Genomic DNA, 72,089 nt, shown 5'->3' with positions numbered 1-72,089 from the left:
AGTGCAAGTGGAGCAGCAATAGGTCAGACCTGTATGAGTTGAGCTGGCTGACGGCCCTGCTGGTAAAGACTGGAGGTGTGGGCCTGAATAGATGGTAAAAAAGAGTAGAACATAGTAAGATGTCTGATCTTCAACTTTTTTTTTAAAACTTTGGATATGAATAAGTTGTTGTAATGATACAAAAGACACATCACACTGTTGTTTCATCATCCTGAAATCCAGAAATATATTAACAAACCTTTTGTTCATTGTTGTTTAGACCGCAGCTGAACCAGAAACCAACACCAAAGTCCCAGAACCTGAACCAGAGCCTGTCCGCAAGAAGAGCGTGTCTGTCTCCTGTGGGACACAGTTCAAGCCCCTCCTGGTGTCAGTCGGGACACAGATCTACCTGCCATGTTCTTCAAAAACAACAGGGACGCAGCTGTCCTTAGGAACACTGAAAACCCACGTGAGAAGCAAAGGTCTGTATGTCATATGAAGACTTTAGCTGCGTTTCCACTACATGGTACCGGCTCGGCTCGGCTCTGGTACCAGGTACTATTCTAGAGAGCGTTTCCATTACAGGATAGTACCGCCTTTAGAGTAGCCGGTTGTCATAGCGACCAGCGGCGCTTAACAAAATAAAATGAAACTATAAACAGGATTTTCCCCGTGGTTATGCCACATTTTTACCTTCATTAAAAAGCTCTGGAGTAATTTGATAGTTAACTACATGACTTGTGACTTGTTAGGAGTGAGAGCGGAGGCTCTCTGCCTTCACCTGGCCTCTCACGGCTGAAAACCAACCTGGTAACATCCGTTACCTGGCCGCGGCCCCCCGGTGTCCCAGCTCTCCTCTCCTCTCTGCTGCACCGCCACACAAACCAGCTCTGTAACTGTAAGCCTTTGTTGTTTTTGACAGTTAAGACTACACATACGGTAGGCTATACACATCGTAACATCCTATAAAGTTATCTATCGCTCCGTACTGATTTTTCGCCGGCTTTGTTGTCAACAAATCCACATGGCCAGACGGGGAGGGGGAAGCGACCAGACTTGCATAGTTTGTTCATTTTAACTCATTGAGTGCCAACCACGTAATTTCTCGTTTTTCGTTCCCATGCGTTGAGTGCCAAAAACGAGATTTTTCGTTTTTTGCTTTTTTTTTAAATTATGAAAATAGACACTTTAATACACATCATATGTAAATTTGGGGACTCTACGACGAGGAGAACTGAAATAGATGACGATCAAAGTCACATGACAGCTCATGATCTGGAAGTTTTTATCATAACTCAGCTTCTGCAAACGGAGTTCTGCATGTGGATGCAGCGCAGCTGCTCTGCTCTCACCCGCGCTGCTGCTCCAGCTGCTCGGAGCAGAAACAGGAAGCTCTCAGCCGACAGTCCGCCCGGTCTTCATCTGGAGCAACACCGTGTCCTCCCCAAAGTCCTCCTGCGGTAAAATCTGATGGTCTCTGGGCCAAAGCAGACCGGCATCACCGACCCGTACCACAGAAGGACCGCGACCACCGGTGGGACCGGACTTCCCGAGCCGCTGTGGCCGACAGACCCTCACGTTCCGCGGGGAGAAGCTGTGACACGGCACGGTGCGTCTGTGTTATTGTTGTTTAGTGGCGCCCCCCCGCCCCCGATGGTGGTTTTGTGAATAGAACAATAATTGTTGTGTATATTTATCTCATACGAGCCCTTTGATCCATAAATGCGAGTGTCAGAAGAGCGACAGACACAAACAGAGCACCTTTCATAAAAGACGCTCTATCTCCTTTTCTAGAAAAAAAGGAGGGATTTTGGTGAAACCCAGCCATGTTTAGCTTGACTTTTCTCAGGAACAGAGGCACGTAGAAACAAACGGTTTGTGGTCATTTGAAGCAGAAAGTTAAACCTTTCAATTGAGCTACAGTATGTGTTGGTGGCAATAATATAGAATACACTATGGCTCTACATAAAAAGTCAAAAATGGTCTAAATTGCCAGTACACTTGACTAAAACTTTGGAAAGGAGCGTGGCACTCAATGAGTTAAAACATTTATTTATTGAAATGTGGTGATATCTGATGACCCGCGGCCGCTGGTGACGACTCTCTGACCAATCAGCAGTCCACAATGTTTACACGTCACATTTTAGTACCGCTTCACCCGTTTTGGAACCGTGGCCGAGCAGGTACTAAAAAAATAGTACCGGGTACCAGATTCCAGGTACTTTTACGTAGTGGAAACGCAAAAAGGCAGAGTCGAGTCGAGTTGGTACCATGTAGTGGAAACGCGGCATTAGATGTCATTAATTCATACTGGGGTTTGATAAACCAGAACGAGAAAAATATGTTATTAAAAGTGTTTGTTATTTCATTTCCCTGCTTCTAAACAGCGATACAGGCTACCGTTAAGAGCAGTAGTGTTGGCACGGAGACCACTGAGCAGGAAACGGAGCCTCCGCCTCAGCCTCAGCCTCCGCCTCAACCTCAGTCTCCGCCTCAACCTCAACCTCAGTCTCCGCCTCAGGCTCCGCCAAGTTCCACACCACCACCATTGTTGAGTCCAGCGAAGAGACCTCGTGTGGAGCTAGTAAAGGAGGAAGAAGTGAAAGAGGAAGAGCAGGGCAGTTTTACTGTTGTGCTAACAGATGACGTGAAATATGAACCTGAAGATTCTTTTACTGAGCCTTCAGAAATTAGGTAAGATACTGCAGGAAAATACACTTTCTTTACTCTTTCCCTATATGATGTGATCAAGTTTGTAACACTGTATGCCAGAAACTTTAGAGTTTGTGTTCAGCATTATGTAAACCCCTCAATATTGGTCAAAGGATTTAAAATTAGATTTATTTCCCCAAATCGTTCAGCCCTGGTGCTGAAATATTGTCTTGTGATTGTGGACATTAGGGCTGGGCAAAACGACTATTTTTGTAATCGATTACACACACACACACACACACACACACCTGTAAACTGAGTAGAGGTGGAAAAGGTGACAGATGAAACCCCTGTAGGGGGTCTGGGGGTGAGGTTCCCTCCTGCTTGAGCTTTACACTGCTGAACCATCAGAACAGACATGTCCTGAAATGTGTGTTTCTCTTCTATCCACAAGTTTCCGAACGTCATCTATGGTCAAAACCGGAAGCCGGTTTTGCCGGTTTGGCGGAATTGTACGTTTGTGTTTCCATGGTTTTCAGTCGTTGTCATAGTTGCGGTAAACGCATGGATTTATTAACGCTGGCTTTTAACACGGATGTCAATTTGTGTGATATCCACTGTTAAAAGCTGTTGTGATGATCCATGCGCTTTACACATTTTCATTGGAAAAAAAAAAGAAAGAAATCCATGCATTTACCGCGACTACCGAAACCATGGAAACGTAAACATAAAATTCCACCGGAAGAGCAAAACTGTCAAAACTGGCTTCTATTTTTTCTAAAGACCCCGTTATTCCGAAAAGGCTATTGGGGGAAACCCCCAGTGCGCAGTGCGCATTGATCCTTTTTTCGTTTTTGGGGTCAAACGGATCATGTGCATAATTAACTGCAAAACAAGCAAATAGTCAGCCTGATGTTCATTATGCTTCTAGCCTCTACCTGGTCTTTTTACTAAACTTAACCAACTCCTTTCTTCATTACCTAAACCCAACCAAAGCATCTCCCTCATAGCTGTCAGCACGAGCGGCGGCTGCAGCAGCCTCGTGCCCCTGTGAGCTCAAGCCGGGTTCAGCCGCGCTGGAGCGGAGCAGGGGGGGAGAAAAAAAGTGTATTTCTTTTACTGTGTGGGAGATCTCCAACAACGGAGTCGGGGAGAAAGCAAGTGGGACAGATCTCCCCAGTACCCTGAGCAGCGCACGTTTCAGACAAGCCACAAAGCAGAATGTAAACAACGTCACGCGGTTCAGCACCTTGGACAGTGGAGGTGTGTCGGAATGGAGAGCTGTCCCCTCTTTTGGTGTAGTGATGGACAGTAACGGAGTAAATTTACTTGAGTACTGTACTTGTACTGTAATTACTCTTACTTGAATACATTACATTATTATTACGTGTATTACATACACAGACAAATATTTTTACTTTTACTCGAGTTTCTAGGAAGGCTGAAAAGTACTCGTTACTTTCAGGTCTGCTCTCTCTTTTTTTTTTTTTTCGAAGATACTATTGGACACAAGCTGTGTCAGAGAAGGAAACCCTAACCCCTAAAAGCAGCACATCACTGCAGCTGCTTTCAAAGAGTTCATTCTCACTAACAAGAGTTAAAAGCTCCTTACATTCATTTAGAAACAATTAGAGTCATTCATTGATGTGAAAAATAAGACATTTACTCTTACTCTTACTTTGACTTAAAGTACATTTAAAAGCATGTACTTTTGGATACTTAAGTATTACTCTTAGTCGAGTAACATGTGGACTCAGCTACTTTTACTTGTAACAGAGTAAATTTTGACCAGTAGTATTTGTACTCTTACTCAAGTACTGGGGTGGAGTACTCTGTCCATCTCTGTATTGGTGTGTATGTGGGGAAGAATAAAGAGCAAACGTGGTCTTTGTCCCTGTTGAAGTTTCATTTGGTAGACCTTTAAACCTTTAACCTTTCCCACTGTGCTTTATGATACTCAGACAGGTGAAAGACGCTCTGCCACAAGAAGACGAACAGCTGCACAGCCTGAAACCGGGCGACTGGATTGTGGTGAAAGACCTCAGGAGGAAAGTTGGTAAATCTCTGAAGTGGTTGGGACCGTACCAGGTGCTTCTGACCACGGCATCAGCTGTGAAGACGGCGGAGAGGGCCACATGGATCCTCGCAAGCCACTGCAAGAAGATCGTCTGAAGATAGACGTCTTTTCCTCATCGACACCTCAGCAGGCTGCATCTAGCGGAGCAGCATCAGACAATGTGTTGGAGGGGGGGGGCACTCAGCTCACACCTGCTGAAGAAACCAACTGAGCCACAGATTTCAGGCCAGGAGTCTGATATCTGTCCACTCCTTGGCATCCACTCAGAAGGCTCGGAGGTGGAATAGGCAAAGGACCTCTGGCTAAGCCCCGCCCCCTCCACTCACTCAGACAAACAGTCAACATTCGGTGACAGTTGCTATGGCAACAGCTGTCACAGTAGAGACATTTCACAGGAGGCAGTTGATGATTTTTGGAGACAGAAAGATTAAATATCATCTGGAAGTCACCAAAACTTCACTTAGCTTTACTGCTATGGCTGTCGGTTGCCGCAAAACGGCGACAGCGACGGGCTAATTTCTGTTAGCCTGTCTATGGAGTTTTACATTATACGTTAGCATTAAGCTAGCGGACTTTATGCTTAGTTGTGATGCTGGCTAACATCCAAACATCTCTGACAATGTGTTGCCTCAAATACGTTGTTGACTTAACTTAGAACAGATGTAAACATCCTTGTTAAGTTTATCCACGTTTAGTTGGTGCATAACTTTATCCAGAGCAGACACTTCTCTCGGTTGAGATGTGGTTTGGGAAAAGGTAAAAAAATCCACCCCGTCACTCAGCCTCTCAGGATACCTAGTGTTGGAGTTGCATGTACCCCATGAACACCGTTTGACCATTTTAAACTTAAAATGTCAAGAAAAAACATATAAAAACATGAAAACTGACTAACTGCAATGCATTTCAATGGACGTGGAAGCAGAGAATGTCCGAGTGTATGGGCTAGCTATGCGCGCTGTGATTGGCTCATCGCTTTTGGGGGCGTGGCTTAGCCATAGGTCAATTCTGTTTGGAATGTAAGGATGGAGTGAGGAAAATGAAGAGGGGCCACCGCCTTCTTTGTTTACACCAGTATATGAATGCACAACTACTGAACCTCGTCGTCACAAGAGAGAGGTGTTTGAAAACACTCATCAGAAGCCATCTGGGTTTTCAGTTGAATCAGAGGGCTCCAAGTACTTGAGTAGTATAGTATGGTACCATGCAGTATGGTAGTACTGTATATCAGCCTTGGGGACAATGGAATCCATTCAGAAACCCAGAAGAAGACAGGCTGCAAAAGACTTGCAGCCTTCACAATCACCAATGTACATCAATGCAAAAACATTCCAGTGCTACCAAACTGTGATGGTGAAGTTTGGTTTTGGAATCTGATTATTGACTTTATAAGAAGCTGGATTGACACTACAGTTGTGTTTTGGCATTCCTGAAAGCCTCAGCCTGTTGAAACACTGAAATAAAGCACTACTTTCTGTTGCACTCGCTTTGTTCCTCACCTGGTGTCACAGTACACAAGTTATTGAACGTAATAGTCTTAGATATCATGTTGGACTTGGTATAGGATTTTTATGTTCAAATTACTGGCGAGGTGGTAATGACATACTATGAAATGTTACGCTAACACTTTACTTGAATAGGTATTCATAAGATTGACGTAAAACTGTCATAACCATGACATAACAGCTGTCATAAACATCAATGAATACTTATGACAGCTGTCGTTAAGTGTCATTCGGTAAGTTATGTCACTTTTAATGCAAAGTTGACATTGTTTGAGATGTTCCTTGTTATGAGAACTTGACATCATTTTTAAAGTTTGGCAATTAGGTCTGCTATGACAGTTTAAATTGTCTTTATGTCAAGTTGTCAGAACAAAAACATCTCAAACAATGTCAACTTTGCATTAAAAGTGACATAACTTACCGAATGACACTTAACGACAGCTGTCATAAGTATTCATTGATGTTTATGACAGCTGTTATGTCATGGTTATGACAGTGTTATGTCAATCTAATGAATACCTATTCAGGTAAAGTGTTACCAATGTTACTAACTAATTGGAGCAGGTGTTATTTTGTAAAGTTCCAGATGCATGATGTTGGAATGTGAAGAGGAGAGTCTTACTTGCTGGATCTCTAAAATCAGATAATGCTCTGTAAGCCTTTGCAGGTTTACACTGGGCTTTACAGAGGTTTAAAGATTTTGTTTTTTTTTGTCAGACTTAACTGTTTTCCAAATGATGCATCTATCTAGAAGTAGAGAGCACCGGTCTACAGCAGCAGTCATAAAATCATCTTGCTGGTGCCAGAGAAATCTTGGCTCACAACCTCTCTCCCTGTTTCATTTAGTCATTTCTAAAGCGGTGTACAGTGAAGGAGGCCAGTGTGTTCAGTGAGTTTTGTCGCTGGCCTGACTTATCAGCCTCCTCTTGTCCCGTTGCCCCTGGCGACACATCCCACCTGGAGAGAGGCCAGCATCCCATTAAGGAGATCAAGGCTGAGTAAAGTGGATGAAGCTCTTTCTCTCTGTCCGTCTGCTTCTGTTTCTCTTATTCATGTGTTTATACCTGACTTACTTCTTATTGTTCATGAAAACGCTCCCTTTCTTTCTCTTCCACAGCTGCAGCCTACTGGAGGATTAACTGAGGTTAATTAAGACTGTTGGAGCTTTTTGCACAGATGCTCAGATTGGTTTGAGAATTATTTTTAATTTACTGTAAAGACAATTTCTACTTCCATGAAGGTAAATGGTGACTGCCCACTGAACGTAAAGAACAAATGAAAACTTGTGTTAACATTCAGTCAAAAATGCAACCACAACACATTAATTTAATTTAGGAAAAACTGTTGTTCATCACAAAAAATATCACATCGCACAAAAGCACTGGCATGAGAATGTTTCTTCCATGTGTTCTTGAGAAGATGCCTGAAAGTTCAGTTTGAGCAATACACTCATCAGTTTCCTTTAATCAAGGAATAAACCTCCACAAAATCTGATATGAATTAAGAATGGTATTCTGATTTGGAAACTTTTCCCAGCATCATGCAGTGGGAGTTTTCTGGATAATCTGCATGTGTCTGTCTGAGGATCTGCAGAGTGGAACTTGTGAAACCCAGGTCATAGGGATCATTTAAAACTGTTCAAAAACTTTTTTTTTTCATTTCATTTCTTTATTGAACATGTCAAGAGTAAAAACAAAACAACAAAAATAAAAACAATGAATAAATGTGTATATTAATAATCATCATCTCTAAAGAAGATGCCTGTCATGTTCAAAAGGGGTAAGAAGAAGTTAAAAACTTTTCTGGTCCTACCCCCTTTTGCTATTCATATAATACTAGTTATACAAGTATACAAGTTATGAAAAACAGCCATAGTTAAATATGTATTCCAGATAATTTGTACAGCTCATAAAATAAAGAACAAAAACACTAGTCCATCACTTTTCAGCTCGTTGCTGCAGTTGTTCCACAGATCCTTTTGTTGTGACACAGTGACGTTTCATGTTTGTCCTTACTGGTGGTTTTTTCAATATATACTGTAGATTCCTCTCAAGTTGTACTTACATGGATCCTCGCAAGCCACTGCAAGAAGATCGTCTGAAGATAGACAACGTCTTTTCCTCATCGACACCTCAGCAGGCTGCATCTAGCGGAGCAGCATCGGGGGGTCTGGCTACAAAGGGGCATGGACATTGAAACAACCCTTGGATACTAGTAATTGTTGTTTTATTGCTTTATACATGATTTGAATAGTTTTGAGCCGGTCAACCAGATCGTGGAATTTTAATTAAAAAGTAAACATTTGTTAGGCATGAAATACTGAATTCATCATTTACAACACAAATATTGTGTACTTATTATTAAATGTTACTGGACAACGTGTTCAAACAAAGGAAACAACATTTTATTTACAGTAGAAATTGACTATAAAGTTTAGACTGGTCTACACAGAGCAAGATGTTATCTCAATATTTCTAGAATATCAAATGGAAGCAGTTCTTACCCTGGAAGAACACCTGTGAAGGACGGTGGAAGCTCTGGCTGTCACTGGCTGTGATCTCCTTATAAAGGAGGTGGAGGAAAGAGAAAAACTGCTGTGGGCCGTTCATATTTCTGCAGGACCCTCCCTCCATTGTGTGGAAACTGGGGGTGCTCAGGGCTTCAAGCACATCCCATGTTAACATATAGCCAGAAGCAGTGATTACCAGTTCAATTGAGACGATCTTAACTTAATTTCACACGGTCTCTATCTCTCTCTGTCACATCCTGAGGAGAAGCAGGTAAAGATGCTGTAGATGAGTGGTAGAGCTGGACAGGCCTGGCAAGTTTCTGTAAAGTCATTCCTCGAGCCAGAGTGAGGTATGAATGTTTCAAATAATAGCTGTCATGACACTACAGCTTTTTTTCATATTACAAAGACAGAATATCCATCCCAGTCGTCCCTACTCTTTGAAATGAATATTAAAAGGATAGTTCAATATTTTGGCAAATTGGTCCATTGCCATAATCCCTATAGTTTTAGAAGTAGGTTTTTTACCTTTAATTGTCGGTGCAAGCTATTTTTAGAACGGCGGAGCAGAGCCGTGAGCTGCTCAGAGCTACACTACGGAGGCTAATGGGATTTCTTGGTTTCCCTCATCAAACTCATCAAATACACAATCCAACAACTCCACAACGCTCTGGTGGACAAGTTGTGACCTGCACATTCACCACGCTATGAGATAATAACACAACGTTACCAGACAGAGTTGTTTTAGAGATAGATTCATGTGCATTGCCATCGGGGGCAGTTTTCCAGCAAGTAATCTCTGCATTTGCCTCGAAAACAACTCTGTCTCGTAACATTCTGTTATTATATCATAGCGTGGTGAATTCTAATGTCTAAATAAAAGGTAACAAACCTACTCCAATTTGCCAAAATGTTGAACTATCCCTTTAAGTTATTGTATTAATACTGAACGAATTAAAGTCTCAGGAGGTAATGTTTGGCAATACAGGCTCTCTTGAACCTCTGGGTCCTGCAGTGCAGTGAGATCAGAGTTGGGTGTGTCGGCGGCTGCACAAACACCACTGACCCTTTCACAATGTGTAACGTCAAAAGGGTTCATTTTGAACCTGCTCTTAGTAATGCTCTTTACACAGAATGCAAACAAACAATATTCATTTCATGCATAACAACTTAGGAAGACTTTTCTTTTCATTTGTAACAGTTCACTCTCTGTAGTGAACATTTGTTCATCATAAAAGTCATATCTGAATCAAACCAAAAAGCCACTGATGCACAACAGTTAAAAAACCTCATGCCCCCTGTTGCCTATGTTGCTGCTGCGCTTACCTGCCAAATTCACTTTTCATCAGCACCCATAGGATAAGTTATATATGAGTGACAATGCAAACATCACCATGACAAGCACCAAATACACTGAATACTACATTAGTACAAAGACATGTTCAAGAACTACATGACACCTGGTGGATGTTTAAGAGCCACAGTGTAGCACTGCGGTGGTGGATTACATCACCAGTCAGAGACCAGACAACACCTCTGTTACATCCTCACCAACAGCGTTAAAAAAAACTTCCTTTAGCGGTATTAGTGGCTGTTTTTGGCAACTAACTTTGACTGCTGTAAAAATATATCAGATAAATATTTTTTTCAAATTTTTTTGCATAAATCTGTTAATCAACTTCAGTCTTGATCAAAACTACTAAATTTTTTTTTTTTTAAATCAAAATTTTAACCCTTTGAATGCCAATTTAAAAAATGAACTCACTGATATGGGAAAAAATACACACAAAATGAGCTATTTTCAATATAAAAAGTGATCGGACAAATCATTTTTTTTTCATGTTATCACAGTCTTGGACATGTCTTAGATTAGTAACATCAATGACTTTTATGCATATTTAGTTTTCGTGCAGCAACAGATTTTCTAAAAAAATATCCTTAGTGGCTGTTTTTGCCCCATTGACTCCCATTATAAACACATGTTTTGAATGCAGAGACATGACACCATATATAAATATAATTTTTACAGTCAGGGTGATCAACCCTGTTCAGAAGGGATCAAATTAGGTAATTTTACTGTTGATCACCTGGTTCACCCATTTACCCATTACATAGGCCTGTTGTATTACTAGCCTAGTTTCTGTATCTGTATAATGGTGTTTATGAGCATATTTGTAGTACACTTTTCCATCTTTCTATAAAAAATCTACTCAGAATCAGATTTATGAAAAACAGCCACTAATACCGCTAAAGGGTAGTAAATTTGCCGACAGTGTAATATTGACCTTTTGAAAATGTCGAAATCATATTTTCAAATTGTATGTAAAAATAAGGTTTGTCAGCAAAAATCATGCCATTTGCTGCACTATAGTGAAAGTTATGGTCAAATTAAGAGGAAAAAGTGACCCCTAGTGGACGTTTTTGGCACTAATACCGCAAAAGGGTTAAAACATTTGTACGAAGTTTCAAGAAGAAACTGCAGAGGAGCTGTTGGACTTAAAGGATGGGACACAGAGACAATGTTCCCTCTAATTTTCAAAACTTCTGAGCAGAAATTCAACTCCCCTGATGAGCTGCTTGAGCGACTGTGAGCGACAGCTTAAGCGAACACAGTACGTCCACATGCTGGTGCTACGGCCTCACCTCTCCAACTCCAAATATCAATACTATTGGCTATTACTATAATGATTAATAACAGATTATTTTGACAACATTAAAGGCTGCTCCATATCTAGGTCAGTTACAGTTCATGAGAACAAAATACTATATTGTTTTGGCAAAATAGATTTTGCATTTATTGCCATATGAACAATATGAAAAAAATAACTAACATCAAGTTGGTGTCATCAACTCTTGGCACTGAAGCATTCTTGATATGAACGGTAATAATAATTCTCAAGCAAAAACTTAAATCATAGTTGCACTACAGACCACAGTTCGAAGCCACATTAGGGAGAAATAAACAGTAAACTAGTCGGGGATATTTGAGTGTGCAACTTTTTTGTCTTCTGGGCAAAGAGGTGGGGAGCAGTGTGCAATTGCACAGTAAAACACCTTAGAGGGAACAGTGCACAGAGACCATCTGTCACTGAGTCTCCAGCAGAGGGCGATTCATACTTACATCTAATCCTCACCTTTATACTTTAAAAAAAAACCTATTCCTCCTTTCCTCCCAATTCCACATTCATCTATTTTATTATGTCTGTCGATTTATATATATTATTCTTATTGGCACTTGTATGCCTCCATACAGTAATAATACAGTTGTAGTCTATCTGCTGCACTCATTTCACACACATTTGAGACACTCATTTCAATACAACAAGTGGACACATTGTCCAACATTTTCCATGTCTTAAATAGCAGCCTGGAAATCAACCACCAGCAGTTACAGTGATAATCCAACACCACATGCCCACATAATACTTTTGCTTTCTCTTTGTTAAGACATGAAAACATGTTCAATGACACGTCTCTCTTACTTTCATTTGAATGAGAGACAGACACAGTGACTGTAACTGTTTGTATGAGGGACAGAAACAGCTGTGAAACTACAGATGAACTTGAACTGACTGAGGTGCATTGGAGTCAGAAAAAGCCACCTGACCTGGAAAGACCTTTTTCTAACAAGAAAGCTACTGTAAGCTTCATACTCAGGTTAGAAGAACGGCTCATAAAGGAAAGTTGATTGTCAATCCGTACATCAGACATCCATAAGTGTTTATAATATTGAACACTGGCTCCATAGTCAACACTGCTATCATTAATATTTAGTGAATTTGAAAACAGCTATAGTTTGTGCAGCTTGCAGTGGCTGGACTTGTTGGAGGACTTTGTTTCATTCTTTCAGTGGTAAATTTTAGTTTGTAAATTTTGCACAGAATATCACCACCTTGTGGTCTATATGCAACTTCTCACATTTTTTGACCCAACTGCAGCACCCCCTACCTAGCACCTTTTGGTCTTCTTACAGTAATATTCGTGTCTGATGGGTGCACATCTCAAGTCTATCACTTCCTGGGAAAAAGTTCCTTGTTAATCCCAGTCTGCCATATGTGGTGCGGTGTCCTCATGAGTACCAGATCACCCTCCTAGAGAGGGACAATTTGAGTTCTTGCTATGGGCAGTGTCTCTATGAATGTCGTTTTCTGCTCTTTATTCTCCATTCTCCCTCTGAAAACCTTGATTTTGCGCCTCCAAAATCCAGTAGGTAGGCTATCTTTCAGAGAGTTGTATATGAATCTTCTACTCCATGCTGTGACTTTTTGAGTACTGTTTTCAGCTTACTGTAGTTTTACACTTTTGACCACAGATCTGCCTGTTTGTTCCATATTACAGAGCTGGACTAACCTGACTAAGCTCAGCCTTTACCTCCTCTTCACAGAGCTTTTCATCAGACAACTTTTGCTGCAGTGCATCGCTGAACTCATTCCCTGACCACCAAAGCTCCTCTTCCTGCAGCCTTGTGACTGTCTGGCCTCTTGCTACTGCCTGGAAATGTGCAGTAAAAGTCCAACACCACATACCCACATTATTCTTCTGCTTTTTAACATGAGAACATGTTTGATGGCACGTTTATTACTGTAATTTCCTCTGTGTACAGACAATAAGCATATGAAGTGTTGAAGTGATCCAATAAAGTATTCATTTTGTGATAAAGGAGTTAGAAAACACTCATATACAGTGGGTACAGAAAATATTCAGACTTTTAATTGTCGGTGCAAGCTATTTTTAGAACGGCGGAGCAGAGCCGCAAGCCATAGCATAGCTCTGAGCAGCTCGCGGCTCTGCTCCGCCGTTCCAAAAATAGCTTGCACCGACAATTAACCCATTAAGACCTGAGGACGCCTGAAAAAAATACCCTCTAAACCTAAATATTGTTTGTAAACAGCCCCCCAAAACCTGAGGGTTTTCTGAAAAACTGGGCCTATTCCATAATTCAGAAAACATGTTTTTTCTCAGCTTCTGTAGCACATAAATGAAATAAAAGGCATTTAATAGTTAACTAGAAATAATTTCCTTTGCCCCAAAGATCATTCAACATTTTTAAAAATTCACTTTAACCAGAAAAAATTAGAAAATTCATGAAACATTCATTCAACGTTTGCACATTTTAGGTTTTCTTCACAAGTGTTTCTATAAATAACACAATGGTACTGAAATGAAAAGTATCAGTTAAAAAATATAAGTGGAACTAGCACAGTAAAAATACTAGTGGCGCTGTACACAACACACAGTGATCTAAACAGCCTCACTATGCCGTCTAAAAAAGAAAGAAAAACTGAAATATCACCCAAACATTGTATTCCCTTTGCTGTGACATCATGTAAGTCATTTAGGTGCCGTCAATGTCTTTTGTTCATCTTTGAGATGGTTCTACACCTTCATGTAAGTCTAACTGTGTTGAATTAAATGAATTAGACATGTTTTGGAAAGGTACACACCTGTCTAAATAAGGCCGTACAGCTCATGCATATCAGAACAAAAAGAGGATCCATGAGGTCAAAGGAACTACCCCAAGAGCTCAGAGACAGAATTATAGCGAGGCACAGATCTGGTTAAAGGAGAATTCTGGTCATTTTTGACCCCTAAATCGTTGTCCTGATGGTCACCCAGTGTTGGTTGGAGCAAAAAACGCGACTGAAATTGATGCAGGCAAACCGGCGTTACACCATGGCTAGACGGGGCTAGCGATAGCCACAACGCTAAAGTATGAGGGCAATTTTTTCAACCACAACAAACACTCAAATATCTCTGGTACATGACTGGAATCCTTATGACACACCACTGAACTCATATAGTGTACAGTAGTGACCCCAGTCCTCACCTCCATTTTTAACTGGTCACTACAACTCTCTATCGTGCCTGCTTGTTTCAAGTCAGCTGTGATCATACCTGTCCCCAAGAAAAATAACATCACTTGTCTTAATGACTATAGGCCTGTTGCCTTAACCTCAGTCATAATGAAGGTTCTTGAGAGACTAGTATGCAAACATCTGTCCAGTATTTCACTTGACCCTCACCAATTCGCTTATAGAGCCAATAGAAGTGTAGTGTCCCTCTGTGTGCACTCCGTCCTCCAACACCTGGAATCCAGTTCCACATATGCACGTTTTCTTTTTATAGATTTCAGTTCCGCATTCAATACTATTGTTCCAGATAAATTAATATACACCTTACAGGAACTGGGGGTCAATCCATCTCTGTGTAAATGGATCTACAGCTTTCTATGTGACAGGAAACAGGTTGTTAAAATTGATAAATATGTCTCACTGGCTAGGGCTCTGAATATTGGCGCCCCTCAGGGTTGCGTACTATCACCTCTTCTGTACTCTGTATACACACACTTTTGTCAATCACATTCCAGTTCTGTTTTGTTATTTAAGTTTGCAGATGACACATCTGTAGTAGGTCTTATCACTGATAACATTGAAACTACTTACCGCAGTGAGGTGGAGAAGCTAGTAAAGTGGTGTGAGAACAACAACCTCATACTGAACATCTCTAAAACTAAAGAGTTGGTTGTTGACTTCAGAAAGAGGGCCACCCCTCTTCTTCCCCTCCTTATCAATGGAGAGGTGGTTGAGCGGGTAACCTCTTTTAAGTTCCTTGGAACTACCATCCATCAATCCCTATCATGGGAGCTCAATACCAGTCTCGTAATTAGTAAGTGCCATCAGCGACTCTACTTCCTGCGGCAGCTCAAAAAATTCAGGGTCAGCGGACCAGCCATGACCCACTTCTACAGGTCTACTATAGAGAGCATACTTACTTTCTCAATGCTTGTCTGGTATGGTCACACAACCTCACAGGACAAGGCGCGGCTGGAGAAAGTAGTGCGTCGAGCCTCTAGAACCATCGGCTGTAGTAACCTGCCTACACTCACATCACTTTACTCAACCAGACTCGTCAGAAAGGCTAACAAGATCATAGCAGACCACTCTCATCCGGCACATCATCTCTTTAATCTCCTCCCATCAGGCAGGAGATACAGAAGCATCAAAAGTAAAACATCACGCTTCAGAGACAGCACCTATCTCCAAGCCATCAGACTCATGAACTCACATTGACTTCACTATTGCACTTTGCACCATACTGTGTACACGATGTCGCTGGGTACTGTTCCCTGTCATTTGTAAATTGTATTGTATTTTGTAATTTATTCTGTCCCCCGCATGTGTTTTTCATGTGGGGTCGTGTCGTGTTGTATGTACTGGAGAGCAAACCAAGACAAATTCCTTGTCACTGGTTGACATGGCAATAAATTTTCTATGACTATGACTATGACTATAAACAGTATAAACTTTGTGTTTTTGCATGTAGCCACTCACCTCAGACAGCCGAACTCTGAAACGTCCTTGAAAGACATTACTATCCCATCACAGAGCGCCTGCTCTCCGCGTCACAGAAACTAACACTTTTTCCTTGTTGTGATGATTTCTTTACAAAAATAAACGGTCGGAGATATTTTGGACATTACCATTGCACTGCTTGACCGTTTATTTTTGGGGGGTCAAAAATGACCGGAATTCTCCTTTAACCCTGTAAGACCCAGTGTTGCAGAATTACAACAATTTTGGTTATCCCCAAAAAACGTCTTTTTTTTTTTTTTTTTTTGGTTCAACCACATTAACATGATCATTGGGTCCTATAGTTTGTTCTCACATTGCGATTGGATCCAACATTTGTATATAAGCACCCGCCCTCAGGTCAAGAAGTCACACAACCTCCAATTTTTTGACCGAGCAACATCCCTTCGATTCACTGGACTGGATTCATCTAATTCAAGTAAGTAAAATGCTTTGAATATTTTTTTGTGTTTATTACAATGTCTAGAACATGAACATATATAGTTTTTGTGGAAAATATGCCCTACGTTTTATTTAGAGCTTGTTTTATAATTGTTGCAATATTACAACGCTGGGTCAGAGTGGTAGCCAAAACAGCCTGTTTTTGAGAGGAACTACAATTGAAATCTTTACAATATAACTTTAAACTACACATGATTTACACATTCTAGCCTTCAGCCTTATATTGGATTACATGTTTACACATTTTTATTGTATAAAGAGTAAAGATATATTGCCATATTTAAACATTTTAATTTACTTAATTTCTAACCACCTTCAACACTCAGTATTTTCTCCTTATCACAGAATGCAGGACTTTCTTACAAAGAAATTCAGTTTGTGCATGTCTGCCCTTTGTCTTAGTCTCTATTGATAAGAAAATGTTCCTAGCAATTCATAGTCAAAGCAGGGATGCTCCTGGTGCATCTGTGGCATTGTCCTGGAACAGGTGTTAATGTTCATGGATGTAAGGTGTGGTTGTAAGATGGAGGCTACATGCATTTCCTATTACAATGATAATCACAGTCTCCAATAGGTCAATAGGTCAGTATTGTGTGACCAGTGAAATGTGTGAACAGGCTACTTCAGTGCAATTTGTAAACACTTCATAATGAAATCAGTCTCCCCACCACCCCATCTTTCCTGTTGGCCATCTAGAATCTAGTAAGCATGTGTGCTATTTGTATTTACATTTGTTTCAATTTTCTTTTTTCCATTTCAGAATGCCACCAGCAAGGCGAGATCATCGGTACAGCGTGCAGGATGTAATTGCCATCGTCCAAAACTGAGAGAGGACATGGGACATGTGGACATGGATTTCGACGACACTGATGCAAGTGACGAAGAATCCGATAGCGATGCCTGTGTGGACAAAGAAAACCAAGAACCTACTGATTGCCCAGCCAATGTGGACATTGAGCCCCAATCAAACAAACACATCATGCCCCGTGACAGATGTCGCTGGCAAAAAAAAAGATTTTATCAGTCCCAATACTGAATTTTCTGGTCCAGCTCTCACTGATGATGTCAACTCCCTCCACACACCACTGCAACTACTTCCAAAAGTTTGTGTCAGAAGACATGGTTGAAGCTGTGGCAACAAATACGATTGAGTACATCATTCAAAAAGGTATACTAATACCCAAAGCAAGTGTGATGCTGTGAGACTGGGTTAGATGTCTGCCTCTGTTTTTCAGAGGACAAGAACTGCTTCTGGGACTATCACTGTAAATAATATAAATAAATGTCAAAGTTCTTCTTGTTGGAATAAATGACTCTTCATAACAACATGACTGAGATTATTATTCATGTTATATACTGGCTTGAGAAAAGCAAAACCCTGCAAATGAATCCTTAGTTCTGTATTGCTGTTCAGACAATGAGTGGAAATACAGGAGATTCTGCTCCCCATTAAGCCCAACGTTGCAATATTACAACATTTCCGTAAAACCTTACTAAAACATAAATTTTTTTGAAAACACTCCATTTTCAGCCCCAAAGGCCTCCTACAACAACATCTGAATGGTTGAAATTTTTTTTTTTTGCGTTTTTCTATATTTGGGTTTTACAGGTGTACAGAAATTCGTTTTCCTCACTCGGGTAAACTCGTGTTGCAGCTCGTGACAACTCGGCGCGACAAACAGGACAAACGGCCATTTCTGTACACCTTTAAAGCAGAAGTAAGTGATATATTTGTGTTAATATAAGTCGTAAATAGTTCTATCTTCCGACAGCAATCACTTACATAGAGTGTTTGGACTGAATCACGGGTCTGTCAGTCACTCTGCTCTGCTCTGAGCCGAGGAGAAAACTTTTCTCGTATCCTACAGTTTTTATCCAATGAGGAGAGAGAACGGCATGCAGGGCTGTGTGTGCAGCCAAGGGACGCCGTGAATGTGGTGACGTAGGGATGAGGACTGTTATGGTGCGTTCAAGGCAGCCCGTAACTCGTGTTTTTCCGACCTGTGAAGTCGTACCAGTTCAATCTGGTACGAGTTCACGGGTCAGAAGTTACGAGTGGCCGTTATAGTGACTTTCACAGGTAAAACAGGTCGCAAAAATACGAGTGGGTTGCCTGAAACGCTACAAAGTCGTAAGTTGTGACTTGAAGCTGTAATTTACGGTTTCAAAAGCCTGCCTGGAACGCAGCATTAGCCAAAACGACCGGATCGCTTACTTCTGCTTTAAGGCTACAAAAATTGCCCCACAAAAGCCTCTCCTCAGTGCCAGACAGATGATAGGCTGCATAGAGTTTGCAAACAACCACCTAAAGGCTGTGTGTAATTCTATGCAGCCTTTTGTGTGTCTTAGTCTTTATGCTGTCATTATGGGGTGGTAAGAGAAGATTGAAAAGAAAAAAAATAATTTTATTGACTTCAACATAAATCTGCAACATAACAAATGGTGAAAAATTTAATTTCTGAATACTTTGTGGGTCGCATGAGGGTTTTAAAAAAAACTACATATGTGATTGTAAAGAGGGTATTGGAGGACTTGTTCCTTCATCATGGGAATTTCTAACCAAATGACAAAGTATTAATCAACAGGCTACTCAGCAGTACTTCTGTCACATGTCACGTGGACATTTCTCATAAATGTCACATTTACCAGTAACAGACAGTCACATTTTGGTTTTAACTGTTTTACTTTTGTTTTGTGGCTGAGGTGTAAAGCTGGCTCAGAGAGACTGCGGTGTCAAGTCATCTTTAAAACATGTTCAATGACACGTCTCTTACTTTCATTTTAATGAGAGACACGTACAGGGACTGTAAAGTTATGTTAAGAAACAACTTTCCTGACTAGAAAGTGAAAGGCTTGTTGAGTGGAGGGAGGTCCTGTGTGTTTACTTCCTGACCACCATCTCTTTATAAGAAGATGGCTACAAGTCTGGCAGCCAGAGCTCCAGTCCATCTTCAGCCGTCTTCTTCCAGGGTAAGAAAACTTTATCAAGTTGAAATACTGGAATCAGCTCCAATACTTGGCGAGGAGCTCAATTTTTTTTGCATCGGTCTTCCTCAGGGCTTGTGTTGTGTTTTGTGCTGTATTTTTATGTCTGAACAAATGATCTTTTCCTGCAGCTGCAATGCCAAATAAAGGCAAGGCAAGGCCAAGCAAGCCAAGCAAGCCAAGCAAGCCAAGGCAAGGCAAGGCAATTTTATTTGTATAGCCCGTTTTTACAAACAGTTTGTCTCAAAGGGCTTTACATGGCATCGTAACAACATCCTCTGTCCTTTGACCCACAGATCCACCGAGGAACTCCGTGGAAAACCCTGCATCTGCAATTAAACAGCAAGTAGGGACTCACGCCATGGACGGAGCTATTCAAATCGGCACTCACATTGCTGGAGCCGTTCCAACACACCGTCAGTGCTCCATTGAGATTACTAATAAATGCTCAGGCTACATCCTGTCCAACCCCAGGTAAGTGCGTTTTTTTCTGTCCAATATTAAAATAGTTATTCATATATTAGGGGTGGGAGAAAAAATCGATTCACATAAATATCGCAATATCTTTTTTGACGATTTTTAAATCGATATTTTTTTTCAAAATCGATTTTCTTTTTTTAATTTTTTTTCCAATTCTTTTTTTTTTTTTTTTTTTAATATTGTGCAATGTGCATTTGTTAGCCTTTTTTTTACATACAGAGAGTACAGGTTTTGAAAAGGGTTTAAGTTCACTTCATAGTGGAGTATGTTAATGTATAGGCTCCTACAGTATTTGTGTGCAGATAAATGTTAAAAATGCAGACTAAAAATCGAGAGAATCAGCAATATCGTAGAATCGCAATTTAAATCGAATCGCCATCCAAAAAATCGTAGAAGAATCGAATCGGGAGAAAAGCATATCGTCCCAGCCCTAATATATATATACGTAAATATTTTTTTTCAGTGTATTAATGCTTTATCACTGTTTTCACTTTAGTGTACACATAAATAGCGGATATTGTGCTGAGATGCTGTCATCCACGGTCGAAGGTACTAAATCTGCTACTGCTCTGTTCAGCAAGACTGCAAACGCAGCTTGTGGATCTGTCGGCGTCTTCACCTACGATGTCTGCGACAGTTCTACAAAGACGTCCACCAAGAAAATAGCGGTCATGTTCTCCGTGCCCTACGACTACAACCTGTATTCAAACTGGTTTGCAGTGGGAATCTTTGACGAGAGCACAGAGTGTAATGATCAGCTGTATAATCTCATGTACTACAACACAGAGGCAACTTTTACCAGAAAAAAAGGCGGCTGCTCTATCACTCACGAGAAAGATCAATTTACCATCTCAGCTACAATGTCAGACTCTTACCAACCTGACATGAAGGTTGAAATAAGTGAGGGCTGAAATAAGTGCAAACCTGCCTACTTCATACCATAACAGTCTTTTGACCATGTGCTTTGCTTTTGAATGTTTGGTTTTTTTAATGTAATGTTTAATGACTTCTCTGCTGAGCTTCCTCAGTTGATGTGAGGGTCTAAGGACAGAGGATGTTGTTATGATGCCATGTAAAGCCCTTTGAGACAAACTGCTTGTAAAAACGGGCTATACAAATAAAATTGCCTTGCCTTGCCTTTATTGGCTTCATGGTGGCTTCAGAGCAGCTATTATTGTGATGTCAGCTGTAATGTCTCATGATGATGATAACAACCCTGATGCAAACTGTTTTGTGTGTGAGCTGTAATTCTCAAAATTTCAGTAAATCTTTCAAATCAATCTTCTGCTTCTCAATTTTTAACATTTTTTGAAACAAGCAATACAATACGGGTCACACGTGTTCAGATGTCAGTGTAGCCTACTTGATTACATATGCATATTTGGTAGGCTAACACTTTACAATAAGGGTCCCTTAATTAATGTTAGTTAGTAGGCTACATTATTATATTATATAAGCATTAATTAACTGTTTACAGATATATTAACAATCATTATTATGTATTACTTAGGGTTAGGAAACACATTAATTAATGTAGCCTATTCAGTTAATTAATGTTTACTACTCAAAGTTAGTTAATACATTAAAAGTTGAATAATGTAATTAGTTATCATTATGTATGCATTATTCAGCATTAATTAACACATTAGTTTATATTAATACTTAATAATGTACTAACTAACGTTAATTAAGGGACCCTTATTGTAAAGTGTTACCGCATATTTGATAACGCAAATGAAAATAAGCAACTTGTTTGACATGTATGATAAAATACAGACTGATTCCTTCCAAAGGTGAGAAAATCTGCTTACTGCTGCCAAATTTATAGATCAAATCTGCTTTTTGCAAGTTGGGATATGGTATTTTGGTACATGAAAGCTAACTTACCAGTCTTGCCAAGAGCTTCAGTGATTATTTACAGTACACTTTACAATACAATCTCTGTTTTGCTACTGATTTAGGGCAGACTGGATACTGCAGTAAGTCTATGTTGGAAAGTTTCATAACTGTGATCTGCTTATTGTGGGTTTTTTTTTTTCCATATGGGTTTCATGTGACACTGAACTTGACTGAACTTTGGTTGAACCCTGGTTATTGAATTTGCAGCTTTTGACCACAGCTGGAAAGTTTGTTTCACTTTATGGTTGAATAAAACTCCTGAACAAAGCGTACGTGTTCTAAAGTGTTGTACCGCTTCCTTCTCACATCGTCTGTTGAATATTTCTCACATGCTCAAACTTAACCTCAACCTCAACATCAAGCTAGCCTATTTCATGCAATTAGATTAAAGAAGGGCTCGTACTGATGAACCCACAAAGATACATCACCTTATTCTGCTATTTTAATCAGAAAAACAAGGGTTTTTAGCAAAAAAGGACAGTTAAAATTTAAATTACATTCAATACTTTATACAACCTTTAGCTCAGATGTCAGACCAGATGGTTAAAGTGTTGCACCACTTCCTTCTCACGTCGTCTGTTTAATATTTTTCACACGTTCAAACTTAACCTCAACATCTAAATATTATAGAAATACAGACCAGGGGATTTAGATTTTTAGCTGAATTAAAACACTCCTTGGGTAAACCTGTAGGCCTGACTTCATCTTTGATGATCATCATCTTTGCTGTTTCCTCCCCCAAACGGTGGCAGACAAAAAGCCTTCCCAGACTCGTGATTGGTTGCTCTGTGACGGAGAGGATGGCAGTTTTGGATGCTGAGTGTGGATCCACTGAGTTGGATAGAGACTCAACTTTGCCAAAGTGCTGAGTTTTTCCAACAGTATAGGCTACTTGCTCCATGGACATCTAAAGATTGGCCAGGTCCAATAACAGGATGACAATGTCCCGACACCAGTGTACAGAACAAGGATCCTACCTGTTTGCACCAAGAGGTCAATGTTATTATTGATAGTGAAGTGATTTTTTTTTTGCAATTTGGTGATCCACACTACTCATTGCACTGTGAAAAACAATTTGCTAACTACAAATGTAGGCTATAGGGTTGTTATTTCAGAATTTGAAAATTCCAATATCTTGCTTTTCATAGCCTACAGAAATTGAAATGCTATCCCAAATCCTTTCCAGCTTACAGGCTAGCTCATTGACAATGAACTGCTGACTGGAATGCAAAAGAAGGTGCTAATATCCTATCCCCAGTTGCACACTCCTTCTTTTTATCCATGTGTTCTCTAACCAAATTTTGATTCATTTTTTATGGTTTTGGATTTAGACTCCATTGCTCCATTAATGGGAATCTGTTTCCACCATTAGCAGTCAACCATAAGTTTGAAAATGTTTATCTTTTTTTATATATCCGAGGGCGAGGCTACTGAATGGATTCATGGCGCAGCAGCAGCAGCAGCAGCAGCAGCAGCAGCAGCAGCAGCAGCAGCAGCAGCAGCAGCAGCAGCAGCAGTGCGTTTACAGCGACTGCACTTTATTCTGAAAACACCACTTCCGCTGCCCAGCGCGAGCAAGGACAGTACTTCCGGTGTATGTGAGAAAGGCGGATTACTAGGCGGCTCCACAGAGGGAACAAAGGACGACCCAGTGAGTACATTTACGTTGTTTTCAGCGCAATTACTTGAAATGTGAAATGATGCCACATTGCCTGTGTTTTAAAATCCCTCAAAATATGTTTCCTTTGCCTTTCGGTGATTTAGCTAGTCATGTTAATCACCTCCATGTGCGGAGTTAGCGGGAGCTGCTATTGTCCCTCACTTTAGCTTCAGCGGCGACTCGAGCTTTATTCAAACTACCGGCGCTGCACACACACCGAAGTGGCGGTCGGCCCGTGTAAATTTGTGTTGTCTTTTCATAATACTGTTTCAAATTAACACACATTTTACAAGTTAGATAACAGCCTCAGTATCATTATCACAGGACAAATGGCCCCTTTGTGTTAGCTAGTTTAGCTAGCAGGCCTGGCTGGGTATGCTAGCTTCCTAGGCCCCGTCAGCCGTTGTTGTTATCAATGGTCACCGGCGGTACTCAGTCATTTTCAGTTCAATTATTTCCCGGATTATTATTGTCGTTTTCCTTAACAAGCATTTCTATTGTAGTCTGTAATTCAACTGATGTGATTGATTTGTATTTTCTCATGTGTTCTCTTTCAGGTCAACCAGTATAAGAATGAGCAGTTTTCTCTAACTCTACAGTCAAGATGTCAAGTAAGTAACGTAAACATGCATTTTACTAACAGTGGCGTAGGTCGACTCGATGCTGGTGGTTATGTTCCTGTTCATAGCATGATGGTTTGTATTGTAGTAAACCACCAGTAGCCGGTTCCCTTTGCTTTCATTCATTGCACTCTGTAATTTTAGTGGCACTGGAGAAACATTATATTATCAGTTGTTATACTGTCCGGTTTTACACATCTTTTTTTGTTTTGTTTTCATGTGAGTGGTTGGGACAATAGGAATATCATATTGTTGACTTCCTCCAAGCCAGTGACATTATGAGCTGATTGGTTTCAAAATAATATGGTCTTCTTCTTCTCCATTGTTGGCTCTTTTTTTCTTTTCTATTATATGTATTGCAGTGTTTGAAACTGTTTTTATGTAAATGGTACTATGGGCTACAATCTGGTATTTTTACATACTTGTACGTTCATCAATGTGCGCTGCTGTCCCATCTAAATAAACAAAAAATACAAATATGATCATAAAATATTTAGAATTTCTCTGACCTTCCTGTCTACATGGATGTCAAAGTGTTGTTCCTCTGTGGTGTAGGGAACTCTCCTAATGTTAACTCATACACACAGCAGGGATTCAGCTGTTCACTGTTGTTGGAGGATGTAGTGATATTAGTTGTTTTGTTTTTTTTAATCAGAATGAATACATGCATCAACGCAGTCTTTGGTTTTAAAAATATTCAACATTGGTACATCTGCTCATTCATCAACACCTCTCTGACGTTGAAACAATGGAGTACTTCATTACTGATGGTAACACAGTAGTTGAGTCCTCCTGCTGGTCTTATGCTGCGTTCATAACAACTCGGAGATCGGGATTCCCAACTCGAAAATTTCCGACTTCCGACATCATTGCGTTCACGCTGCAGGAACTTGGGAGAAAAAAAAACATGGATACCTGAAGGAAGTTTGGCGTATTATTGTGGCTCATAACTGAATAGTAAAAATCAATGCAGCAGTAAATGATGCTTATTTTGGAGGAGAGGAGACGCTGCAGATGAGTGCACATATAATGTTACAGCCTTGATAACAGTTAAACCTTATTTCGTCACATACGAGAACCACAATTTCACACCATACAACAATCACAGCTTAATATAAATGTATTTCATATAGGCTATTGCAATAATACACAAAAATATGCATTCAAACCTCAACAAATAAATTAAAATGTCTAAATTCTCACCGTTTAAGACGAGGGCTGCCATGTTTTGATGTTGTAGTGACGTCAAGTCGGAAAGTCGGAGCTCTGATATGATACCCGAGCTTCCGACCTGTAATTTCCGAGTTCGACGCCGTTCAATTCATTTTTTTACAACTCGGAGCTCGTTTTTTTCCGACTTCCGAGTTGTCTTGAACGCAGCATTAGGTTCACCCTGTCGTCGTGCTCCTTTGTTACACAACGTGAACGTTTTGGGCCGAGGTTGCGGATGTGCCATCGGATGTGCTGGCGGCAGACCGTGGAGGGATTGTTATGCAGCAAAAAAATATTCCCAGAATATACAAGTGATATGCCGCGGGTTGAAGTAATATCTGACTAATGGTACTTGTTTTTCTTTCTTGCACAGAACGACCATCCTACGCCCCTCCCCCTCCCCCGGCCCCAACAACAGTAAGTGCACAACTCTCGGTTCCAGTCCCACTTAACCGTCTAGCTGCCAGGGTTGGCCGTTGTTGGTGCACCGTAGCACACTCTTTTTGGTTCCTTTTTTTTTTAAATCTTTCTTTTCACGCTGTCTTACTCCCTCTTTATTTTTATTCCTTTGATTTAATTTCTTCTGTCTGAACACACAGAAGTTGTTCAGCTTCCCATCATCGCTTTCACTCCTGCCTTCTCCCGTCATACCGCCACGTACTGAAGAGTCTCGCACAGATGGGTTCAAGTTTCGCCCGCTGCTCTTACAAAGCATTGTTGTGACTGGGGAACACATTTTTTTTTAAATCTGTTTTTTAAATAGAACGTCAAGCTTTTAAACATCTAATTTCAGAGTTAAAGGGATAGTAGCATTTTTTTTAAAGTGGGGTTGTATGATCTACAAATAGCTCCTAAGTACTTTAATTGCAGTAGAAGACTCTCTGCACTCCTCCCGTTAGCAACGCCAGCCCATAGCCCTGTCCAGAGATTTACAACATACATTGTTGTGAACAGACCCAAAGAAATGGCCTATGTTCACGGCCTAAAAGAGGTTTTACCTGAAAAAAAATACACAGTTCCCTTGTTCGCTATAATACAATTTTTCCAGCCCTTCAAAGTGCAGGAAAAACACAGTTTTTATTTGGACCTAACCAACTCGCGTATCCCTCCACCAAGGGTTAACGGCCGCCGATCAGCAGTTGGTTAGGTCCAAACAAAAACTGTGTTTTTCCTGCACTTTGAGGGGCTGGAAAAAATTATATTATAGCGAACAATGGAACTGTGTATTTTTTCAGGTAAAACCTCTTTTAGGCCGCAAAAATAGGCCGTTTCTTTGGGTCTGTTCACAACACTGTATGTTGTAAATCTCTGGGCAGGGCTATGGGCTGGCGTTGCTAACGGGAGGAGTGCAGAGAGTCTTCTACTGCAATTAAAGTACTTGGGGGCTATTTGTAGATCATACAACCCCACTTTAAAAAATGCTACTATCCCTTTAAGCTATTGTAATGTCAGCAGATGTCTATGCAGTGAAGGAACCAACATGCTTGTTTTGTTGCTTTTTCATGTCCGTACATTCAGCAGCAGGACACAACGTGTGTTAAGTTGAATTGCGATGGAACAGACAGATAATAAAGTACAAGCAACTTATGTTTTAAAAGGATCATTTGATTTTGTTTCACATGTTGTGTACTCGCTCTGAATGGCAGCCTGCTGCACAGCCGATGCCATGGAAAACAAACAAACAAGCAAAACAATATACAAATAAAAATTAAAAAAATCTACATATTTTCATGTTTCCCCTCCCTTTTCACTTATTTATGTTTATCCCTCTTCCTCCTCTTGTTTGTGAGCCATTTCTCATTCGTGTTTTGTCTCATTTGTCTTCCATCAGCAATTGCCTTCCACCCCTGGGTTTGTGGGCTACAACCCTTACAGCCATCTGGCCTACAACAACCTCCGGCTGGGAGGGAGCTCCGGAGGCTCCAGCAGGGTAATGAAATGATGGAGGGAGGATATGGGGTTTAGGAGAAAGGGGAGGGGGGGAATAAGCAACATGTCATCATCGACTAAATACACAGGTATGGGCTGGGGGGGGTGGAAATAGGCCATTAGTATTAAAATGTTCATAAAGTTGGAGAATACAGAGGATGATGATAATAATCAAGAGACGGAATTTAAAACAAAATTTTTTTCTATACAGCTGTTTGTGGAAACAAAGTTGAAGAGTTTGTAAAAGGATCAGGATTTAAAAAGGAAAGTGATTGGATTAGTAGTAATTCAGGTAGACATCCATATCAGGAGCTGTGGAGATATAAGATTAGTTTAGTTCATTTATATCTTCTAATTTTTTAAATGGCCACCACTCCTTTCTTTGTACAGTGAAAATGACCACAGGCTCAGTACACGATGCTAACAGGTTGTGTTCTAATATAATCTTGTTGTCATTGATTTTATTAATTTTGACACTGAAACGTTAAGTTGATTGTGTTTGTAAATTGATCTTTAATTCATTCTACCAAGTCATGATTCATCACTATACCAAAAAGAAAACTTTTTTTTTAAAGTGTAAATGTTGTCGACTTTAAACAAAGTAATGATGATAATATGTATACGACTCATTTAGGCACAAAAATACCAGTCCACTGTTTCCTGTTCAATCATCAAATAAAAACGACCAATGGGAACTTCTAAATCAGTAACAAGTGAAATCAATCAGTTATTGTGATTGCCATTATCTTCCTGCCTAGCAGTCAGCCAGCTTTCTAAAAACAGTTTGAGCTTTGTAATGGTTCGATTTCTTTCTGATGGTCTCTGTAAATAGTTCAAGGTAGAGCTGGATAAAGAGCAGCCATTCCCATACATTGATTTATTTATGGCGGCCTGCCTTTATAATCAGCATTTATTGCCACATATTGATTTCTCCCTTTTTTCCCCTTTCTAGTAGGTTAAATCTTATTTTCCTATTTCATATTTGCTCAGGCTTAAATCCTTACAGCTGTTTACAAACCCAGTTCTTCTAACGTCCTTATTCACATCATGTCTTGTGCTATGAAATACGATATTCCGCTCACTACGTCCCTGCCTCTGTTTGAGCGCTGAGACTCCCAACACACACACACACACACACACACACACACACACACACACACACACACACACACACACACGTGGCCGTCACAGAGGTGTGATTGTCAGACGATCACACGAGGCTGCTTCGTGAACTCGGCCGCTTGTGCCACTTTTTTCAAAACGCGTATCCCATATTTTGTCATCTCGGCCCACCTGCTTGTTTTGCAACCAGTACAGCTTCACTGGGAATGGGTTTATTTTGTTCAGATGTTTGACTTCCTGCAGTCACTCATCCTTACGTTTCCAGCAACAACACACATTCTGTGCAGGATTGAATTGTCAATTAGAAAATCTCAGTAGTTGTCACGTCATTTAATATTTTGAACCATGCAACTGTTGGCTGTGGAAATTGATTTATATCCGTTAATGCATGTTAATGCTTTGGCAGTTATCAGTTACTTTTTATCCAGTTGGAAGAGACAGTGTGATGAATTGTCATTATTACATGTCACCATCATCAGACTGTAAACAGCAGATATTTTCTAACACTCTGCTTTTCTTTCCCCTCTCCAAACCTCTGCCCCTTGTTTGTTTTTTTCCCCCTCTTCCCCCTTTCTATATCCTCATTTATATTTTTCTCCCTCCTACTCCCCCCCCTTCTCTCTTTTTCTCCCCCTTTCACAGAACTCCACAGGCATTACTGTCCCAAAGCCTCCCAAACCTCCAGACAAGCCACTGATGCCTTACATGCGGTACAGCCGGAAGGTAAGCAGGAAGGTAAGACACCCATCCACGGTGTCTGCTTTTACTGCTTGTCCTCCCATCCCCTGAAAAAGGTGCAGCGGTTTGAGGGTGGGAGACAGCCAAGCCATGACGCCTCACCACCACCTCAACCATCTAGTGGAGACTTTCCACTCTTGTTATCCCCGTTGGCTTACAGTAGTCTCCAGTGTTTGTCAAGCGCTAAAGAGGAATAACACGCATGTGCAAGCATGATCTCCTCTTGCCTCATTTCCCTCCTGTCTTGGCTGCTTCTCTAGATTTACAGCTGTAAATCTGCTTTAAGATCAAGTTTATCAAAAAAAACAACATAAAACATAAAACCGGCGCTTCTGTCTTTAGAAGTCTTTCATTCTGTTCCATCCTGCCCTTTTTGCACTGGGTGCTCCACCTTTTTTGCCAGTTGATAATCTGCCCACTAGGTGTTTTATGTAGGGGTGTAGTTTTCCCTCCTGTGCACTTTTCCTCCTTTTATATCCTTCACTGTCTCCTTGAAAACACTATTTTTTTTACAATGAACTGCAGATGATTTGTATTGACCTTGTGTTATGTCTGTGTGTGTGCGCGCGTGTGTGTGAAACGCTTCTGCTTGTGCACGTGTTTGCGTCTTGTTTGTTTGCGTGCACATGCAAGGTATGGGACCAGGTGAAGGCGTCCAACCCCGACCTGAAGCTGTGGGAGATCGGAAAGATCATCGGAGGCATGTGGAGGGACCTGACGGACGAGGAGAAACAGGACTACCTGAACGAGTACGAGGCCGAGAAGGTGAGAGGACGTGAGGGGGCGTGAGGGGACATGAGGGGACGCTAGGGCTGGGCGATATATCGATATAAAAAATATATCGATATATTTTTTGATGGGATATGGAATTTGACCATATCGCATATATCGATATAGCCTAGTTCAAATTTGCGCTGTGATCCTTGCTCCATTCAGGCTGCTGATCTGGAGCTCCCTGCACTGCTCGCCGCGCTCCGCTCCGCCCCTCCTCTAACTATTTTATTCATGCTTATCAGACCGCTGCTTCACCAGCTGACCGAGAGGAACGCAGTCGCACCGAGTCCACGTCGACCTCGTTGCCGTTAACGAGCCGAGCCGCGGCTCTAGAGGCTCAGTCAGCTGCTGTAGCATGGCTGTTAGCTGTTAGCCGTTAGCTGTTATTAGCCGTTAGCACGTCGTCCCCTGCAGCAGCGTCAGAGCTCCAGACCTCTGTGAGCCGCGGTGCTTTCACCAGATTCAGCTCGTAAGGTTCGCGTTTACACCATGGATCTATGATAATATAATACATCCATGGTTTACACACGTTTGTTTTCACTCTGGTCCAAACCGTGGGAGTGTCACGTGACGTTTCCATGACGACTGACCGGAAAAAGACGTGGGGCACGTCACGTGACTCCAGGTTAAAAAAAAAAATCTCTGAGAAATAACAGAGACACAAGGCAGTTAGTAGTAGTAGTAGTAGTTATTTAGTTTTTAGTGCAGACAATTGATAGTTTTTTTTTATTTCAAGAGTGCCTTTCTGTAAGACTCTGCTATAGCTGGTGTTTATGTTACAGAAATGTCTTATAGTAATAAGTTATACATGATAATGACAATATTTTCAAATTTCCAGCCAACTTTTAACATTGATCTTAGAAGAGGCCTTATGGAATCACGCCTTCTAAAATCCATTACTCCATTACTTTGATTTCAAAAAAAGGTACTCTTGTCAGGCAGTAGGCCTATTTATGTTTATATTTTGTTATTTGAGCAACTGAACATTTATTCATGAACCAGATGAAGAAACCTGTTTATTATTTATTCATTTGATTTTGCAACTGTTCTGAAATAGCCGGTTTCAATAAAACTACCTGTGACTTGTCATATTTGGCTTTAACTTTGACTGAACATTTGCTTTCACTTTGCGGAAAAATATCGGGATATATATCGTATATCGATATTCAGACAAAATATATCGGGATATGACTTTTGGTCCATATCGCCCAGCCCTAGGGGACGCTCGTCCGCACTGAGCAGGATGTCCATTTTGCACTGTGGCCGTTTGCATCCATTCAAGTCAAAGCATTTCCGCCACAGTCCGTCTGCGATGCGTCTCCAGTCCGTCATAGCCGTCCGTCACGCATCGATCCACCTCGATTAGATCGCCCCACACAGGAAGTCAAACGCACCGAGCATCCGGTAAATTAAAAAATGAAACACAACGACAAACCCCCCGATCGTAAACCATCACTTTGTCAACATTAGTTTCACCCGCTGGCACAAACAACAACTCGCCAATCAGTCAGAGGGACCCAAAGCTCACAGGGCATCATGGATAAAAAAATATTAATCACAGAGGTGGAAAACTGTGATATTTTATGATACAACACACCTGTTCTACAAGAATACAAACTGAAAGTGCATCGCCTGTAAGGACGGCGATATGCTCTCCAGCTGACTCACCTGCAGAACCTCCACATTGGATGTGGCTGCACAGCTGTAGCAACGTGTGATTTTTAGAGCTGCCCCCAAATAGTCGACCAAGCATTAGTCGACCAAAATTTCATCGGACGATTGGTCGCAGGTAAAAAACAAACATTTGGAGCTATGTCTTGTCAAAATTAAGTCAAACTCAATATGCTGTCAGTTCTTGTTTGTCAAAAGCGACTTCCCGATGTTGCTACAGACTGTTACAGAAAGACTTAGTCGACTAATTGCCCTAAATGATGACTATTGGCCGACCAAGAAAATCTTTGGTCGGGGGCACCCCTCGTGTTTTTATAGAAAAAACAAACACTGTTGATCGCTGATAGAGGGTCAGGTTGCCGATCGGCACTAGTCACAGACGTTTAATAGAGCATTTTAATCCTATCGGTTAGTGAGTGTCGCCTATCGGCCAGCAAAAAGTTCTAGATGTGCATCCCTAAGGAACAGTTATACAGTTAGCCACCTAAAAGCCTTATGATAGCCCACTTGCAGTTTGCAAAATGGTATTCAAAAGAGTATAAAAACATGAGGGACAAGATTCTTTGCTGTAGAAAGCGGCCCGTTGCTCATCTTATTTTTTTCTCTTGTCTCCTTTCCTCTCTCAGATTGAGTATAACGACTCTTTAAAGGCCTACCACAATTCCCCAGCCTACCTGGCTTACATCAACGCCAAGAACCGAGCCGAGGCGGCGATGGAGGAGGAGAGCAGGCAGCGGCAGAGTCGTATGGACAAAGGCGAGCCATACATGAGCATCCAGCCCGCTGAAGACCCTGATGGCAAGTTTTTAATGTGGATAAACAGCTGTGCTACACAACAAAGAAATTACTGGTTGTTTTATTTTTTATTTTTGTTGGATTTTCACTGATAACAGTTGCAATAGTTTGAATGGAATCATCGATGTGTAAGTGGCCCGTTGACCTCCTCCATCATTAAGTCTTCTCCTCCGTCTCCTGCTCAGACTACGACGACGGGTTTTCCGTGAAGCACACGGCGGCCGCTCGCTTCCAGAGGAACCACCGGCTCATCAGCGACATCCTCAGTGAGATCGTGGTGCCCGACGTGCGCTCGGTGGTCACCACCGCCCGCATGCAGGTGCTCAAGAGGCAGGTCCAGTCTCTGATGGTGCACCAGGTAGGTCCGCGGCTCGTACTGGGAGAATCTGAGCCGGGAGCAGCCCAGCGGTCTTTTCAGTCCTCCTGCCTCACCCTCTATCTCTGTTTTGTGCTCCTCAGAGGAAACTGGAGGCCGAACTTCTGCAGATCGAAGATCGTCACCAAGACAAGAAGAGACGCTTCCTGGAGACCACCGACTCATTCAACACTGAACTCAAGCGGGTACAGCAAACCTCAGACACACACAAAGTCAGGCTTATGTGGCGAGCAGGACACTTTATTCAGACCTTCATACATTATCTAGGATAATATTCATAGCTGATTCATTATTTTATAATCTGAAGTAAATATGAACTTGAATCTCTTGAATCTTAAAGGGACAACGAGGAGTTTCTCCATCGGCAGAACGAAAAATTCCGCGACAATAAAAAAGTCTCATATTAATGTGGATGAATCTACGTTACCCACACTTGTTGATGGGCCCATTTTCGATAAATATATTGTTTTGTCTCTTATCGTTATTTTGTTATTATTAGTGGTGGTGGAAATGCTGGTCGAGCCGACCAGCGTTTCTTTACTTTCAGTTTTGTGGCGAGTCATGAGAATAACGCCGCCGAATCTCCGTTTATGGTGGGAACTACGACGGTATGTGATCGTCTTCCAACCTCTGACTTTAATTCTTGATGAATGAAAACATGAGTCTGTCTTGCGCCGGTCAAAGAATTTCACGGTGCGGAGGCTCATAAATGTAGTGTGAAAACGCTTCGCTTTTCCAAAACTCCTCATTGTCCCTTTAAATATATTTGAACATATGTTGCTCTTGCCCTTTTTAGCTTCACATTCAGTCACATAACCTTTTCATAGAGAGCTGAGTTGTGTTGACTCTAGTGTTTGTGGTGTCTGCAGCTGTGCAGCCAGAAGGTGGAGGTGGACATGGAGAAGCTTGCAGCAGAGATGGCCGCCGCCGAAGAGGCAGCCCGGCGCAGGGCGGAGGAGAGGGAGCGCGAGGCAGCGGAGCAGGCAGAGAAAGCTGCTCAGCAGGCTCAACAACAACAACAACAGCAGCAGCAACAACAGCAACAACAACAACAACAACAACAACAACAACAACAGCAGCAGCAGCAGGAGGCTGCAGCGAACAAGGCTGCAGAGCAGAGCAGTGCTAATGCTAAAGCCACAGCTAACACCACTTCAGGGACCAAGGAGGAAGACATGCCCCCACCAGTGGCAACAGGTGGGTGTTAGATTTGTTTGGCTTTGATTTAAAGGGATAGTTCAACATTTTGGCAAATTGGCCCATTGCCATAATCCCTATAGTCAGAGCAGTAGGTTCATTACCTTTAATTGTCGGTGCAAGCTATTTTTAGAACGGTGGAGCAGAGCCGTGAGCTGCTCAGAGCTACGCTACGGAGGCTCCTGGGATTTCTTGGTTTCCCTCATCAAACTCATCAAATACACAATCCAACAACTCCACAACGCTCTGGTGGACAAGTTGTGACCTGCACATTCACCACGCTATGAGATAATAACACAACGTTACCACACAGAGTTGTTTTAGAGGGAAATTCATGCAAAACCACTGATGTGCGTTGTGTTCAGGGACAGTTTTTCATCAAACAGTCTCTGCATTTCCCTCTAAAACAACTCTGTCTGGTAACGTTGTGTTATTATCTCATAGCGTGGTGAATGTGCAGGTCACAACTTGTCCACCAGAGCGTTGTGGAGTTGTTGGATTGTGTATTTGATGAGTTTGATGAGGGAAACCAAGAAATCCCATGAGCCTCCGTAGCGTAGCTCTGTATAATATTGAACTCTCCCTTTAAATCTTGAATAGTTAGATCTTTGAAGTTGATTAGTCGACTAATCGCCATAAATGGCGACTACTGGTCGACCAAGAAAATCTTTGGTCAGGGGCAGCCCTAGTCTTTACTTTATCGGCATTATAATGCTAATATTGGGTAGATAAAATCAGTTGGCTGATATTATGGGACATATCCTTAAAGAGAATTTCTGATGTCCAGACGTTAATTTCTACTAAAGTAAATCTGTGTGTGTTGCTCCCCAGATAAAGCGGCGGCTGCAGAAGCCTCCTCAGAGCCCCACCCTGCTCCTCCTCCTCCGTCCGACCCCCCCTCCTCCTCCTCGGCCTCCGACAAAGCCACCCCTCCCCCCGAGCCCCCCAGGGAGAGCAGCACCCCGAGCAGCAGCACCCCGAGCGACGACAGCAGCAGCAGCAGCAACAGCATGCCCCCCCCACCGGCCGACAGCAGCCCCGCCGCCGCCACGGCAACAACGGCAACAGCAGCAGCAGCAACAACCCCCGACCCCCCCGCCGCCCCAGAAGCCAACCCCCCCAGCGCAGCTAACCCTAATGTGTCCCCGGCCCCCCCGCCGCCCCCCGCCTCAGAAGAAGCCGCCCCTCCCCCCCCGCCACTACTCACCCCCAGTCAGAGCAGCCAACAGTATGATATGTAATAGTTGGTGTGTGTGACGGTGGTAGCTGTAGACGCCCCCCCACCCACCCCCCACCTCTGGATGGAGCAGCAGGTGTGGATGAAGTGGGGATGATGGTCTGTTAGTCAGGTCAACAAGTAGTTAACATGTATTTTGTTCCAGAGCTACTGCATGAGGGTTTTCATCATCCAGCTTAATGTATCTGGACCAAAACAAGGAGAAAGTAGCTTCTCCATAATCCTGCGTACGATTCCTTTAAAGGTGCGTTCACACCGGACCTTTTATTTTTGTCGCTGTCGCTCGTTTCGCTCCGAATAAAACGCTCCGTCGCTCAGCTGCAGCCGCTCGTCAATTTGTCACAGAGCCACAGACTCGCATTTTGGCTTTGATGACGTCATGCCCACTGCCATGTGTCTCTGTTTACACCGGCACCACCGGGATCACGGCAGCCAATCAGCGCTGAGCGACGAGCGACTGACGGGTGGAGAGTTGGGATTTCTCATCTCGAGGGACAGAGCGAAAGAACGCTGGGGCTCCGAGCGACAGAGCGTTTATTGGGCGATTAAACGCTCAATCGCTCGTTTGCATTGACTTAACATGTAAACTCGTCGCTTTTGTCGAAAAACAAAAGGTCCGGTGTGAACGCAGCTTTAGTTGAAGAAGCAGCGACACCAGTTCAGTGTGACGTCACCAGAGAGACCAAGATGTGACCAGACTGAGTTTGTCTGGAGGCGTCGTACAGGCCTGACGGCGTCTCCATCTCACTCAACACCTTCACCAAGCCGCTCCTGTTTATTGTCCAGAGTCTGTTACCTCAGATACATTTCCAGTTGTCAGGGTCCACATTCACGTTGCTAGTCGTACTGATTCAGCCAACCGTTCTTTTCTTTTTTTTCGTTACTGATAAACGTCACTGTCACTTCTTTCAGATCAGCTCACTTCAGTGCAGAGGCAGCAGGAGCGCTGATACTGTGGATCTGTCTCAGCCACTTTAAAAACATGCCATAAAAGCTGGTATCATTTAAAGTGTTTGCTTTTATTTTGAAAATCCTCACAGTTTGATCTTGCTGTCAGACAGGCCTTCCTTTGTAATGAGTTTCCTAAGCATACGTGTGTTTGTCGTTCCAAAGGACCGGGCTGTTTGACGACAAAATAAAGGTGTGTAAATTCTTCAAAATAAATGCTACACTTAATCTGATATTTTTTCCGTGAGATTTGTTTTTTTCCTGCTTATCCCGTCGTCCTCGGCAGCGTCCGTGCTCCTTCTGCTTGTTAAAACTGGGAGTGCACTGAACCAAACCTGCTGCAGGTAACACACTGACTATAGACACGTACCTCACACTGCCCCACGTCAGGAAAGAGCAAACACCAACAGCCCAAACCCAAAGATAGTCGGTTAAAAAGCCTGACGGAGAAAATCAGATCATTCTTATAAGTTATTGAAGAGATGTGAACAGCTGCGTATTGATGGATGAACACATCTGTGCTGTTGTTAGAAGGGGACTTGTTGTGTAGCGGTGTGTACATTGTTCTATGATACTAACTTGTGACATGAAGTAAAGACGGCAGGATGAAGTGACTGCAGGAGGCGCAGGGAGAAGGCACGGCTGTTTATATAGTATATATATTTTCTAAATATACATACCCAACTCCCACTGTGTAGACTTGATACTGTTGGATGTGGCTGAAATGTCTGAATGTTGGTTTCAGCCCTGATGTGTAAACCTTTAAATCAGAACTTTTAACTTCTCAGAAACAAGACCACAGGTTTTAGTCGGTGCGCTGTGTGGATTCTCTGGTGTTGATGGGCAAAGTTGCATGAAAGGCCCCCACCACCACCACCACCCTCCTCCCTGCCTCCATGTTTTAAAAAAAAAAATAAAACCTCTGAATTTTAAACTGTCATTTTGTTTGATGTGCAAAACAACTACTGTTAGTTCTACTTTGTGTTTTCTTTTTTTAGAGATCTAGTGGAACCTTTTAGACAAATATAATCAACAATCAGCCTTCACATTAAACCTGTACTCTTTGAATCAGATGCCGTTGCTTACATGTTTCAGTTCGGCTCGGGGCGACGCGACACTTTCTGGTCTGGAGGAGGAAGCCACATTTTAAAAAAAAAAGTTTATTTTAATTGTGCACCCATACTCTGCATGCAATACTAAATACTAACCATCATCCTGTAAGCATTTGAACAATTACCGAAGCTGAAGAAAACTGTTAGTTAATATATAAATGGAGGATAAAACCCTTTGATGTGCGTAAGAAAGATGAGGTGGTAAGCCTCCTGGATGTGGACGATAGAAATAACTTGCATTGTGGATTATAAAGAAGCCGACATGGTTTGTCCCTTGTATTCATCACATTTGCGTAGAAAGAGCCGACACATTTCCATCAACTAGAGTTTAATCTGTAAGAGCCTCCCTTCACACGGAGGCCGTTTCCTTAACGACAGCATCGCTCCTTTAGACTGGATACTCCCGGTAACACCACAAGTGTTGAACTTCAGCAGAGAAATGCACAGGCTACCCTCATCCAAATGTAACCTCAGTCACTTATGCATTTAAAGGACTATTTTCTTACTTGAATTGGACTGTTTTTAGTAAAATGCCTCTGTTTTGCATCTTTTTTTGTACTGTCTGAACTGATCTATCCAAAATAAAAGTGATTTCTTTCTGATCTTTTCGTATTATTATTATTTTTTAATCTGCCACATCAGCAGGTGGCCTGAAGCATTTTTTTCCCATAAATGTTTATATTTATTGTTTGTAGTATGATTCGTGTCCAAAGAACAAACGAAAGGAAACAGAAGCACAACATAAACCATGAGAAAGAGATAAGCAGAGAGCAAAAATCTACAGTGAATTAAAGCTAAAACGTATTAATAATAAATCTGAGACTTAGTCACATGTGTGAAATGAAATCAACTAATATAGAATTTAATAAAGTCTGTTAAAATCCTGCTCTCTAACTGTTGATGTACATTTTAATCATGCTGGTGAATGGAGTGCAGGTGGAGCTGTGTGGGGTCTTGTGGCCACCAGGGGGCTCCACGCTCCTACACACTTCCAGCATAAGAAAATATAAAGTGGGAGTTTAGATGTAATAATTATTTCACCAACCCCCTTTTTTGCAACAGGAACTAGTAGGAGTGTGTTTCTAAGTTACCGCTGGTTGCTGAGATAAATGACTGTACTCTGATTTGTCAAGTTTGAATTTACAAAATTTACAAATCAATTATTTTGAGCAGACATCATGGAATCAAACTCCAGGAGATAAAAACAAACATAAACAATTATCATTATATATATATATATATATATATATATATATATATATATATATATATATATATATATATATATATATATATATATATATATATATATATATAAAGGCATACAATTGTTTTGGTGGCACTGATTTTACCTTCACTTCTGCATGTGCAAAACCTCTGGATTGTTTCACACAGGCCCCAAACATTTTCCTGACAGTAACCAATCAGGTATCACTTGAACTATCAGCTGGCTGATCTATTATTTGTGTTGTGGTGACTTATTGTATTGACTAGGTGTGTGTAGGCAAGGTTTTTCATCTTCATTAATGTACAGAAGACTTTGTCTCTCTCTCTCTCTCTCTCTCTCTCTCTGTTTTTTTTTTACTTGCAGCCCATTTCTCTCCAACAGGATCCATCACTTAAAGCTGCAAATGACAACTTTCAGACCCAGTCATTCAAAGATCTGCACACAAAATCTTAACATAAAGTATCGAGACGAACAAAAGTACATAATCACACAAGAAGTTGAATTGGAAGAAGAAACAAATGAATAAGACCGTTAGAGCAGTGTTAATTTCGTCAGACGAGACGAGACGAAAAATATTCGTCAACGATGGTTTTTTTCATGACGAAAACGAGACGAAGACGAGACGAAATCAATGCCCTTAACACTGACTGTGACGAAATTTACACGCATTTTTTGTTGACGAAAAAAGACGAGACGAAATCTACTTAATCAAATAAAAACTTAATAAAATGTCTCTTTCTTTTTTCGTCACAGACTTTTAAATTACAATCCAAAAAGGGCCTTCACTGGATGCATGTCATGTTTTTATCCTCCTGCGCTGCTGCGCTGTGTGTGTGTGTGCCTGAGTGAGGAACACACACTATGTGCTATGTGCGGCGAGTAGGCTACAAACTGGTTATGGGGGGCGGGGGGCGCATGGCCATTGCAGGGGGGGTGCGGGCGCTGTAAACCGGCGGCGGAATCGCTGCGAAGCTCCGAGCAACGGAGATCATGTGCGAACCGGAGCCCTCCCGTTCACATCATTGCATTTGTCAATCGCTGTGTTTTATTTTGAAAATTAACCGGATTCTCTCGCTGTTTCTTTGTGCGACTTCCTGCCCGGCTTGACAGGATCACACGGGGCTGCGCCGCGGCGCTGGTGTGAACGACACATCGTTAACATCAAAGGGCTCCGCGGCGCTTCTGCGGCCGGTGTGTCCCTGGCGTGGACGCGTCTCCGCGCTGGTCGGTCGCTTCTGTGTGTGTGTGTGTGTGTGTGTGTGTGTGTGTGTGTGTGTGTGTGTGTGTGTGTGTGTGTGTGTGTGTGTGTGTGTGTGTGTGTGTGTGCATCTCTGTTTAGATACTGACAAATAGCCTACATAAACGCACACACAAGCTGGAAAGTTGGCTCATCTGACAGCTGTCAATAATGACATAAATATTGTGAGATGAGTGAGAAAAAGACTAAAATGAATCTATTGGTTTGAGTAGATTAGTTGTGATTAACATTACTGTCAATCTGCTTTCAAAGACTAAAAAAGGACTATTGACTAAAACTAGACTAAAATACTTTGGATTTTCTTTGACTAAAACTAAACTAAAATGCCAAGACTTTTCGTCGACTAAATGTGACTAAACAAAAAAGAATACAAGCTGACTAAATATGACTAAAACTTATAAGGGCATTTGACACAAGACTAAGACTAAAACTAAATTGAAAAATAGCTGACAAAATTAACACTGCGTTAGAGTAACCAACCAAAGCATCAAACCTAAATCAATGAAAGGCGGCAAACAATGTTTTCAGCCTTGAAGATGACACACAACTAAATATAACACTTAACACATTCCATGTAGACTCTAAGTACTGTCTGTATTCACCTCCAGGCTGCTGTCTGTTAGTCTGTCTGTTAGTCTGTCTGTTGGTCTGTTTGTTAGTCTGTCTGTCTGTTGGTCTGTCTGTTGGTCTGTCTGTTGGTCCAGGATGAATGAATGAACTGAGCCTCCGTCCGGACTGACGCGCGCGGATGAGCGTCAGCGCCGCGCGTGGCGGTGGGAGGAGACGCTACAGCAGCAACAGACAAACACATGGACAGTGTTGTCTGTCGGTGGGTAACCTGTTCACCATGAGCCCCCGGCACCTCCAAGTCGCGCTCGTGCGGCTGCCGCTGCTGCTGCTGCTGCTGCCGCGCGGACCGGGGCGCGTGGCGCAGCTCGCGCTAGCGGCGGACTTCTCGTCTAAAGCGGACCTGGACTACGAGTTCGGGGACTACCGGGGCAAGTGGTGCATCGACGACCACGGCTTCGTCTACAGCATCGGAGAGGTCTACTACCCCAGCCCCACGGCGTGTCCCTGCACGTGCACCGTGGACGGCCCCGTGTGCGTCCGACCCAAGTGTCCACGCATCCACCCACGGTGCACGCGGATCAAATACAAGGCGTGCTGTCCGGTGTGCGAGGCCATGGCCCGGGTCTGCGTGTACGGGGGCAAAGTTTACCGACTGCTGGAGGAATTCAGGGTGAGAACCGGTCCAGACCCGCACCAGCACCCAGACCCCCACCCACCAGCACCCACCCTGCTCCACTCAGCTTCACGCAGCTGCAGGTGGGGCAGGTGCACTGTGGTGGTGCGTCATGTTAGATTTACGCACATGTTATGTTATGTTAATTTATTTGATATGGACATCACAAATACATTGAGACTGTTCCAGTGGACAGACCAGATGTTATGCTTGGGTGTGTTGTTTAGCACATGTGCTAACTTTCAACACCAGTCCATAGGCGGCTAATCTAAAAATACAGAACATATTATCAACAGTATGAGATAAAACCAAGTGCATGACACTACATCATGACAGTAGCAGACTAAAAAACACAGAGCACAAGATCAGCGAGAGGAGATGAAGCAAACAGAAATCATGATCACAGCAGTAATATTAGTAACAATGAGAAAGTCTGTATTTATACATGTGAGCATTGTTGTTTTGCTTTTAATCCTCTGTTAAATGAGTTTGTATCAGTCTCCAGTTTCAGGTGAGTGGGTAAAGTGTTCCATATTAACCCCTTTTATTGAGAAGGCAGACTGTCCAAATGATGTTGTACACTTGGGAACAATGCAGCCGCCATTGTGGTAGGCTGCTGTGTTTACTTGGCTTGAGCTACAGTGTCTTTTTATCAGTGCAGAAAACGTCACCTCCGTGTGGTCTCCTCATGCTGTTGATTTGACATAATATTGTTCACATGTATCATTTAAAGTGTCTAGTTCTATGCTGCTCTACACGGCAAAGTGCAGTATCTGTAAAAATGCCAAACTGAGAAAAACAGCTTTTTGTGTTTTTCATTGTCAGGTTTAAGCATCAAATTATGAATAACTACCAAGTCTATAACTGATTAGATAAAGGTGGACTGAATTAAATGTATTTTGTAGTTTGTCTTTCTGACCATTTTTGACCGTTTTATGGCAGATACTGCACTTTGGCTTGGTATTAGCTACAGATACTTTGCCTTGGTTTCACTCCAATGGAATTATAGAGTAATTCTAGAAGTAGGGAGTACAGTACTCTTTGCAGATACTACACTTTGCCTTGGTTTCACAGTGCCTTTTTGGATGGACAGCAAAATAAAAAGCCCAATAACTCTGGAAATGTTTAGCAGTACCAATATCAAATTTTACCAGATTGAAGAGAATATGCCACACTTTTGATTGGTCAAAGAAAAAAAATGCAGATACTGCACTTTGCCTTTGTAGGGCAGTACAAGTTAAAGTCTATGGATACCTACATTACATGAATATTGCCCTTGCTTGATATACCCTGTTGGCACACAGCTGATTACACGCTGCTGCATGTGGATCTTTAGTTCGTGGTGTTTTGTTGCATCTCTTATGAGGAAACATGTCAATATGAAAAATATCAACATAAAGTGGATCAAGTGAAAACCATTTTAGCAGAGGAGCAGAGCAGTGTTCAAGTAAGAGTTAGGCTATATTCCTGCACGGATGCTTTTATGATCTTATAACACAGATTCACCAGTTTAATCATATTAACCTCAGCATTTTATTGTGTTGAGCTTTGTTAGCCACTGTTTTGTTGCTTGGGGTGTGGCTGAGGGTGGCGGCTGCTTTGTTGTGACATCACAAAGTTACAGAAGTCTTGACTGCGGGTTACAAGGCTCACTTTCACAGATAATGTAGAACCAGACCTGATCCATTATCAATATAATAATATACATGGCAATATGGGATCTTTTTCTGTGCTTTTATACACTGCCCATCCAAAAAAAAAAAGTCAGACACTCAAATATTTTGTTAGACTGCCTTTATATTATTATTTATTTATAAATAAGTTTATAGGCTTATTATATTAGCTTTGATTACCGCATGCATTTGCTGTGGCGTCGTTTTGATTAGCTTCTGCAATGTCACAACATTTATTTCCATCCAGAGTTGCATTCATTTCTCAAAGATTCTCAATGGGGTTAAAGGGATAGTAGCATTTTTTTTAAAGTGGGGTTGTATGATCTACAAATAGCCCCTAAGTACTTTAATTGCAGTAGAAGACTCTCTGCACTCCTCCCGTTAGCAACGCCAGCCCATAGCCCTGCCCAGGTAAAACCTCTTTTAGGCCGTGAAAATAGGCCGTTTCTATGGGTCTGTTCACAACACTGTATGTTGTAAATCTCTGGGCAGGGCTATGGGCTGGCGTTGCTAACGGGAGGAGTGCAGAGAGTCTTCTACTGCAATTAAAGTACTTAGGGGCTATTTGTAGATCATACAACCCCACTTTTAAAGAAATGCTACTATCCCTTTAAAGCAATACTTACCTTTCTGGAACTTTTGCACATTTCTTTGTCTAAGTTAAAATGCTATTAATAATCTGATGATACATTAAAATGTAAGAGAAACCCAACAGGGTTAAAAACTCATCATTTTTTCATTCTCATATAATTCTGAGAAAAGTCTGACCAATAATATTATTCGGTCCGATTAATAAGATTTGATGAGCGACCGAACCTACTTAATATGTAATCACTTTGTGCACCCCTCTCCTCCTCTCCCCCCTCCCGACCAGGAAGAACGCTTATTGACACAGAGCAGTAGCAGGACAGAGCAGAGGAGACTAGAGTCACAACACACTAGAAAGAAGGTTTTTGGAAATAAATAGTTTTTTAAAAGACCAATAACTGCAGCCGCAGCTGGTCGCGGAGTTTCATGTCTGATATTGTAACGTTGATAGTGATCAGCCCCGAGTGATACGTAAACACAGGAAGTCACATGTGTCTATAAAGCATCCAGTGCTAACGGCTAGGCTACTGTTAGCTCTGTGCTAACGGCTAGGCTACTGTTAGCTCTGTGAGTTCTCAGCGGTCCGGACCCGGTTGAACTCCGGACCGGCGCAGCTCGACTCGGCTCGGTCTGGATTTATTTTCGGCCTGAACCAGCGCATCAGGTGGCGCTGGTCCGGCCCCAGCCCGGCTCGTTGAGAACTGTAATCTGTAACAATCACTTCCCCTGCGTCTCCAGTAGCAGTAGGCTAACAACAGTTTATTATAAAACTCATCAGTCATCATCACTGAGTCCGTTTATATGGTTTAAAACTCCGGTGTTGTGTTTGTTTGTGTTGTTCCCGTTTCACTCGCGTTCCTGTTCTGTTTACCGTTGCCATGCCAACGCATTCAGCAGGGAGGGAGGGGGCTCGTGGAGATGCGGCAGGAGTGAGAGGTGGGTGGGACTTGTGAGGGAGGTGGAGCTGTTGATTTTCAAATGTTTGTGCTGTGCTGAGTGAAATGCCAGATCGGTAAGTATTGCTTTAAGGTCTGGATTCTGTGGTCACATTGGACGACATTTCTTCCTTGAGAAGATGTTTCCTCACTGTCCTTCCAGTTTGTAATAATGCGTTGGACAGTTCTTAACCCAATTTTAGTCTCAGCAATCTCCTTAGATGTTTTATTTGCTTGATGCCAATAATTTGACCCTTCTGAAACAGATGAACATCTTCTCCACGACCACAGCATGTGTCTTCCAACATGGCTGTTTAAGAAATGAGACGGCATCAGTTAGAGTGTTGCCAACATAAACATAATCATCCATGCAGTAATTATCCAATGGGAGGCTCTGACCTATTAGCTTAGGTAAATCCAAGTGGTGACTTGTCAATAGAAGTTTATGCTATCTAATGTGAAAGCTGAAATCTCATAACTGCAGTTACTCTCAGTTTGACGGTGCATTCAGTGTCTTTCAGCTCATTGTTTAGTGACTCTACTGGTTCATGTTCAGGCTCTCATCACCTGAGTTACACATGTTTCCAGCCGCAGCAGGTTTTATTTAGGAAAGTGACAAAGATGTCCCTCACATAGGCTTAGAATGAATCTTGAATATGAATGAGAGTGTTGTGGGCCAGTCAGAAGCCATGCAGGTTTATTAGCTTCAGTCTTACTATTAGTGCTGAGCTGTGTCATCATGTCAACAAACAGCCCCTTACTGACCTGAGTGCTGTGCTCAGTGGGGATTAGCAGTGGATCAACAGGCATTAACTGTTTTATGTAATGATAGAGTATTCATCAAGTCCATCACTGTTGGTCCAGTGTTTGTGTGTTTGCTGGACATTGCTGACACATGTGTGTGCATGTGCATTGTGGTGGTCTACTCTGGTCACCTCTTCTGAGCCGAGCCCACCCATCAGTTCCTCCATGCTCTTGCTTGTCTACGGTAAATGACATTAAGGCGAGACACTAGAGGAAAAAACAGTTTTTTCAAGCACTGATCAGTTTTGAGATTTTGGGCTATTTTTCTTCCTTAAAGGTGTACAGAAAAGAAAATTGAATTTGAGCCCACTTTGGGTGATAAAATTAATGTGATAACTCATCTTTCAGACGTTGTAGGCCAAACTTTGTGCAAAATTCTATTTTTGAGTAAATCCGGGATGAAAGTGTGTATTTTTTTTTTCGCATTGGATAATGCAGGCGCACGGATTATACGTCAGCCTGTACACGATTCACCAGCCACTGATATTGGATCCGTAATCCGTCATTCAACGTCTGAGACACGCACACACACACGGAGCTCGGGCTCGCCCCAAGCTTTGAATATCCCGCCCGCTCGATAACGACCAATCAAATTCGTTTTCCTCACTCGGGTAAACTCGTGTTGCAGCTCGTGACAACTCGGCGCGACAAACAGGACAAACGGCCATTTCTGTACACCTTTAAAGCAGAAGTGAGTGATATATTTGTGTTAATATAAGTCTTAAATAGTTATATCTTCCGACAGCAATCACTTACATAGAGTGTTTGGACTGAAACACGGGTCTGTCAGTCCCTCTGTTCTGCTCTGAGCCGAAGAGAAAACATTTATCGTATCCTACAGTTTTTATCCAATGAGGAGAGAGAACAGCATGCAGGGCTGTGTGTGCAGCCAAGGAACGCCGTGAATGTGGTGACGTAGCGACGAGGACTGTTATGGTGCGTTCAAGGAAACTCGTATTTTTCCGACCGTGAAGTGGTACCAGTTCGATCTGGTACGAGTTCACCGGTCGGAAGTTACGAGTGGCCGTTATAGTGACTTTCACCGGTAAAACAGGTCGGAAAAACACGAGTGGGTTGCCTGGAACGCTACAAAGTCGTAAGTTGTGACTTGAAGCTGTAATTTACGATTTCAAAAGCCTGCCTGGAACGCAGCATTAGCGAAAATGACCGGATCACTCACTTCTGCTTTAACATGTATTCTTTCAGAAAAGTCAAAAGAAATGGTAGAAAACCCACATTAAGGTGGTTATTTTACTTCATTTTGTCTCTTTCATTGGTAGATTTCTCCTAAATTCACCAAAGGTTAGTCTGACCCATGTCATGTCAGGTATCATTGTAAAGCTCTTTCTCTCCTGAACAATGATGTAGGCTCCAAAAATTGTCATCTCCTCTGTATCCGCAACCAATCGTAAAAGTATGATTTACATTAACAATCTATGGAATTTTAAAGGCCGTTTTCTCAAAATGAGTTTTTCTTCAGAGTCGGAGCCGAAATCTCAACTTCAGCAGCACTTACAGACACCAAACCTTCCAGTTTTATTCCTGTCTATATTCTGGAGGTGTTTCCAGAGGGGATTGCTGATATATCATTCAGAGCCTGATTTATACAACATTTTATTCCTAAAAACATGGCAAATTTGGACTTTTTTTTAGGGCTAGTGACAGTATTTTCTCATTTACAAAGTGATAAAAAGAGATATCCAAAATCCCCTCCACAAAAACTTCAGACTCTTATATGTTGACAAAATAAAACAAGAATTTTGAAAGAGGCTTTATCCATTGTTCAGATTTCGATTCTGGAAATATATGCAAATTAGCGCATATTTCATCAGATATTGCCTCATTTACATATTTAAACATAAAATTTGACAAAACTTGTAATACAAACAATATTTGTCTTAATGTAAGTGTTTAACTTGGGAAGTTTCATGGTGATATCTGTTAGTTCAAACTTTTACCCTATTCACCTGTAGTGTCCCATAATGAACTGATGCTTCAGGGATCTTCATGTAAAAGCTTGGTGTCAGATAGGTTGTAATGTCCTGTGTGCTCCAGCTGTCCAGATGTGAGAAGTGTCGCTGCGAGGCCAACAGAGAGGTGTACTGCAGCATCTCAGACTGCCCCGCCCCCCACTGCGTCAACCCCACCTACGAACCCAACCACTGCTGCCCCATCTGTAAGACTGGTAAGCATCCCTCACTGCTTTTTACCCCATCGGGCAAACATTCAGGTCTATGATAAGGTATATAAGCTAAATATCTTTTCATATTGTGATTTTTCTTGCACCATCACACAAAACCTTAAAGGGATAGTAGCATTTTTTTTTAAAGTGGGGTTGTATGATCTACAAATAGCCCCTAAGTACTTTAATTGCAGTAGAAGACTCTCTGCACTCCTCCCGTTAGCAACGCCAGCCCATAGCCCTGCCCAGAGATTTACAACATATATTGTTGTGAATGGACCCAAAGAAATGGCCTATTTAAAAAAAAAAAAAAAAAAAGTTTTGCGTGAAAAAAAATACACAGTTCCATTGTTCGCTATAATATAATTTTTTCCAGCCCCTCAAAGTGCAGGAAAAACGCAGTTTTTATTTGGACCTAACCAACTCACGTATCCCTCCGCCCAGGGTTAGCACCCGTCGATCAGCAGTTGGTTAGCTACAAATAAAAACTGTGTTTTTCCTGCACTTTGAGGGGCTGGAAAAAATTATATTATAGCGAACAATGAAACTGTTTTTTTTTTTTTTTCAGGTAAAACCTCTTTTAGGCCGTGAAAATAGGCCGTTTCTTTGGGTCTGTTCACAACACTGTATGTTGTAAATCTCTGGGCAGGGCTATGGGCTGGCGTTGCTAACGGGAGGAGTGCAGAGAGTCTTCTACTGCAATTAAAGTACTTAGGGGCTATTTGTAGATCATACAACCCCACTTTAAAAAAATGCTACTATCCCTTTAAATTTCTATGCATTAAGGGGCAATTAAAACTATGTGATAAATAATATCCAATTCAATCAAATTTTATTTGTCCCCAGGGGGCAATTAAAAGCACACAGGGCAGTTATGCATATCTACAAATAAATAAGATAAGAATAAGGTAAATAAAGTGCAAAAGATATGATAATGATGATGAAAGTTGCTTAACATAGAAATGCTCCTAAGCAGATGAAGTCTTTCCATTTTGGACACTCAACCAACCCTCAGTGTCAACTGCAAACTGCCATAAAATACTCAGCACACACACTGATGTTGAAGTTGTTGTTAAACCTGTTAGAAACACATCAGTGAGCAGCGGATGTTCCTTCAACGCCATGAACATAAACAGTCCCACAAACACTGTCCTGCTGTCAGAAACACTCAGGAGAAGCACAGAATGTGAATTCATTTAATTATTAGTTTAAAAATAAATGCACTATTTCCTTCCTGTGTGAGCCCAGCTGTTTTAGTTGAGACACGTCTGTGGAATTTTAAGAAAGACATTGGACAGTACAGACCAGAGTTGAAGCGTTTTCATATTGACTCAATAATTTGCTCAACGATGAGTTAAAACCTGATTTTGGCAACTTTTTGACACCACTTTGATGATATAACAGTTTTTTATGGCATGGAACATTCCTGTGAAAACAGATTTTGGAATCTGCAAAGCTAAAAATAAAACTGTAGTTGCAGTCTGTTTCTGTGTAGTTATACTTCATTCTGGCTTTATGTTTCAGATCAATATTGAAGGATAGAGAAAGGAGATCCATCGACTCTAGTGATTGCCTGATGTAATTTGTAGGGTAATTTTTATGTTGTGTACATCTAGTTGTTTGTGCGCTGCTCTAGCCAGGTGGCTCTTGTAAAAGAGGTTAACTAACATCAGCTAAGCCTTAAATGATATTATCCCACTGATTATTCCATGTTACCTGAAAATGACCTGTAACTAAGGTTGTGACTAAATCCCATAATGTGAGAGACCCAACTAAACTCTTACTGAAGCTAACTAGCTTAGCAAACTGTTAGCTCTAGTAGTAGGCCCTATGCTGATGTTGTTGTGTCACCTTTACATACATGTTTATGTTTTAAATAAACAAATATATATTATAATATAAATATATTATTGAATTAGATATAAAGATTTCAATAAAGTCAGACAGACACAAATAAACAAATAAGTTAAACTTGAAGTTGAGTTTGTATTGTCCCACAGTTTCATGAAGACCAACATTGAAGTTGTTTTATAGCTACTGGGGTTAAGGCATAAGGTGAATTCCCCTTAGCCCTAGTCCTTGGCCCTCCCCTTCGTTTTGCACATTCACGTGAAGGTAGGGGTGTCCTGATTCTGGTTCAGACGAGGCTAAGGGGGAAGTGGTAGGACTATTCAAACTGAGATTTTTCAGAGGCACATTTCAAATCGAGGGGTATGACAAGTTTCCCAGAATGGCAAGGCAAGGCAAGGCAATTTTATTTGTATAGCCCGATTGCCTTGGTTTTGGTGCAGATACTGCACTTTGGCTTGGTATTAGCTACAGATACTTTGCCTTGTTTTAACTCCAATGGTATTATAGAGTAATTCTAGAATGTAGGGAGTAACAGTACTCTTTGCAGATACTGTTTGTCTCAAAGGGCTTCACATAGCATCATAACAACATCCTCTGCCCTTAGACCCTCACATCGACCAAGGAACTCCATGGAAAACCCTTTTAACAGGGAAAAATCGGAGAAACCTCAGGGTGAGCAACAGAGGAGGGATCCCTCACCCAGGACGGACAGACGTGACAGACGTGACATAGATGTTGTTACAGACAAGAAAACAGTTTGTAACAGAGAATGTGGGAAACATGGAAATGTTAACGACAGCTGAAGGAGGAAGCTTCTGGTAGGCAAGGGAGGCAGGGAGAGCTGGCCAGCTGAATGGGGGGACTGGATGGCAGACTGGTTCATGGGAAGGGAGGGCAGGCCGGTCTAACAGCAGGGGAAAGGGGGGGTAGGGGGCGATGCAGGCGGCGGCTGGTGCAGGAGAGGAGAGGAGAGGAGAGGAGAGGAGAGGAGAGGAGAGGGCTCCATGTCACCAGATGTATCCCCCAGCAGTCTCAGCCTATAGCAGCATAGCTAATGCACTTTCCCTTGCTCTTAAAAGAGTTGGACACACCAGAACCTGGCTGCAAAACCAAGTGCAAAATCAATCAAGTGGAAGAGTTGAAATGGGACAGGGCCTTCGTCTAAATGTTTGTGTTAGTCTCTCGGCTGTGGTGGTGAAGGTCAGGGCCATGCAAATGTGTTGTGATGACGTGTCCTAATGAATATAGTAACACAAAGATGTGTGTATTGCCACAGGCAGCTTAGCTGCATCACAAACACATGTGCTGCCATATCCCATCTAATTTTCTCCTTAACACACACACACACACACACATAAGTTCTTACCAACACACTAAGCTTTGATTCCTGTGTGTGTATGCATCATTGTAACAGTGTGTTCACGATGCAGCTCTTAGAAGCGGCACCAGTTACGTCACACACACACACACACACGCAGCTTACACAGCCACGCCTGTTATGTCATAGATAATTTAAATGCCACTGGAATTAAAGTCTCTCTCTAATATCGGAGGGATTTGTGTGTTTGTGTTGGACACGAACAGCAGGGATCATCAGAACTAAGTCAAGTAACACAACAAAGCCAGAGGAGCAACAACAGAATCAAAAACATGACAACTACCTCCACTGAAACCAATATGAAGTTGCTGTTTGCTTCGCAGTTGCTTTGCTGATTTCTGGCAGTTACTAAGTTCAGTTGTAGTTTCTATTTTAGCAGGACAGACAGCGGGACAGATGGTTTGGTTTGTTGCGTCATTGTTGTTGGTTTTTTTCCCTTCTTTTTCATTTCCCCTGTGCCCACCAAATTTGCTCATGTCAGCTGTGTTTTATTGAACACTGTTGGGCCTGGCAGCAGATTAACAGTACTTCCTGTCCTCCTGCCGTGCCGTTGGTAATTGTTTCACGGGGCGCTGCCAAAATAAAGGAACCCCCATCTGTGAAAGAGGGATGCAAATGATATCAAAGGCAGGCTGTGTAGATTTCAGCTCGCATGGTATTCAGCATGTGCAATTCAAACATTTGGCAGCTTCATAGAAAATATCATCTACAAGCACATGAAAACCTGCAGAAAGTATTCAGATGAACATGCTAACACCATTTAAAATTGACATTTAAAAAAAAAAATCTAATCAATCTACACTCGACATCCCTTGATGACTAAGGGAAAATAGAATTTCATGCATTTCTGCAAAGCAACGAAAGGGCCCTTCAGATTGAATAGAAAGTGTCATAATAAGTTCTCTTAGTTCTCAACTTCTGGCCTTTGGTGGGCCACTCATGAGCAATTAGAGAATTGTCCCGAAGCCATGTCACACTAAAAGGTCAACCACTGCTCTTGGCTCAGGTCATGTGTTCTGAGAAGGATCTCTGTGTATCTGCCTACAGCTGTGACCAGTGTTCTCTGGGAGAAACTTGTCTTGAAACTTTAAAGGGATAGTTCAACATTTTGGCAAATTGGCCCATTGCCATAATCGCTATAGTCATAGCAGTAGGTTCGTTACCTTTAATTGTCGGTGTAAGCTATTTTTAGAACGGCGGAGCGGAGCAGCAGGCCGCTCAGAGCACCACAACACAAGTGCCCCCAGTAACCTGTAATCTCTTGTTTATGACAGATAAGACTACACAACACACCGGCTTTGTTAAAAACAAATGCACATGGCCAGGAGGAGGGTTAGCAAAACAGGGAAAAAGCGAGTGAACTTGCATAGTTCCCCTTTAAGTCAGAAGCTCTCTGGCAGAAGGTTTTACAAAAGTCCACTACAAACTGACTGTCACAGATGAAGCCAGTCACTTATAGACTTTGACCATGGGAAGTGGGTTGTGTGTCTCACTTTTCTTTTTGACTTTACTTTTGTTTAGGCAACAGAACTACTTGGTTTGGTTTCCTTGCTGACAGAAAAAAAAGTTTCTGGAATCAATGGAGGGAGTACAGGGGGTTTACAAAAACCTGCAGTATCTTGATGTTTTGCTGAATTGTCCACTATGCTAACTACCATTCACTACCTCTGGACTTCTTTGGCTTTAAGAGCTTTAAACTGAATAGCAGGGGTGAAATCAGATTGATCGAACCTTGAGACATTAAATCCAAACAACGAACTGAAAGACGGACAGACTTAGATGGTCTTAAACGTACACAAATGATCAGTAAGGCCTGTACAGACTCCACAAGAACTGAGAAATTAGTTAAGGCAAGACGTTTCACCGCTCATTCAAGAGACTTCATCAGTTCATGTTGGCATCTGACTGGGACTGGTCAGATGGACCAGATGGACCAGTCCCAGCCTGGTCAGATGCTACATGAACTGATGAAGCCTCTTGGATGAGAGGTGAAACGTCTTCCTAGACAAACCCAGGACGGGCATAGATGTTGTGTACAGACAAGAAAACTGTTTACAACATGGCACATGGAAATGGAATCTTATTCACATAAATGATTTTAACTCTTTAGAATAGGGAACACATATTCACCATTAACTAGGTGCTTATTAATATGCATTAGCAGTAGCTTACTAGCACCTTATTAGTAATTATTAAGCATGTATTAACACCTTATTCTACATAGCCTTCTTCTACCTCTATTACACCATGAATTAAGATTTTTCCTGATATTAACTCCTAATTATCACTTATTCATTGTAAATTAATGCATTAATGCTATACTAATTCAGAGTGATGAAGGAAGAGTTACTGTTGTTGTGCTACTGCCCCTGTACAAGGCCCTAATAACCCACTGGTTATTCACATCATTATTCAGAAACAACAATGCATTAATTTACAATGAATAAGCGATAATTAGGAGTTAATATCAGGAAAAACTTAATTCATGGTGTAATAGAGGTATAATAAGGGTATGTAGAATGAGGTGTTAATATGTGCTTAATTACTAATAAGGAGCTAGTAAGCTACTTATATGCATATTAATAAGTACCTATAATGGTGAATATGTGTTCCCTATTCTAAAGTGTTACCATGATTTTTTAACTTAAACTAACCAAATTATTATCAGTGTTACTCTTCTTAGTCATATTTATGGCATCCAAAAAAGACCTCCTGAACTTATATTAACATAGTTTTTTTTTTATGTCATCATTGTGTTTAAGTGTGTTTTATGCTCTTTTTTTTAAAATGTTTTTATGAAATTTTGCACTGCAGGAGATGCACTTTTAATTTTGTTGTTGTGGAAATGACAATGGCAATAAACGTATCTATCTATCTATCTATCTATCTATCTATCTATCTATCTATCTATCTATCTATCTATCTATCTATCTATCTATCTATCTATCTATCTATCTATCTATCTATCTATCATTAAAGGTACATTGTGTAAGAATTCCTCCCATTTAGCGTTGTGGTTGTATATCGCAAGCAGCTCAATCGTATTTTTCATGCTGCATTCACGTGAAATTGGGCAGACAGCAGACGGACGACAGCCGCTGCACATAACGGCATAAACAAGCCTCTATGTAAACAAGTGGTCCGTCAGCACGAGGCAAAACAATACACTGCCAATATGTTGTCATGGCGATGTCGTCGACCCACGTTTTACCCAAGGGGGCAGTTGTCGGTCTGAGAAGTGAAGCTCACTTCCGCGTTCAAAAAACTGCAATCCCCTCGGATTCCTCTGGGGGCTGGTGTCAGAAGGGAGCATTCTCCATAGACCCCCATGTTAAAATCACCAACTTTACATCCTCAATAAACATGTTAAAAGCCTGGTGTCAGCACGTTTTTTGGTCTCAATCGATAGTTTCTACCCCCGCACACACTCTGAGGGGGGTGAATTTTTTTTTAACTCTACTGTTTTACTGTTATTAGGTGAAGGTTCAGAGCTGAAAGGAACACTTCAGTTTGTTGATGGGGGGATTACTGGTTAATGAAAAACAGACTGTAGTAGCCGATTGTCAAACAAATAAAAGAATCAAATCAAACTTCAAATTATAGGCTACTAATCAAAGGGTCACTGTTGCACCATGGGCGGATGGGAAAAACATAATGTCCAAACAGATGTCCAATTTCAACAAAAAGCGTGGTTTATTTAACCAAAAGGCGAGCAAACAAAGAACAAAGAAAATTCCTGTGCCTCTCCCACTCAGGTGCATGCTGGTCCCCTACCGACAGCCTACCTATATGACTTCAGGTGCCCTCCTACCGTGCCCAAATGAAACAAAACACAAATAATAAACAAGAAACACCTAAAGTAAACAAATAATAAACTAGAATACTAATAGAAATATAATCATAATGAAATCAAATAAATTGATTAAGAATAACCTAAACTAAAAACAAAATACTAAACTAAACAGCACTAAATAAATAAATAAATTGCTCCAACACAGACTTTTGAACCAAATAATCGATTTTCGTGAATAGATAACAGGAGAAGTTACACAATGTCCCTTTAATAACCTCTGCTGTGCCTAACCAAAGCTCTGACAGCAACCATGGGGGGGCTTGGGGCAGTAACTGTGTTTGTCCTCTTGTTCTGTCCTGTAGGTCCCAACTGCTTCGCTGGGAGCAGGGTGATCCCGGCAGGAGAGCGGGTGAACATCGACGAGGAAACAGTCTGCTACTGCACCTACCGGGACGGGACGTGGCACACACACCCCTACGCCACCTGTGAGGAGCGGCCCCAGCCCAGCGCCCCCCCCGGCCCCCGCACCGACTCCCCCAGGGACGAGGAGAACAAGGGCCGAGGGGGGAGGCCCTTCAACCCCAGGCTGGATGTGATCCCGTGAAGAGGAGCGCCGTGCAGTAAAAACCTGTCAGAGACTCTGTTAGTATCAGGAGAGGGGAAGTGGGCTACAGCATCACTCAACCTGCACATTCATGTTGAAAACACCAACCAGTGAGATTATTCCACCTGCTTCCTCCTCGTCTCAGAGCTGAAGTGTCTGTTCTTCAGCAAACACATTTTTAATACAGTTTACAGCTGTTGTTTTGTTTTCTTACAACATTAAAATCACACATTTGCAGCTCATTTAGATGTGCTGAAGGTTTTGTGGTTCAGCTGTTGAATGACTTTACAGGCCCCATGTCACAGCTCCATCTATTTAACAACAAGTAAACTCTACAATTTGGCCATAGACAGTTTTTCCGACCCCCAAAGCAGAGTGGATCAGTCCAGAGATCAGAGGCTGTGTGGCAATAAGAAGGCCGGCCTGCTGGTTCACCTAGTGTGGAACGTACCACTGATTGCAGCGTTCCAGGTTTGAATCCAGGGCTCTAGTATGTCATGATTTCAACAGAGTATTGGTTTTGTGGACATGGCTGAACCCATATTCTTTTTCTGTGCTCACAAAGAAGTTGTTTTAACTTCATTTAAATGGCAAAGGTTTCAGTTTCTCACAGCAGCGTCAGTCACAGTTAGCCTACTGCCATCCAGGATGTACCATCATGACTTCAGCACTGTAGCGTAGATTGACTGAAGTCACCTGCCAGTGATTTAAAGGGATAGTTCAACATTTTGGCAAATTGGCTCATTGTCATAATCCCTATAGTTTTAGGAGTAGGTTCGTTACCTTTAGTTGTCGGTGCAAGCTGTTTTTAGAACGGCGGAGCAGAGCTGTGAGCTGCTCAGAGCTATGCTACGGAGGCTCATGGGATTTCTTGGTTTCCCTCATCAAATACACAATCCAACAACTCCACAACGCTCTGGTGGACAAGTTGTGACCTGCACATTCACCACGCTATGAGATAATAACACAACGTTACCAGACAGAGTTGTTTTAGAGGGAAATTCATGCAACAACGCTGATGCACTTTGCCGTCACTCATTATCTACTCACCCTCATGTCGACTAAGAGCTGTGAGAATTTTCAGAGTCCTCCGTTCCTTCTCTGAGTTACGGGGGGGTCCGTGCAGCAGTATTTGTCCATATAATGGTTGTCAATGGATAACTTCCTTCATCCAAAAAGACACACCAAAAAACATCCAAATACCTCCATACTGCTCGTATGTCCCTCTTGTATTGAAGCCCCGACATGAGAAATTGTTCCACCGGTCACAGGAAGAGCAGTGAACTGAGACACTGGGAGCTTCCACTACAAACAAGCTTAAAATATAGACTTATTTAATTTATTTCGGAACAATTTCTCATGTCGGGGCTTCAATACAAGAGGGACATTACAGACGAGCAGTATGGAGGTATTTGGATGTTTTTTTGGTGTGTCTTTTTGGACGAAGAAAGTTGGTATCCATTGACAACCATTATATGGACAAATACTGCTGCGTGGACCTCCCCGTAACTCAGAGAAGGAACGGAGGACTCTGAAAATTCTCACAGCTCTTAGTTGACATGAGGGTGAGTAGATAATGAGTGAAATTTGAATTTTGGGTGAACTATCCCTTTAAATACAGCTGTAAGATACATAAAGAGAATAAACTAATGTGTCTTTTTCAGCACCTGATGCTGGTGTTAACTCATGTGCTGCACATGCGTATCTATGGATGTTATGGGATGCTCCCGTGAGTCTGTCACAGGACCACTTTATGACAGTCTGATGAGTGTGTATGTGATGAGAGCGACAGAAGGGAAACGAGTGCTGGTGCATCATGTGGTGTCCTGGCTTCTCCCGGCAGCCCACTGCTCTCCATCTGTCCCAGAGGAAGACATGTCCAAGTAGACCAGACACACTCACAGAGCTGAGGATGATTCACACTCTACTAATAGATGCTACAGAAATATAAGAAATGTGAGAGTGCATGCTGTCAGTGTTAGTCACTGTGTACACTGTAAATGTATTGTCATATTCCTGTTTGTGACTGTGACTAAATCATCTTGTCTGACCTGTGTGATGTCTCAGTTTTGCTGTCCTCCCCAGTGGACCAGTATTTCATCAACTCAGGTTTATAATCCTTTATCACAGTGGCTTGTTTAACTGCAGTCTCAACACTGTCCTCAGCACCCTCTGTCTGTTAGTTAACTGCTGTGTGGACACTGTGGGGGCAGTCCAGGGTTCTGTCCTCCCTCTAGTGGTAGTTGTAAAGAAATGCATTAACATGTGACAGGAGAAAGTCATTTCATGTATATCAGAAGAGCTCAAGTCCATTATCTTTCTATTCTGTGTATGCGCCGTTTTAATCATTCTGATTTGTTGTTTAATGCTCCATTATGAATATTTAACCATTTCTACCCAGCTACAGTAATGTAATTTCCCAATTTGAGATCAATAAAGCACTGATCTATTCATCCATATTTCAAACTGCTTCTGTAAATTTAGTATTAATTGTAACAAGAATCACAGCATATCAAAATGTCAAATAACTTTATGGCTAATTCACATACACCTATAATTTAATGAGATTGATTATAGAAAAATGCTTTAACTCACTATAACTACAAAACAAGATTAATATACAGGAGAAATTTACATCATGTCAGGGCCATGTATTACAACGGCAGCACACACAAACCACATATCTTCAATCAATACACCGTTTCCTCTACAGAAATGAAAACACAGACGTGTGGCTTCATTGACAGTTTTTATTGAAAACGAACAGAGGTGCAGGTCCAGCTCAGGCGATGCTGCCAGCGTTTGAGGCAATCCTGGGCCAGAGGTCGGCACACTCCTTGGCCACTGGGCCTGTGATGGCTGAACCTGCAGACAGGAGAACAACAGTTAGTTCACCTCTCACTTCAAACTCTGTTCTCTGGTCAACTGTGTCTCCCCATCATCGGACTGACCAGTTGTCCCTCTGACAACAGACCATCATAGTCGCACTGTCCATCTGGACAGATCCCACTAGGACACTCTGCTACAAGAATCAATTTGTCTCATCACTGATTGAGCTCAGTCAGCTACAGTGGGTCGCTGCCGTCTCACCCACAGTGATGAGATTATTCTGCCCTTCTACGACAACTCACCCAGCCACTGAGCAGACAAAGCAAGTGCTTTTTGAAGGGGGGGGGGGGGGGGATTAGGTTCATACTCAACTGTAACCTCTGTCATTATGACAAGTCAAACACACAAGGTTTCACTACAGTGTCCAGTGGGTGAAATACACACCAAGGCACATTAGTAAATAATAAAACTCCCATCTACTGATCAGATTACTGAGGTGGTCAGAACACAAATTATTTTACATTTCTTAAATAGAACATATTGCTGAAACCAGTGCTATACTGTCCCAAGTCCATCTACCTCACTGCTGTTACCAACACATGAGTCAGTATCTCACATCTACAGCAGCTGTACAGTGAGCATGAATGAAGAACCTGAACAAACCCACCTTTCATTTCTCCTTTGTTGTTTACTATGACGCCCGCATTGTCTTCAAAGTAAAGAAACACGCCGTCTTTTCGCCGATACGACTTCCGCTGCCGTATCACCACCGCAGGATGCACTGTGGAGAGAGAGGGGGCGGGGTTAAGTCCAACCTTCACCTGCAGCATGTGGGTTAACAAATACACACATCCTATAGGAACAAAAGGTCTGCTCAGTTTTGCTGTAGTGTTGCACAGCTCATTTCCTCTGCTTCTCTCCTCACTGCTGTAGTACTGTGTGTGTTTCCATCAGTATGACTCCTGTTTTATTGAATGTTTTTAATGTTTGGTGTCAATACACAGAGCTGGAAAACCCTTCATACTGCATACACACTGACCTGGTGTGTGCAGTCATTTAAAGAGTTCACACGAGTCAGTGTTTTTCAACCTTGGGGTCGGGACCCCACATGGGGTCGCCTGAAATGTCTAGTACTTGATTTAACAAAAAAAAAATTTACAGATTTTCAACGTCCTTCTTGTCAGCTTGTCTCATCACTGATTGAGCTCAGTCAGCTACAGTGGGTCGCTGCCGTCTCACCCACAGTGATGAACTCAATCTTCCCTTCTACGACAACTCACCCAGCCACTGAGCAGACAAAGCAAGTGCTTTTTGAAGGGGGGGGGGGGGGTTCATACTCATACTTTTTTTTTTTTAACCAATTACTATTCTTTAAAAAAATCTTAAACTGCATTCTATACTTTCACTTTCTCAAATATAAAATCAATCAAATAAAATGCTGCATATAAAACTATCTGAGCTGGCGCATCTTGATTGGGCCAAAAAAGGTTAGGAACCACTGACATGAGGAGAAAAAACAGATGCATTTCAAGCTGTTTCACAGCAACTGTACTTACACACTAACACACAGTTCATACACTGGCCTCAACGCTTCAGTAACTGGAGATGAGACTCACCCTTCTTCCTGAGTTCTGGCTTGCCTTTCTTGACCGTGGCCATGACCATGTCACCCACTCCTGCAGCAGGCAGACGGTTCAGACGTCCCTTGATGCCTTTCACAGAGATGATGTACAGGTTCTTGGCTCCTAAAGACGACAGACATGGAGGGAAGTAGGTGAGAAGGACAGACAGACCGGAGCAGCGGTCAACGTCCTTCTTGTCAGCTTGTCTCATCACTGATAACGTCCTTCTTGTCAGCTTGTCTCATCACTGATTGAGCTCAGTCAGCTACAGTGGGTCGCTGCCGTCTCACCCACAGTGATGAGATTATTCTGCCCTTCTACGACAACTCACCCAGCCACTGAGCAGACAAAGCAAGTGCTTTTTTGAAGGGGTACAAACTGTAAAAGAGGCTCAACTAAGATACAAACTACAAAGTGCTGCAGCATGAAGGCAACATTAGGGGCCCCTGGCATGTCACAATAAGAACAAACAAGAGTCTGTCTTAACATTTTCTTCAAAGTTATTGTTTTGAGGGGCCTGTGGTGCTCGTGGCCGTGATGCCACATTTCTTGTTTTGCATTGTATGTATAAATATCCTGTGTGTTTAACCTTCCTCTTGTGTTCAGGTCACCAGTGACCTGTTTTCAGGTTTTAAACGCATAAAGTACCACATAAATCTGTTTATAGCATCAAGGCTTTTTGCCTTTACCAGGCAGGAACCTCTATTTAAACAATAATGATAAAAAAATCACAAAATTCTAAAATGCTCCGATTAAAATTATGACATTTGTGGCGTCGTGGTCAATTTTGACCTGGTTATTACGATAATAATGATGGATAAGGAAGCCTAACAACGATGGGAAAAAATGTCTGTAGTGTGTTTTACAGCTGATTAAAACACGGGTCAAAACTGACCCCAACACCATAGATGGCAGCAGAAAGCTGACACAAGACGAAGGTCAAGTGATGAAATGTTCTCCTTGTTTTTAGATGTGGTAATGGACATTTTTATCTCTGTGCTACAAAACTTATCAACTTGTGAACCCCCTTTGCTGTGCTCAAAATGTTGACTGCAGTGGTTCAATGTACACAGAAAAAAAAAAAATCATGTGGGAGATTATGTGTTGGTGGGAGAGTCCACTGATCTGACTGCCATCAGTAGCTCCAGCTACATATTTAACCCTCGTGTTGTCCTCCTGGGTCAAGGAAGGACGGAAAGTAAGAAAGATGGAGGAAGGGAATAGATTGGATCAAGGTAGGAAGAAGAATGAAGGGAAAGAAGGGAGGAAGGAAGTAAAAAAGGATGGTGGGAAGGGAGAAAGACAGGGAAGAAGGAGGGAAAAAAGTGAATATGGGTCAAGGAAGGATGGAGGGAAAGAAGCGAGGGTGGAAAGAAGGAAAGAAAGTGAATAGATTGGGTGAAGGAAGAAGGAGGAAGGAAGGGAAATGGTGGTGGAAAGGAGGGAAAGAAGGATGGAGGAGGTGTGAATGTGTGTGTCAAAACAGATTGGGTCAGTTTGACCTAGGAGGACAACAGAGGGATTAATATGTAGACATCAAAGTGGTATTGACGGTATTTACTTAATATAAAAATCGTTGCTTGTTCACATCTGTCTGCTCCAACATACAAACTTCAGTGATAACAGAAAACTCCAGTGCAGTATCACCTCTGTATCTGTACAGGTAAGTGCCACTATGAGCACTGTTCACCATCACCTGCACTAAACTGTTTGATACGAGCAGTGAGTGAGTCATGTCAGCGGAGGCTTACCTGTGTTGTCGGCGCAGTTGATGACTGCTCCCACTGGGAGACCCAGTGAGATGCGGAACTTGGCTCCGGACGAACCACCACGTCCTGAAGGAACAAGAGACCACAGTCAGTTGTGTCCATAGGACCGGCTCCAGGGCAACACAACAGGCCAAGGAAATGTAGACAAGTCATGTTAAACTAACTAAGCATAGCACCACGTCTGTATAAAATCATTCCGTTTTTTTGTTATAATATCCCTGATAAAATCTACCATGAGCTACAACAAACTGACCTCAGCAACACACCACAGAACCAACCAAAAAAAAACAAAAATCACCTGCTCTGTAACTGTAAAGGTACACAACACAAACTGTCTTCAATCAACACGGTTCTCTTGTCAGCTTGTCTCATCACTGATTGAGCTCAGTCAGCTACAGTGGGTCGCTGCCGTCTCACCCACAGTGATGAACTCAATCTGCCCTTCTACGACAACTCACCCAGCCACTGAGCAGACCAAGCAAGTGCTTTTTGAAGGGGTACAAACTGAAAACAACCTCATCGTCCCAATGAGCTGAGCAAGAGAAAGCAATCTGTCTGAAGACATCTTACTAAGACAGGTAGGCTAGAAGAAGGCTGCAAACTATGGGCCTACTTGTACCAATGTCATTTTGAATATTCCACAGGTTGAACAAGCGGTGTGACAGGTGACTTCAGGTTTTTCCACTCTTAAAAAAACACATATGCCCCTGCATCTACACCACAGACACACACTTGAAAACCCACATAACACTAGTTAAACCTAAAAAAAAAAAACCTTACATTACACAACCCCTGCATGAGCTGATTCATTCTATACACACTGCCTCATGTTAGAAACATTAATCTTTTCCTACCATTCGAGTATATCCTCCAACAACATGGGAAACGTGCAGTTTAACCGCTGCTTGAGAAAGTAGTAGGTCTTACTGAAGTCCAATTATTGGATCAAAACTCTCAAAATCATAAGGCGTCATGTCCATATGAGTTATTCAAACTATAACTGCAATTTTCGAGATGGACACCAATGTCCATAAACCGCTGTAGACTGTAGAGACCGGTCCTAACGGGTCCAGAATCCTCGGTACCTCAGACCGGAGCAGCACCTGGAGCCTCACGAGTCACAGCCTGACTGGAGAGCGGCTAACAGTTAGCTTCAGCTAGCCGCCGGTAAACCTTCACAGTGTTGCTCTACCTATGTAAACGGTAACAGTGTCTGAGTCTAGGCTCCCCAGTTCAAACATAGTACAAATTAATTTACACTAAACCTGCCTGAAGTCAACCGCAAGCAGCAAATTCACATTTTCGGCCTCTCCCCGTCACTTCATGCCTGCACGGCGCTGACAGCGAAACATGGCTTCCACCAGCTAGCTAGCGAAAATACCATCGTTAAAAACACGTAAACTACTTTTTATAAATTCAAACTAATGGCACAAATATAACGTCTTTCCATCTTTATCACACACGGTCAACGTTATAAGAGCTTGTGTGGTTGTTAAAACAGCAGATGAAGGTGGATGTTAGAAGCTGGTCTTCATACCTCTCTTAGACATGGCTGCAGTAGGGAAAGAGGAAGATGCAGAAAGGAATTGTGGGATATAAAGTTGAACGGAAGTCCATCCGGGTCACACGCGGATGTGTGAGGTCACCGCGCGCAGACGAGCTGCTTTCAGCGACTGTTGGAAACATGAAGACTCGTAGTAATTTTGCAAAGATTTTAGGGCAGAATGAAGAATTAAAATGATGTATCTTGTCTTTCCTTGTTTTAGATAGGCCTAGTTAATAATTAATCTAAAAAATAGGCTACTTTGACACACTGTCGCAGCCAAACTGTCCTCAATATCCTCATTTAGCCACACCAATCTTAAAAAAAAAAAAAAAATAGGCCTAGTAGCCTATTGTTGAGTTATTGATGGTATGATTATATTGTAAGTAGCCTATACATATATAATTATAAAACTATGTTTTTGTAAAGCGGTACAACCTTAGTCCTTAGGTCATGGAAAACTTTGGAAATAACTGTTCTAACTCTCAAACCCATTATAACGCCCTTTTTTGGTAATTCATCGTCATCAGATTTTGTGGTCTAGCTAGCCATTGAAGTGGGAGACATTGTGCATTATGCTAATTAAAATTTTCACTAGATAATGCAATAGATGCATTTTAAAGCTGTTCCAAAATTACAGTTCCATTTTGTTTAAAAAATAAATCATATCAACTAGCTATTATGACCTTTTGATCAAGTATTACAATTATTGTTAATATAATGAATAGCCTATGATATGCAGGTTATACTAAAACATTGCATAAGACACATACACAGTTTACAGAAGTGTTGCTTTCAGTGTCACCAGCAGAGGGTGATAGTGTACCATGTATTCATGTGGTAGCCTATGCCAGAAAGGCAAAACTACTCTGTGCCATGCAGATGGATCCAGGAGTATACTGTAGCACATGCACATCATGACATGCCTCGTCCCACAACTCTTGTGCGAACTGGAAAGACAAACACTAGGTGTTTGGTAGTTCTTGCTTTCCCCCCTGTTTTTGTGTGTAGTGTGTAGTTGTAGTTCCCTGATTTCATCTGTGCACTTCTCATTGGTTTCTGTATGAGGTACACAAATACAAATACACAAGTGCAGCACAGGTGTCGTTATCACTTAAGCACAACTCAAAAGTAACCTCTGATTCAGTGACAGATGAGTAGTGGATGGCAGATGACCCAGATGAGTTCTGCTATATTGACCATACAGTTCTACATACTTTTCATTTGTCTTCAGTCTTGTAAATTCTAAAGATTAAACAGGCTACTTTATTGTTTACATCTATTACAGTACTTACAGTAGATCGTAACTGTTAGTGTGAGTTGTGAAATTTGCTTTAGAAACTATTATAAATATGTAATATTATATATTCAGCAGCTAATGCACTGAACATGTAGTGTGTAATAAACAATGTTTTGTTTGATTTTGAGCTGATGAGACAGTTTTGAGGTGATTGTTTGGTTTTGCAAGAACAGTCCGAGACGGTTGAGAGGTCAGTAGGTCAACCTACAGACCCCGGATGTTGATAACAGCTAACCTGGACTCAGAGGGGAATAGCACTAGCCTATCATAACTAAATATTCGTGAAATGAACTAGTTTCGTGACGAGTTTTCTCGTAATGGATCTATTGGTCCTCATCCCTACGTCACCACATTCACGCGCATCCCTTGGCTGCACACATAGCTCTTCATGCCGTTCTCTCTCCTCATTGGATAAAGGTTGTAGGATACAAGGAAAGTTTTCTCCTCGGCTTACAGCAGAGCAGAGTGACTGACAGACCAAACACTCTATAGAAGTGATTGCTGTCGAAAGATAGAACTATCTTAAGGGTTTAAGCTATCTTAAATAGTTCTATCTTTCGACAGCAATCACTTCTATAGAGTGTTTGGTCTGAAACACGGGTCTGTCAGTCACTCTGCTCTGCTGTAAGCCCAGGAGAAAACTTTCCTTGTATCCTACAACCTTTATCCAATGAGGAGAGAGAACGGCATAAAGGGGCGGTCCTCTCTGTGTGTGCAGCCAAGGGATGTGCGTGAATGTGGTGACGTAGGGACGAGGGCGGGGACTGCTAACTCCATCTTCTGACAGGAAGTTAGCCAAAACCACCGGATCGCTTACTTCTGCTTTAATTATTGCAATAACTACTTTAAACCTTTGCCTGCCTCTGAGTCTGTGTCCTGTGTGTTCAGCAAATTCTCTAGAACCTTCTCAAAATCCTGTGCTGCATCTGGACTTTTTCTCCACTGTTTCCCAGCATCTCCCTATGATATTTAGTCTGTGCTCTCATTTTTCACGAGTTGAAATATCAGATGGAAGTTTTTTTTTTCTTTTCTTCTTCAAACAAAAGGTTTCTCTCTCTCAAATGTTGTTCACAGCTGTGTTGTGCAGAGATAATCCATCCACCTGACAGGTGTGGCATATAGATGATGCTGATCACACAACATCACAGGTGCTGTAGAGGTTGGTCTCAAGCTTCTGTGTGTGTTTCCATAGAGGACATGCCCACTCTGCAGGTTTCTTTCACAATTTTGAAATTACTAAAGATGCTGGTTTTTACCAGTCTCATCTGTATGTGGATGCCTATTACTGTGAAGCCTAAATGATCTAAAAGATTCAGGGAATTAAAGCAGAAGTAAGCGATCCGGTGGTTTTGGCTAATGCTGCGGTCCAGGCAGGCTTTTGAAACCGTAAATTACAGCTTCAAGTCACGACTTACGACACATTAAGCTCTTTGGTATCAAATGTAACCAAAGTGTTGTGTATCCATGTGCTCGATGTAACAAACATGACTGTATCTTCCAGTCATGGAAGATAAAGTCAACATTTTCCTCACTAGAAACACACAACAATGCCTAAACAACGTACAACTTTGTGTACGCCAACAATGTTTTGTCACCTCACACTGTTTTGTATCCACACCCTCCTCCACACAATCTGTATGTGGTCATACTGACTTTCTGTATTGTCAATTTGAAAATGCTAGAGAAGATATGGAAATAGAATAAAAAAGATAGAAAATAAAATCAATCTCCAGGCAACCAGTCCATCATTTAATGCACAATAACTTCCCTTCAAGAGTAGAGATACATGGAGTCTTTTAGGCTGCTGACCTGTTGATCCAGTAAGGACAGGTTCTCTTTCTGTTGCTGCTTGTTGCCCCTTCAGTTCTGCCACTTCTGAGAACAGAGTTGCCCCTCCAGCGTGAGGCTCTGAGGGAAAAATGATAAGTCAAGTCTAGAAACTGGTGCCAGAAATTGAAGGAGCTTCTTGTTTCTGTTTGCTCGGGGAAGCTACTATGCCACCAGTGGTCTTGTCATGAATTGGAAGCGGTTCATAAAGCTGTTGAGAACTATATTACCAGGAGTAAAAGTTACATTTGACGGTGTCTGAATAAAAATGAATGTTTGCACATTCATGTTGAAAACAACCACTAGTTAATATTTATTAAAAGCTAGCTGAAGATAAAAAAACATTTACAAAACTATCAGTTTCCAGTCAACATGCCAGCTCCATGAGTACACATGGCATCACACAAGAGTTTAAAGGGATAGTTCACCCAAAATTGAAATTTTGAAATTTTGTTTGTAGCAGAAGCTCCTCTTCCCGGTTCGTCAAATTTGGACGAACCAGGGTCTGTCCTCTTCCCAGTTCGTCAAAATTTGACGAACCGGGAAGAGGAGCTTCGAGAAGCTTCCACTACAAAACAAGCTTGAAATATAGACTTCTTTAATTTTTTTCGAGACAATTTCGCATTTCGGGGCTTCAATACAAGACGGACATTACATAGGAGCAGCATTAAGAAATGTCTATCTGAAGAAGCTCAAAAAATGTGCATTTTACACTGAATATTGATGAAGCCACAAGCCATTATGGTCTGTTATTATAGTTTTGCTGTATTTTCTCTATTGCCCATATAGAGAATAGAGAAAAAAGTGACTATAAAATAGAGTAGAGAATCTCCACCTGATCAGTCAACGTAGAGATCTGCAGCATGATGATTGCTGTTATTAAGATCAGTTATTACTGATAATCAGGAGGAAGGAATCACCAATGGTCAGATGGATGTCAGCCACCAGTTTTCTGTCTGAGTCTGTCTGTAGTCAGCTCGTCGTCCTGGAAACCCTGTGCAGCCATCCCATCACTACCTTGACTAGACGTGTGATGTTTTGCTCCATGTGGCTAAAAAATACAAAAAATGGTTTTGAGGCACATTTAAATTGAGCATCAGTCTCGACTTCCGGCATGGCGCTGAAGCGAGCAACAGCGTAGCACACGAGCTCCTGCATGGTCGTTCTCTACCCCTCTGAGATATCAGCGTTGTAAGTCTAAAAAACACGTGTTTGAACATGGGAGGGGGCACGAAAAATAAGACGAAAGGAAAATCGCAACAGGACCAGTGTATCAACGACAATTTGTCAGAAAACGAAGACGACAACGAGACTGCTAGCAACCAAGCTAAGCGAGAGGACATGGATGCTATTCAAGCTAACATCATCGCCGAGATAAAAGCGATCCGCACAGACATGAAGAAAGAACACTCCGAGACTTTAGGAGTACTGAAGAAAGAACTGACGGATTTCAGAGAGGAAATCAACCAGAAGCTCAGCTTTATTGGTATTGACCTACAAGAAATAACGGAGAGAGTGGGAGAAGCGGAGCAACGAGTGGGAGCTGTGGAGGAGCAGAGCGCCGAGATCAGTGAGCTGCTTTCACACACGTTGGAAATCCAGCAGAGCATGCAAGCCCAGCTCACTGACCTGGAGGCCCGCTCCCGCCGGAATAATATACGCATCCATGGAATCCCCGAGGGGTCTGAAGGTGAGGACATACAGGACTACGTGGAGAAGTTCATTAGGTCCCAACTGTCTCTTTCCGAGCCCAGACTAGGGATACAGCGCTGCCATCGGTCTCTCGGATCCAAACCACCGGAGGGGTCCAGTCCGAGGTCGATAGTAATCTACTTCCAGGAATATAAAACAAAAGAAACGGTTCTCCGAGCCGCTTGGAAGAAGAGGGAAATTACTGTCGAGGGAAAAAGAGTGTTTTTTGAACAGGACTTCCCAACCGAAATACTAAAAAAGAGGAAAGCCTACGCCGGCATCAGGAAGATACTGAAAGAGAACGGGCTGCGCTTCCAGACTCTGTATCCAGCAAAACTGAAAGTGTTTTTCAGTACCGGACCAGTCTTCTACAACGACGCAGCGGAGGCAACGGATGATCTCAAGAAGAGAGGATATACACTGGACAGTTCCAGGGCGGCCGCCATGGGACCAGCACCCGCATCCGCGTCCGGACCCGCAGCCGCGACAGGACCGAGACAACCCCCCTGGGAAAAAGCAGGCGCAAGACCGCGCCGTGATCACCTGAGACACATCCAGGAGAAACTAAAAACATTCCGTCGGAACCCGGATGCTACATGAACGTTAAGGTGTAAATAAACAGACGTAAGAGACCGGTAAGCAATATGAGGGTGTAATTTAAAAAAAAAAAAAAAAACATTAAGCGATTTGTCCTATGCTATCCTTACATTTAAAAACGACCGTTAAGCAGGGAAATTATGCTTGCCTTGTAATGTGCACTGCTCTGAATGTAAACACCATTATTCAGAGACACCAGAATGCACAGGCAGGGGTCCCTTCATGGTTAAGGGTTTCCCCACCGAACTTTGAAGTTGAGTTCATACTTCAGAAGTGGAAGTCATTTGAGTTTGTAATGTGTAATTATATGTTCAGTTAGCCGGTGCATATTCTCATTTGTCCAGGTCATAGTATTTCAAAGGAGGTTAAATCGAAAGCAACTGGACTTAGTTGTTTGTCTAGGAAGACGTTTCACCTCTCATCCAAGAGGCTTCATCAGTTCATGTACGCAGCTGACCAGGCTGGGACTGGTCCCAGCCCCAGTCCCTGGACCAGTCCCAGCCTGGTCAGCTGCGTACATGAACTGATGAAGCCTCTTGGATGAGAGGTGAAACGTCTTCCTAGACAAACAACTAAGTCCAGTTGCTTTCGATTTAACCTCCTTTGAAATATATGTTCAGTTCTATTTTGATTCACAGACAGAAGTTGTTTTGTTCAGGTCATCTTGTCAGGTTGATTATTCAGGTGAATAAGTACTACCTTTTCCCTTTTGTCAGTTAAGATGATTCATCAAACATATAAAGTTATCACTCTGAATGTAAACGGGTTACATAACCCTATAAAAAGAAGTAAAACTATTGCTAAAATGAAGAGAGAAAAACAGGATATAATCTTTTGGCAAGAAACGCATCTCCCAGACATCGAACATGATAAGCTGAAAAAAAATGGGTTTTAAAAACACATATTATTCATCTTTTGATAAGGGAAATTCAAGAGGAGTTGCAATACTAATTTCAAATAGAATAAACTTCATGTTTTCCTCTCAAATTGTTGATAATGAAGGGCGTTATGTCCTAGTTAAGGGCTTTATTGACCATAAGGAAGTCACTTTACTGAATGTCTATAGACCTCCGGGAAGTAATAAACAGTTAATCAAAAAGATCTTTGATCTAATATCGGTGGAAACATCTGGGGTGTTAATATGTGGGGGAGATTGGAACACTCAGCTTTGCCCAATCATGGACTCATCAAATAAATTAAAGAAGATAGGAGCTGAAGCAGTATATACTAAAAAAATTCTTAAAATATTAGGCATGATTGACATATGGAGAGACCTACACCCTCATGATAAATATTTTACTTTTTTTTCCCACCCCCATTCAGTTTACTCGAGAATCGATTATTTTTTCATGTCCAACTTTGACAGACATAGGATTATAAACTGTGATATAGGAACAAGGGACATTTCTGATCATGCAGGGGTATACTTAACATTACACCTAGATAGTAAACCCAAGGACACTTTGTGGAGACTTAACACAAATCTTCTGAACGACCCTTACTGTCAGAAATATATAAAGAAAGAAATCACAGACTATATCACTTATAACAATAATGGATCTGTGTCCCCAAGCACGCTCTGGGATGCTGCTAAGGCAGTTTTGAGGGGCAAACTTATAACATGGTCCGCCCAAAAGAAAAAGGAAAGAGATAAACAAATTAAGGATCTGACTGAAAAATTAAAAAATTTGGAGAGTAAACACATAGTAAATAACAACCCTGATGTCCTAAAACAGATTTTAAATACAAAACAAACCTTAAATAATATTTATGAAAAGCAGATATCTGAAAGGGCTAAGTTCATCAAACAAAATTTCTATGAGAATGGTCCCAAATCCAAGAGACTCCTGGCGTGGCGAATACGCAAACAACAGACAGAGAGGTGTATACATAAAATAAAAGATCCCCAAACTAATAAGACATACCATAAATTGGAAGATATACAAAAAGCTTTTGAGACGTATTACACAAATTTATATGCCCAACCTGAAGCGTCTGAAACAGGAGCTATATCTGAGTTCCTGACATCCTTGGACTTACCATCTATAGGAACAGAGCAGAACAGAATAATAACCCGAGAGATAACAGATGAAGAAATAAATAAGGCCATTTCAAATCTTAAGTCAAATAAAATGCCAGGCGCTGACGGTTACCCCTCAGAATTTTATAAATTATTCAGGGAAATAATACTACCGATGCTTAAAGAAAGTTTTAACTATGTTCTCAATGGCGGAGAACCCCCTGTGTCATGGAGACAAGCAGTAATTTCAGTAATTCCTAAGCCTGGTAAGGACAAAACAAACTGCAGTTCCTACAGGCCAATATCTGTTTTGAATATTGACTACAGATTATTTGCATCGATATTAGCCAAAAGATTGGAAGATATAATCCCAGACCTCATAGATACAGACCAAACGGGCTTCGTTAAACACAGACAGACCCAAGACAATGTGAGACGGGCACTCCACCTTGTTGATCATATAAGAAACAATGATATTGAATCTGTAGTCATTAGCTTGGACGCCGAAAAAGCTTTTGACTCGGTTCGCTGGGAATATTTGTATTTAACCCTTAAAAGATTCGGCTTTAATGATCAAATAATTAAATGTTTGAGATTAAATGTCAGTTCTCCTTGAGAGAGGATGCAGACAAGGATGCCCCCTTAGTCCCACTTTTTTTGCCTTATTTATTGAGCCCCTGGCTCAGGCAGTCAGAGAAGCCAATGATATAACAGGTGTACAGATTAGAGATTCACAGCATAAAATCTGTTTATATGCGGACGATATCCTTTTGACTCTTACTAATCCCAACGTAAGCCTGCCCAATCTAATGTCCCTTCTCCAAGAATTCGGTTGGTACTCAGGATATAAACTGAATTTAAGCAAAACACAAACACTTACCTTTAATTATAAACCACCAGATAGAATTAATAAACTGTGTAATTTCAAGTGGAAAGATAAAGTAATGAAGTACTTAGGGGTTCAAATACCGAAAGATCTTTCAACCATCTACGATCTCAATTACAACCCTATAACTGCGAGTATTAAAGCTGACCTGGACCGATGGTCACTGTTGCCCATGAACATGTATAACCGAATAGATGCAGTGAAAATGAGTATATTACCAAAGTTGCTCTTTCTTTTCCAATCACTCCCCATTGAAATACCCCCTAAACAATTCAATAATTGGAATAAAATGATATCCTCTTTTATTTGGGGAAAACAAAGGCCCAGGATTAAATTCCAGACCCTACAGCTTCCTAAAAATAAAGGCGGGAGAGCGTTGCCTTGCCTGGAAGATTATTATAAGGCAGCACAATTGCGGTCCTTAGTGTATTGGTGCGACCCAAAATATGAAGCTAAATGGAAGGACCTAGAACAAAATCAGATAGAGGTACCTCTCCAAGCTCTTGTGGGGGACAGAACGCTACAGGAAAAATATTTAGAAAATCTGAACACATGGACCACTGTACCATTAAACATTTGGTATAAACAACTTAAAAAGGGGAGAATTGAAAGAAATGCAAGAATACTACGGTGGATTGCATATGATACTGAATTCACCCCAGCAAAGCTAGATAACAGGTTTAAACACTGGATAACTAAGGGTATTACCTCCTATTGTATGATATCATCTAACAATCACTTAGACTGCTTTCAACGGTTCAAAGAAACATTCTGTTTGGAGAAACAAGATTTTTTTTAGATATCTCCAATTGAGGAATTATTTTGATAAGAATATTAAAACCACCGGGGAGATGGGTGTGACTCTGATAAAGATATTTGTTGATGCATATAAGGGTAATAAGAATAGGAAAATAATCTCTTTGATTTACTCAGCACTGCAATTGGAGAGAGGTACATCCACATTATACATTAAATCCAGATGGGAAAGAGAAACCAACATAACACTAACCAACGATGAATGGTTAAATATCTGTAACACACAATCCATAACTACCAGTTCTGATCTTTGGAGGGAGTTTGCCTGGAAGAACATCGTAAGGTTCTTTATAACACCCAAAATAAAAAAATCACAAACAAAAAATCCTGAACACAGTCACTGTTGGAGAAAATGTGGTAATA

General features: G+C 41.7%; 4 protein-coding genes across 5 annotated transcripts in view; 3 read left to right on the top strand and 1 right to left on the bottom strand.

The window, feature by feature from the left end:
- Nucleotides 1–4,815, top strand: part of LOC310989751 (uncharacterized protein) — a gene marked incomplete at its 5' end in the record, with an annotated part of 6,212 nt that extends 1,397 nt beyond the window's left edge. Inside the window, 3 exons of the mRNA XM_083976898.1 lie at nucleotides 260–464; nucleotides 2,370–2,676; nucleotides 4,596–4,815. Of these exons, the coding sequence (XP_083833024.1) occupies nucleotides 260–464; nucleotides 2,370–2,676; nucleotides 4,596–4,806 (723 nt within the window). The 3' untranslated portion in view covers nucleotides 4,807–4,815. The remainder of the gene's footprint in view (nucleotides 1–259; nucleotides 465–2,369; nucleotides 2,677–4,595) is intronic.
- Nucleotides 4,816–23,478: 18,663 nt separating this feature from the next.
- Nucleotides 23,479–37,890, top strand: LOC310990619 (SWI/SNF-related matrix-associated actin-dependent regulator of chromatin subfamily E member 1-like). 2 transcript variants are annotated; one of them, XM_083978079.1, is made up of 11 exons: nucleotides 23,479–23,548; nucleotides 24,115–24,168; nucleotides 25,763–25,806; nucleotides 27,221–27,319; nucleotides 29,083–29,163; nucleotides 29,812–29,943; nucleotides 32,250–32,421; nucleotides 32,604–32,776; nucleotides 32,878–32,979; nucleotides 33,664–33,991; nucleotides 34,823–37,890. In XM_083978079.1, the coding sequence occupies exons 2-11, from the start codon at nucleotides 24,162–24,164 to the stop codon at nucleotides 35,230–35,232; spliced, it is 1,548 nt and encodes a 515-aa protein (XP_083834205.1). In that variant the 5' UTR covers nucleotides 23,479–23,548; nucleotides 24,115–24,161; the 3' UTR covers nucleotides 35,233–37,890. The 2 variants fall into 2 exon arrangements, with proteins under 2 accessions (XP_083834205.1, XP_083834204.1); XM_083978078.1 differs by having other exon boundaries at nucleotides 29,083–29,175.
- A 2,632-nt stretch (nucleotides 37,891–40,522) lies between these two features.
- On the top strand, nucleotides 40,523–54,825 carry LOC310989750 (von Willebrand factor C domain-containing protein 2-like; the record flags this gene model as incomplete). Its single annotated transcript, XM_083976897.1, has 3 exons — nucleotides 40,523–41,014; nucleotides 47,073–47,202; nucleotides 54,584–54,825. The coding sequence occupies 3 exons, from the start codon at nucleotides 40,523–40,525 to the stop codon at nucleotides 54,823–54,825; spliced, it is 864 nt and encodes a 287-aa protein (XP_083833023.1).
- A 2,736-nt stretch (nucleotides 54,826–57,561) lies between these two features.
- rpl23 (ribosomal protein L23) lies at nucleotides 57,562–62,663 on the bottom strand. Its single transcript, XM_083977276.1, has 5 exons — nucleotides 62,583–62,663; nucleotides 61,028–61,111; nucleotides 59,271–59,399; nucleotides 58,322–58,435; nucleotides 57,562–57,690 (listed from the first exon to the last, which is right to left on the bottom strand). The coding sequence occupies exons 1-5, from the start codon at nucleotides 62,593–62,595 to the stop codon at nucleotides 57,608–57,610; spliced, it is 423 nt and encodes a 140-aa protein (XP_083833402.1). The 5' UTR covers nucleotides 62,596–62,663; the 3' UTR covers nucleotides 57,562–57,607.
- Nucleotides 62,664–72,089: the final 9,426 nt, after the last annotated feature.

This window comes from Trachurus trachurus, assembly GCF_905171665.1.
Source record: "Trachurus trachurus genome assembly, chromosome: 8".
Lineage (NCBI taxonomy): Eukaryota > Metazoa > Chordata > Actinopteri > Carangiformes > Carangidae > Trachurus > Trachurus trachurus.
This window is presented reverse-complemented; position numbering and strand designations above follow the sequence as displayed.

Bases quoted from the DNA above. Each gene is read 5' to 3' on its own strand.
- rpl23 (XM_083977276.1), bottom strand. The intron at 58,436-59,270 runs GTGAGTCTCATC...CTCTCTCCACAG, and splicing joins GCCAGAACTCAGGAAGAAGG to TGCATCCTGCGGTGGTGATA. The intron at 57,691-58,321 runs GTGGGTTTGTTC...TCCTGTCTGCAG, and splicing joins CAACAAAGGAGAAATGAAAG to GTTCAGCCATCACAGGCCCA.
- LOC310990619 (XM_083978078.1), top strand. The intron at 25,807-27,220 runs GTAAGTGCACAA...GTCTTCCATCAG, and splicing joins CTCCCCCGGCCCCAACAACA to CAATTGCCTTCCACCCCTGG. The intron at 33,992-34,822 runs GTGGGTGTTAGA...GTTGCTCCCCAG, and splicing joins GCCCCCACCAGTGGCAACAG to ATAAAGCGGCGGCTGCAGAA.